This window comes from Schistocerca piceifrons, chromosome 4, assembly GCF_021461385.2.
Source record: "Schistocerca piceifrons isolate TAMUIC-IGC-003096 chromosome 4, iqSchPice1.1, whole genome shotgun sequence".
In the NCBI taxonomy this organism is placed as follows: domain Eukaryota; kingdom Metazoa; phylum Arthropoda; class Insecta; order Orthoptera; family Acrididae; genus Schistocerca; species Schistocerca piceifrons.
Window position 1 is genome coordinate 802,885,633 of NC_060141.1, and position 72,089 is coordinate 802,957,721.

The 72,089-nt window shown below is 43.0% G+C and overlaps 1 protein-coding gene and 1 pseudogene across 1 annotated transcript; one reads left to right on the top strand and one right to left on the bottom strand.

The window, feature by feature from the left end:
- Positions 1 to 11,779: 11,779 nt before the first annotated feature.
- LOC124796208 lies at positions 11,780 to 44,107 on the bottom strand. The gene is made up of 3 exons (XM_047260299.1): positions 43,934 to 44,107; positions 33,926 to 35,070; positions 11,780 to 11,954 (listed from the first exon to the last, which is right to left on the bottom strand). The coding sequence occupies exons 1-3, from the start codon at positions 44,105 to 44,107 to the stop codon at positions 11,780 to 11,782; spliced, it is 1,494 nt and encodes a 497-aa protein (XP_047116255.1).
- On the top strand, positions 37,921 to 38,017 carry LOC124796976 (annotated as a pseudogene).
- Positions 44,108 to 72,089: the final 27,982 nt, after the last annotated feature.

Below are 72,089 nucleotides of genomic sequence, written 5' to 3' on the forward strand. Positions count from 1 at the left end.
CGGCCTTTTTGTTCTTCTCACCTGCCTCCAAGATTTTCAGCGTTCGGAAGTATTACCCGGTTATCCTTCCGGCCCCTACAACAACAGCGGCCGGCCGTCACCCTATTGTGCTCCAGAGCTCAGGTGCTACGGCGTCCGTCTTGCTATTTCCTGTGTTTGAGCAGGACCAACACACCTGTGTGGGTCTTCCACCCAGAGCTTGAGTTCTGCCAGCCGTTTCATTTCCAATGGCGTTCCAACCTCTACTAGTATAGACAATCATTCATTACGCCGTTTTTGTAGTAAATACACTCCGTCATCTTTCATGTACTAAGCGTTAACAATTATTTACAAGTCGTACGTGATAATGTCAGTTCAAAATGGTTCAGATGGCTCTGAGCACTATGGGACTTAAGATCTCAGGTCAGTCCCCTAGAACTTAGAACCACTTAAACCAAACTAACATAAGGAGATCACACACATCCAAGCCCGAGGCAGGATTCGAACCTGCGACCGTAGCGATCGCGCGGTTCGAGACTGTAGCGCCTAGAACCGCTACGCCACTCCTGCCGGTATTGATGATGGTCTTTCCGCTGCTATCAGAAGGTTGTTTCTCCGATATACGTTCAAATTTGGATGCCTGTCGTTCGGTTGACTTCCTCTGGGTTGAGTCCGCTGTGGCTCATGTGACACCATCAACCCAATTCCACGTCCAGGGGTTGAACCGGTTGGCCAGTTGTAGATGTAACTGTAGGAGTTCTTTGTTGGTAGTGTCCAAGCGCCACCGCGTGGAGCGAACTCTCTCTCGTACCAAAGCTAGGCTGGCACGTTTCTTGATTCTTCTGGCAGCCGCTTAGTCGATGTGACGATTGCCCTTAGCAAAATTCGGTACCACACGTTCTTCTCCGCACTTCATAAGAATAACAAAAGAACTCAGTAGACGACTTCTCCGATGACGCAACTTGTCGATCCTTTTCATGCTGCGATACATCTCCCCGTAGAGGTATGTGATGTGCTTCATCCTATGCACACTCGTACCAGGCTGTTCACCCGAGATTTATTTCTTCATAAAATACGCCTGGAGAAATTGAAGAATCACCTCAGCCGATTGTTGATCTCATTAGGGTACCAGTCTCTCCCAGAACTGTTGATGTGGAAAGATCCTCGAATTATACAGCCAGGTAAGTGGGTGTATTATTTGAAAGAGCCAAGTTTTCGTCAACTCTGCACACAGTATGAGGTAGGTACAGTCAGGTAAGATCGTTATAGGTCACCTAAAATTCTTCTGCGTCGGCTAAGAGAAGTGTAAATGTGCCTAGTCTTCAGTTCTTCGTGTTTCTTCTTTTACTATGTTTGTGTTCCTACTCTTCTGTTCTTCATGTTGCTTCTTTCTCGTGATATAACTATTGTATTTTGGATAAGGATATCGGTATTTGTGGACAGGTAGGTTATGTGTTTGGTGACACTATACATGGATTTTGAGTCGTCGTGTGTGACTCAGATTCCTCAGAAGCCAATGCCAGGTGACTGCAGAAGACGGCGGAGGGCCGCAGAAGAAATCAAATATAGCTGACAGTTCCGTACAGCTGTTAGCAGTTGCTGTAGGCTTACGTGACTGTATTGTGTGTACAATTGGCTTATCTCGTCTCCATCGTGTTGTACAACGGTGGAAACAAGTCATCAGTGCCCGTTTAGAGACCCATGTTGCCCCGAACGAGCAGGGCTGTTGCGGCTGCCGCCCGAGATCTTCAGGTCGCCGATGAATAGCCCAGCTGTTTGCCCACGTCCGCGACGCGGCTTTGGTTTACAGACGGCGTCCCATTAGCCTCCCGTTCCGTCAGCACTCCATGTTGTTGTTTCCAGTGTGTCTCACAAAGTTTTTTTATTTGTTTTTTCTTGTGCATCCTGTACTCACTAATTCGCACAAGTAGTTTCCGATTTACAACAAATACTATACAATACATAACACAATTTATTGACATTTATGAGATAGAAAATTTTAAGATTTATTCAATAGTGAGGTCATTCACCTTTACATTTATTATTCTTCTATTTGTATAATTAGCCAAGATACTCACGTATTTATTATAACAAAAGCAAAACGAGGATAATGGAATGTAGTCGAATTAAATCGGGTGATACTGAGGGAATCAGGTTAGGAAATGAGATGCTTAAAGTGGTAAATGAGTTTTGCTATTTGGGGAGCAAAATAAGTGATGATGGTCGAAGTAGAGAAGATATAAAATGTAGACTGGCAATGGCAAGGAAAGCGTTTCTGAAGAAGAGAAATTTGTTAAGATCGAGTATAGATTTAAGTGTCAGGAAACCGTTTCTGAAAGTATTTGTATGGAGTGTAGCCATGTATGGAAGTGAAACGTAGATGATAAATAGTTTAGACAAGACGAGAATAGAAGCTTTTAAAATGTTGTGCTACAGAATAATGTTGAAGATTAGATGGGTAGATCACACAACTAATGAGGAGGTATTGAATAGAATTGGGGAGAAGAGAAATTTGTGGCACAACTTGACTAGAAGAATGGATCGCTTGGTAGGACATATTCTGAGGCATTGTAAGATGGCAAGAACTATGCCTCTTACATGAAGCCATTAAAGATCACCTAACTCACGTTGAGCGAACAGTAGGGCTGAACATAAATGACTACAAGATGCATCGTGCCTTGTCAGAGGGTATAGTATGGACGGCAATGGAAGCCAAATTAATTGCGAAAGGTTACAAGGAAAATAGTGAGAGAAACTCGGGACTCCACGCAAAAGCACGGCAAAAGTAGGAAAGGTCATGTTAGCAAGGCTACAAAGCCGGATAAAACGTGTCGAAGAAAAGCAACAAGAGCAACCGGACATAGGGCCTAACGAGATGTTGAAAGAGGAGGTGGAGACATTAAAAAGGAATTTAGAGGACGAGGTATAACGTCTCATTACAGAGACGCCAGGAAAGGAGAAGGGTGTAATTACTGCGTCGACTGAACCGTCACTTGCCGGAACACAGATAACCGCTTCACGGTGTGACAAAGTTGACACTATAAGCAACGGGAGCCACGCCTTCATTCACAGCTCTGAGGCAACGACCGAGGTAAACACGGACAGCGCGCAGCAGTCCAGTGAGTACAATTGCTGCCGGCTGATTAGATGTACCGAACAACTGTAGAACATACAGAGGGGGAGAGATGACGATAGCGTGTCGGAACGAATTCGTCCACGTCCCGAAGTTCATACGAATAGTAAGAACGGTCGAAATGATAAGTGGAATGATGACCGGTTTGACTACAAGTATTTTGTATCAGACCGAAAGTTCCATCGCTACAAGGACGAAGGTAATAGCTTGCATCCAAAACCTTTTATGGGACAATTCGAGTTATCTTTGCCCCCACACTGGCCACTGATGTACCAGCTGGATTTTGTGCGCTCCCATATGGAGGGCGCGACCGCTGAGTACATGAGAAATGTAGAGAAGACGAGCGTCTCGTTCGAAGAATTCAAAAATGCCTTCTGGCAAGTATTGGTCTAAAGAGACCCAAGAAAGAATCAAACAAGAAATTATGATGTCCAGAGATATGAAAGGGGCAGGGTACTGGAGTCCGGTCAAATGTTTTGAAAATATGACAAAAAGGAACCAGTACCTAGACAACCCATGTAGCGGTGCGGAAATCGTCAGATTATGATACATGGAACTGCCCATCTCGTATTAACAATCACTTGCCGGTCGTTGTGGTAGCGATACTGAGGCATTTAAGGGCATTTTGCGCTAACTGGAATTCGCATTTCAAGAGGAACAGGGGCGGGAGAAACGCTGACAGCGTGAACAAAATAACAACCGTCGCAATAATGGACCTCAGTGGGATAGTAGGCCAATGCCGAACTACAAGGGCCACAATCAAGATAAGAGTAATGGCAACTCGAAAAGAAGGTACACGGAAGAAGAGCGACACTCTCCGGTGCAACATAATAAATTACAAAGGACTTGGGGCGGTAATCAGCAATCGGGAAGGAACAGGAATAATGGTTACCAAAATAACCACCAGGAAGAGGTCGAAGTCCGCCCTCCGAAGCCTTGTCCATTCCACCTTAACGGGCAGGATTACGAATGACTAGACCAGAGCGCGCACGTAGTAAATATAGGCTTAGAGTAACGATTTTTGCTAAAGTCTCTTGTTTGTTTATGTATGTACTGATCTTAGTGGTAGAATGTCTCGTTTATATGTGCCGATATTTTGTGTTTTTATTGTTAATAATATCTCGCCTCTCGATGTTGTGAAAGTGAGGTGCACTAGATTATTTTGTATAAACACACGATTAAAGAATGGAAAACAATTATTTCTGGGTGTACCCCTAGAAAAAGATAGATTAGGAACTCTGTAAATTACGCAAAAGTTCCCCGTAATTGTATCTCTGTCATTGGAGAACATATTTAAGGTGGCCAGTCCTGTAGGTCGTTACGAGGACGCACCGATGCATCTCGTATGCCCCTGAATACGTAAGAGGTGGACAGCTATGCGCAGTTGCGTGAATTAGCACACCAAGTGCATGTTGAAAAAGAACCGGATGTAATTAACTACAGAGAAAACGGCAGTTTTTTTTTTTTTTTTTTTTTTTTTTTTTTTATGGGCTTGTAGTCCGGGGTGATATGTTACAATACAGCGTCACCGGTCTATTGCGGTCTAACTGTGTTGGTGAGGCAGTAAATTAATACGCCAGAAATACTTGTTGATACCAAGATACTGTAACAACTGCGAGTGTGAGCAGTGAGCTATATTTGTGCTGTGCCATTGAGACATTGCTAATACGAAATATGTTCACAGGTCTTATAAAAACATTCGTGACAATAGTACAAAACGGGAAGAAAATAGAGGAGAGAAGAAGTGTCGCAATAGAACACGATAAAGGAAGCTATCCAAACTTCCAACAAAAATCTTGGTAAGACTGACACATGTCTACGTTTGTTGTGTTTTATACATGTTCGCAGGCACAATAAGAGGGACGTCTGCCACATAGGGAATTCCGAAGAAAAAACAAGATTAGAGATAAAAGGTAGTTAATAGTAGGTATATAGTCGGGTTGGCCAACACCGTGTTAGTCGTAGGAATTGGTAGTTAGAAATGGTTATGGGATCCTGTCCAGATAATCTTGATTCCCTATCCCTTGATTGTGTGTGTGTGTGTGTGTGTGTGTGTGTGTGTGTGTGTGTGTGTGTGTGAACGATTGTGAAGCAAGTTGTCTTGTACATTTTTATGTTTATGTATAAAAGATTCTGTTACATTTCTATTTTAATTGATCCTGAAGTTGATTTACAAACAAGTAAAATTATTGCTTTTCCAATGAAACAAGTGCATTTTCTTCAAAAAAATGTATGGAACTGATGGTTAAACATAAGCGCTTTCCGTGTACTAAAATTAGTTGTCTTAGTGTGTTAAGGTGGCGTAACTGAACAAGAGGGAGTTGAAGCTACGACACCTGGCACACCACACACGAGCTGACAAGGAACGGGGACGACACCAATGAGGGGATGGTTGGTTGGTTGTTTGAGGTTAAAGGGACCAAACAGCAAGGTCATCAGTCCCTTGTTTCAAATAGACTCCATTCTGCTAACGGGACATTTCAGAGAAGTGAGAACAATAAAACGGAAAAAGGGCAAACGTAAAAGGGCAGTGACGGTGTCATTAGTAAAAACAAATGAGGGAAGTTGGCAAGAGAACGAACCCAACACTATGCTGAAGCAGCATAGGCAAGACCACCTGTGACTTAAAAGGTACAACTGCTATAATGCAGAAAGTACGTATGGGAATAGAAAAACTAACCAAGCCTTAAAAAGAAGGGGTAAAAACAGAGTAAAAGGGGAAGAAAAGAGTATTCCGGTCAGGGAGGTGAATCGGGAATCTCTGAACACTGCCTACAGTAGGAGACACCCAAACACTCACCGCCCTGCCCCAACACCAGAGGGAGATTAAAAACTTTAAAACTGAGAATAAAAACCACTCTCCCGGAGGAAACCTAGAACCAGAGAGACCATCCGGGAATCGTCAGCCAACATCAAAGGTAAAGTGTGGGGGAGTCTGTACTTAGCACGCAGAGCCAAAAGAAGGGGGCATTCAACCAAAATGTGGGCCACTGACTGGAAGGCTCCACAACCACATAGCGGGGGTGGCTCATCACGCAAAAGGAAACCATGGGTCAGCCTGGTATGGCCAATGCAGAGACGACACAGTGTGGTCGAGTCCTTGCGGGAGAGGCGAAAGGAAGAACGCCATGGGCCTTGATTCACCTTAATTGCACGAAGTTTATTAGACAGTGGAGTAGCCTCCCAAGAATTGGCCCATGACTGTGCGAAGTGGGATTTGATGTGAAGTCGTAAAGGAGGGGTTACAGAAAATGGGGGGTAAGTAACTGCTCCCCCAGCCAAACGATCAGCGAGCTCATTACCCGGGATACCCACATGGCCCGGGACCCATAGGAAGTCAATGGAACAAGCAGCACGGTGAAGATCAGCGAGATGGTCATGGATGGCAGAGACCAAGGGATGGCGCGAAAAACACCGGTCAATAGCAAGAAGGCCACTCATCGAGTCCATACATAACAAAACGCAGTTGTGTTGGGATTGTTTAATAAAGGTAAGGGCCTGGGAAATTGCCATCAATTCCGCAGTAAACACCCCACATGAGGGTGGCAGCAGATGATTTTCCGTTCCAACAAAGGACGTGAAGGCATACCCAACATGATCAGCAGATTTAGAGCCATCAGTGTAAAAAACAATAGCATCCTGAAACTCCCATAAAATTTGGCGGAAGAAGGAATGGAACACCACCGGGGGGATGGAATCTTTCGGACCGGGGCGGAGATCCATCCGAATTCGAGGCCGAGGAACTAACCAAGGAGGGGTGGAGGGGAGGGAGCGAGGAAGACAGGACAAAGAAGCAAGCTGAAAATCACGGTTAAGAGACGCAAGGCGCAGCCCAACCGGTAAACCCGCCCGAGGGCGGGAGTCGGGCGGGCGACGTCCATGGTCTGGGAATAGGATAGAATAGGAAGGATGAGCGGGAGAAGAACGGATAGTAAGGGCATAAGACACCAGAAGCTGGGACCGCCGAACAGAAAGGGGGGGGGATCCCAGCTTCAACCAGGAGACTATCAACAGGGCTAGTAGGGAAGGCACCGGTGGCCAAACGGATACCACGATGGTGGACTGGATCCAGCACGTGCAGTGTGGAAGGAGCAGCTGAACCATAAACTTGACAACCATAGTCCAAACGTGACAGAACTAGAGCACGATAAAGACAGAGGAGGAGGGAACGGTCCGCACCCCAAGAGGAGTGGGCAAGGAAGCGAAGGACATTGAGTTTACAGAAACATCCTACCTTCAGGAGTCTGATATGGGGCAGCCAAGTGAGCTTGTTGTCGAAAAGTAGACCCAGGAAACGAAACTGTGGAACCACAGGCAATCTTTGTGCAGCGAGATAGAGCTCTGGATCAGGGTGGACCATAGTACGGCGACAGAAGTGGACCACCCGCGATTTTAAAGGAGAGAATTGAAACCCATGTGAGAGGGTCCATGCAGAGGCACGCCGTATAGCCACCTGGAGCTGCCGTTCTGCAGATGGCATCGAAGAGGATCTAACCCAAATGCAGAAATCATCCACATACAGGGCAGGGGTGACCAAGGGACCGACAGAGGCCTCAAGTCCATCGATAGCAATGAGGAAAAGAAGGACACTCAACACAGAACCCTGTGGGATGCCCGTCTCCTGGGTCCGTGGAGAACTAAAAGCAGTACCAACTCGAACTCTGAATGACCGATGGATCAGGAACTGGCGGATAAAAATCGGGAGTGGGCCCCAAAGACCCCACTGATGAAGGGTTAGTAAGATGTGATGGCGCCAGGCCGTGTCATAGGCCTTGCGAAGGTCAAAAAACACTGCAACCAAATGGCGGCGCTGGGAAAAAGCCTGCCGAACTGCTGATTCCAAGCGAAGTAAATGATCGATTGGAGATCGTCCCCGTCGAAAGCCACACTGGTAAGGGGACAATAGATTCCGAGATTCGAGGACCCAAGTGAGCCGACGGGCTACCAGCCGTTCAAGTAACTTACAAACAACATTGGTCAAACTAATTGGCCGATAGCTGTCAACAGATAGGGGGTTCTGACCAGGCTTAAGGACTGGAACCACAATGCTATCCCTCCACTGAGAAGGGAAGTCACCCTGGAGCCAGATACGGTTAAACACCCGAAGAAGATGGTGCCGTTGTGGAGCACTGAGATGTTGAAGCAGCTGGTTATGAATGGAATCTGGGCCAGGGGCCGTATCATGAGAAGAAGATAGAGCAGAAAGAAATTCCCATTCAGTGAAAGGTTCGTTGTAAGATTCTGACTCACAAGTGGTGAAACATAAGGTGACAGCTTCAGCCTGCCGTTTTTGATGAAGGAAAGCAGCTGGATAGGAGGCCGACGCTGATGCCACTGCAAAATGGGTCGCAAGATGTTCTGCGAGAACTAATGGGTCCGTACAAATGCCATCTGGGAGGTGAAGGCCTGGGAGGGTGGACTGCCGATGGCAACCTTGGAGAGAGCGAAGTGTAGCCCATACCCGTGACAGAGGGACAGTGGAACCAAGGGAAGAAACGAATCGTTCCCAACATATCCGCTTGCTCTGTTTGATTAAATAACGGGCTTTAGCGCGAAGGCGCTTAAAGGTAGAAAGGCTGGCTACGGATGGGTGCCTCTTAAAGTGTTGCAAAGCTCGACGGCGATCACGGATGGCAATGGCAATGGCCGTACTCCACCACGGGACTTGCCGACGACGAAATTGTCCAGATGAGCGCGGGACAGCAAGGTTAGCAGCGCGAACAATCGCGTCAGACACGTCACGTAGGACGTCATCAATACAACCCGACAAAGAGGGAGAAAACTCGACCTGTGCAGTGTATAGAGGCCAATCGGCGCGGTGGAAAGACCAACGAGGTAACCTGTCCATCGGGGAGCGGGAAGGGAGCGTGATAATCAACGGGAAATGGTCACTATCACAAAGGTCGTCGTGTGGCGACCAGTGTAATGAAGGGAGGAGAGAGGGAGAAGAAAGAGAAAGATCAATGGCAGAAAAGGTACCATGACCGGCACTGAAATGAGTAGGGGAGCCATCATTAAGTAGGCACAAGTCGTGGTCTGCAATAAACTGGTCTATAAGAAGACCTCATCTAGATGGAAATGCACTGCCCCATAAGGGATGATGAGCATTAAAATCCCCGAGAAGGAGGAAGGGAGGAGGAAGTTGCTGAAGAAGGGTGGTTAAGGCAGCAGGTGTAAGCGTCCTGTCAGGAGGGAGATAAAGATTGCAAACTGTGACTGCAGAGTCTAAGTGGACCCTAACAGCAACCGCTTCCAATGTAGTTTGGAGAGGAATCCACGTGCTAGCAATGTCTGTACGGACCAACGTACAAACGCCACCATTAGCCCGCAAGGGTCCAACCCGATTTCGACAGAAAACACGGAACCCACGGAGGGTCGGTGAGTGAGCATCAGTAAAACGAGATTCCTGGAGAACCACACAAGCTGCTGAGTAGGACGAAAGAAGGGATTTCAATTCCGGAAGGTGACGATAGTAGCCATTACAATTCCATTGGAGAACCACAGAACGATGGTTTAAATGAGGGCTGAACACGCTAAATCCAGTCATACCGCCGGGTCCCCACCCGTCACCGACAAGGAGGGGGCGACATCCATAAACGACAGGTCAGAATCCGGTTGTGAAGCCGGGGAAGGGACCTCCGGTGACACCAGAGGCTCTTTGTCCCGGGACTTATGTTTCTTCTTCTTTTCAGGCTGAGATCGAGGAGGGCTGTGTGGCATAAAGGAGCCAGCTGCAGCAAGATCAGGAACAGTAAGAGACCGGGCGACCTGGGGGCCGATAGACCGCGGCTCTCGCGGTCGCCGCGCTGCAGCAGACCTTTGACCTGGAAGGTGCCGGGAAGGGGCATCCCAGGAGAGGCGCCCTTGACCGGCAGACGCCGAAGGAGTGGGACACTTCTCCGGCTGGGGAGGGGGAGCAGCGCCCAGAGGAGAAGGTGTGGGAGCCGCAGGGGAGGGGGGAAGGAGAGGGGTCCGGGATGGGGGTAAGGAAGGGGGAGGAAGGGATGAAGATGTAACCAAGGCGTAACTAGATGTCATGGACACAGGGTGCAATCGTGCATATTTCTTACGGGCCTCTGTGTAGCTTAAACGATCAAGGGACTTATACTCCTGTATCTTTTTTTCTTTCTTATAGACTGGGCAATCTGGTGAACGTGGAGAATGACTACCATGACAATTTACACATACAGGAGTGGGAACACAGGGACTCCCCTCATGGAGTGGACGTCCACAGTCACCACAGAGAGGGTCCTGGGAACAGCGAGAAGACATGTGGCCAAAACGCAAGCACTTAAAACACCGCATAGGAGGTGGGATGTACGGCTTCACATCACAGCGATAGACCATAATCTTAACTTTCTCAGGAAGGGTATCCCCTTCAAAGGCCAGGATAAAGGCACCAGTATCAATACGATTATCTTTAGGACCCTTCTGAACACGCCGAACAAAGTGAACACCCCGCCGTCCGAGATTTTCCCGAAGTTCCTCATCAGTTTGAAGGATGAGGTCTCTGTGAAAAATCACACCTTGTACCATATTTAGAGACTGGTGAGGAGTAATGGACACGGGAATTGTGCCAAGATGGGTACAGGCACGAAGGGCCGCAGATTGGGCAGCCGAAGCAGTTTTTATCAGCAACGAACCCGACCGCATCTTGCTCAGGGAGTCCACTTCGCCGAACTTGTCTTCAATGTGTTCCACAAAGAATAAAGGTTTGACACTGGTGAAAGTATCTCCATCAGTCCTGGTGCAAACTAGATAACGGGGGAAAGGTTTTTCCCCTAGACGACGGGCCTGACCCTCCTCCCAGGGGGTAGCCATGGAAGGGAAGGCCGAAGGGGCAAGAGAAGCAGCACTTGAGGAATCAGTTCCACGCAGAGAGACGGCCGCAGAAGAGCGGCCAGAGTTTTGGACCCGTATGCGTTTCATCTGCATAGCGTCCGCCCTGATACTACCCACTCCGATCAGGGGCTCTCCTCACGGGCGCCACCCAGCCACAGCAAGGGCCGTCTGGCACGGCGGCCATTGCTGGGAGTTCCGATGCTCCAGGATGACGAGCAACCACTCCAAGGCATGCATGAGGAGGTCACAGCTCAGGTATCAGAAGTGTGATCCCTGTGTGTTCATGGGGCTCAACCAAAAGGGTACATAGCGACCCCACCACACGGGCTGGCTACCGTGCTGGCTATGCACCCTACCATCAGACAACGACGTAAAAGAAAAGGTGGAATGTACGAGGAGGGCGCACGTCGGAGACACTAGGTAAGGTGCTCTTCCCCAAATGGCTCACACTACGGAAGAGAAATTTTGGAATGGAGGTCAAACCCCAGAGGGGGACCAAGGAATGCCAGAAGGAGGAGATGATTACGCAACAAAGCCCGAGTGTAAAACCAACAGAACCAGGAGGATAGCGGGGGCCAACATAAGCAAGGACACCAATAGAGGGAGAGGAGAGGGCGAGGGGAAGGGGTATGGAGGGGAAAGGAGGGGAAGGGAAAGGAAATGCAGCCTGGGAGAGAAAGAAGGCTGCAATGGCTTGGGGCCCCGTGCTCACCACGCACGTATCCACAAAAGAGTTGTGGACCCCCTGGGGGGGCAATGAGGGGAGCATACAGCGGACGATGGTGATGGCATGCACACCACGCCCTGAATCGACGGGGACGGTGGTCAACCCAGCAGCCAAGGAGAGTTGACATCCAGCACCTCTGTGTACGACAAAGGGGTCGGTCCTGGTCTCTGCACACGGTACGGATAGGGGGCAGCAATGAAGATGTCCAAGACGGTTTCTATATTTGTTGCTCGCCACGTCAGGTGGAGCGACAGCGCAGTTGACCCTTCGTGCCTAATGACACCAACTTTTAAGGCCTGAGCTAAAAATAGGCTCTTGCCTGATCACGGTCCCTACCTTGCCCTAAAACGTCTATTGAAGGAACAATGACCTGTGGCTGAGCCGCTAGAGGCCACCGATCATAGATGCACCGATGGGGTCTTGTGCCTGTCGGACAAGATGTCAACAACGAGCTCTTAGGTGAGAGCCATCCTGCCTCAAGAAGATGCGGGTGCCTGTGGCGCCATCTCCGTAATCGACGTTGCTCTCTTCTCAGCCGTTAGCTATTCCTCAACTTGCTAGTCAGAACTAATGTCACTTCCGTGCCTGCAAGAAACTTGTGCCGTGTGTGTGAGTGTGTCAGTGTGGATTCAAATGAATAACATGCGCCTCAACGAACGTAAAGTACTCATTTGTTCTGTTTATGTATTATGTTATAAGAAATTTATGATTTTATAAATGTGCCATTTGTTAAAACGTGATATATTTGTCATGCCACGTCTCTTTGTGTTAGAATGAGATTTCATACTTGTACCTTGTTACAAATACACAACAGTGGTTGCTCAGTACACAATGATTCTTCTCATTTTGGTTGTGTTATATATATATATATATATGGTACATGTGTATACACAATCCAGACACTGGACTGGGCCAGACCTTGTTGAATTGTGTAAAGGTAAAGATGACACTTTCACCATGCACAATATAAACGTCCAGAGACAGTGAGACACAAAAAACAACCTTCATTTATAAAATGTCAAAGGGGCGTTCACATATAATTGAATGAGAGCAACCACAATCAACTTCACAAAATGTTACATGAATATTCTCCATGTATGTTTTTAGTAATTTAAGTCGAGTGGGGATGGATAACAGAGTGAATGGACCTTAAGTTATAATTGCGGGTCTTGCCATTCAAATGACAAGCACAGAGGTGCTTAAACGTGTGTATTTGCCCTTTGCGACGTGTGTCCTTGTAATATAATTGTAGTTCTCTTTTGAGTACTCCTACCAATAATTGTCTCAGGAATCGGCAGAGATTAAAGTAAAATTACGACTAAATAATGACCACATCTTTACCAATAAATCCAGTCATTGAAGGCAGGTACCCTAGGAATGAGTGGGAGTTTGCATCAGAGAGGAGGCAATGGTAATCAATTGCCCATAACTAATCACGTGAACGGATTAAAATACCAGTTATGGAGATATTAATTTTGTACCACAGGTGGTAACATCACAGCAGTTATCACCTGTACTACAAAACTGATTTGAATAGAGGGGCTGTGTAAGATGGCAAGAACTATGCCCCTTACATGAAGTCATTAAAGATCACCTAACTCACGTTGAGCGAACAGTAGGGCTGAACAAAAATGACTGACAAGGCACGATGCATCTTGTAGAGGGTATAGCATGGACATATTGGAATCATTAATGTCAGGTGATGATTTTAAAGTAATTCACATGGCATGAAAACTTTGTGGAAACACGTCGATTTACTGGAGGCTAGTTTATCCCAGGGAAGTATTCGAGTTGACTGTGGCTGGCTGGGGAGCGGCAAAGGGAAGCGACAATAGGCAGCTTAGGGTGGCTCAAGCTCTGAGAAAGCAGTAAGGGGGCACGGCCTCCAGCTACCTTAAGATGAGTGACAGTGAGTGGGTGGTTGACCCCATGCTGCTATACTGGGAAGCAGACGGAGAACTCGTATGCCTGTTGATAAATGTCTGTTGTCCCGTTTTCAGTTAAACATGCGAGAAAGCCACGCAAAGCTATGGTGCAGCGGCCAATAGAGGCCAAAATATGCATGTTCATGACTATAGCAACTTCACGCTGAATTCACGGTCCACAGAGTCTGAAGTAAATCAGGTGAAGAGCGACAGAATGAAATACGCCGGCCTCCGATGGGAATGTAGTACCAAGGAATCTGAAGTACCCTCCTGGGAGTCGGAATTCCGGAAAAATTGGTGTTTTGTGCAGATGCTAACCTTGATGGATGGCCTGGGAGGAGCTAAATAGCAGAAGTTGAGAGGAAGGCAATGTTTGTGGGGATTTGTTCACTTCCCAGAGCAGGCATTGGTCGGCGCTGGGAAGCGACACATAATTTACTCGACTTGCGCTGCAATTGGCGTAAGTGATTTTGCTGGAGGGGAAACCGAGGCGAAGAGCGGACTGGGAGAAGTCTCTGTAGTGGTCTTCCATTCCCAGCTTGCCTAGAGTGCGGACGTGACGTTCTTTACTCAGCTTGCCTGAGAGAGAGTGAGCATCTCTGCGGTTTGGGACTTAGCAAACGGAACTATTGAGCTTGGAGATTTTCGTTCAGCTATGTACTGAGCAAGATAGCTAGAAGTGAATAGACGAGCTCAGCCTCGCAGTACCACGAGGTCGGCCGACGTCCGTATAACGACGCCACTCCGCCACTCTGCATTCGGTGATATTGCGCCCGCTACGACCACCGATTAATTTGTTGGATCCCGTCGGAAAAGTTTCCATGAGGGTTTCATGGGCCATGTATTGTAGAATTCTTCTCGCACTTCGCATTACGCCTGGGTCAGTCGATAGGAATTACTTTTGATTAATCGCGCTTTACTCCACGCAAAGGCAATTTATTACCACTGCCATGTAATGTGATGCGATGACTGAAGGTCGTGAGTTAAAATGAAAACAGTCGATTAGCACAGATTTAATCAAGTAGTTGAAATCCCAAGTCATTTTCTTAATTATTTTATGTTCAACATTTGGATCTGGTGTTCAATAGCTGAATATAACATCAATGTGCACCCCTTTTTAATTAAAAGGGATCAATTCTGAAACAATTAATGTCAAAACTGCCACCGCAGTTCAATCAGGAGTCACAGGGCCTTATTACTTTCTTTGCGTTATCCGACGTTACGGCAGTTTTGCACTCTCTGTTGATCTGTTAGCCAATTCCCTGGGGTGAACACATGCCAAAACCAGATAAGTGATGGGTGGGGTGTTACAGCATCAAGGGATCACCAATTTAATATTAAGGGGAAAATGGAGGGTAAAACTCACAGAGGGAGCCCAAGAGGTGAATACACTAAACAGATTCAGAAGGATGTAGGTTTCAGTAGGTACTGGGAGATGAAGAAGCTTGCACAGGATAGAGTAGCATGGGAGCTTTTATCAAACCAGTCTCTGGACTGAAGACCACAATAATAACAACAGTTTCACGTACCAAGTTAATGTTACTTGTAAAGTAATACACTTATACCTATGTCAATGAATTATTAAATATCTGTTGGCACCTGTATTCCTATAAAAATACATGTTCATTAGTTGTTCATACGATAATATAATTAATCCTCACCAAATTTCAATAGTTCAAATACCACTTGTTAAACCATTTGATAAATAATTTGTTGAATTACTTGTTGAATTACTTGTTAAACTACTGGCCAGTATGATGTTTGTACTAGTCAAATTGCTACACTGTCGTGGGTATCACAAGATCGTCCGATTTCATGGCTCTTGGTTCCATCGTGGCTGTCGTCGTGAATATCTGTGAACAATAAAGTGCACGTCTGCACACACAAACATACACAAATGAATGATTAGGTGGGCCACTTCTTCATTTCATGCTCCTGGAGTGCTTCCTGTGGACAATCATACTACACAGCAAGTTTAGTGCAATTACTGATATCTTTTAATTTAAGCACGCTTTCAAGTACCTTTTCTCATGGTTTTACTCAGTTATACCTTCTCTTCTCTGTACCGCTTTTTCGGATCTGCTGCTGTTACCTTTCTCTGGTGATATTTTTATTTTAATGAAGTTACATTTTATTTTATTTGTGGTACGTGGAAATATAAAGATTTTAGAACATTATATAAAATCACTGCTCATGAACACGACTGCCATGTCCTTATGTATTACCCTCTGTGTCATGTGCTTTGAACTTACAGCTTCGTACTTCTCCTTTATTACATTTTACGCGTCTATATCCCCGTATTACGCTTCCTTTTCATGTCCCTCTAACACTCAAATAATCTTTCGGTGCGCTCTACGGAATTCCTCAGAACTGACCACCATGTACACAATTACTCCGTCTCTTTGAACAGCATAAGAACAACATCCCCATACAAATAACGGTGCGCTCTCGCATAGACACGTGGAGCTGGGCACCTATTAAACTCCCGTTTCTCTGAATGGAGACAAATCATACTTGGACGACACATCTGCGTGTCACCGCAAACCCTATTAGCAAGTCACTCATTTATGGTCCTATTGCTAAACATGTAAAATAGACACTTATTTCTAAAAAAAAAAATTTACTGGCGTTCTCTCCTAATTAGTTCCACGTCCACTGGTTAACATTTTTTTTTATTCCCACATACTTACAACATTTTTACAGTACCGCACGTTTCTCAATTTCACTTTATTCCTTCATGGACAGATAGCACCTCTTAAACTATACACACCTTCTAAAATTGTACACTCAGCTTGCTGTGCACATAGTAATAGCGTACACAAAGAAACATACCATAATTTTCCTACCCACAACATCCTGACTTTTTATGTACTGTAGTACCTCTTTTAACATGATAATATAATAGAAAATTTGATAAATCTACAAATCCCTTCAGTGTAATACTTAACTAAATTTCTAACTATACACAATACCACACTTTTGCCATACAAGCTCTCTTCACTTCTCCCTACTTATTCTATAAATGGCTTGAGATGGCTCACATGATGGAGTCTCAATTTCAACCGCATTTGCGTGCGCTAGTCTTCCTATACGCACAGGGCTGCTGTATCTCTTGAAGAACTTTTGACACAGCTTCATTTGTTTGTTGGACAACCTATAAGACTTAACTAAGACCTTTTGTCCAACTACAGACTCCCTTACACCCGCTTTTTGGTCTACCCGCACCTTGCACTTCACACCAGCGACCCGAATATTGCGCAAAGCCTCCTTCACTATGGCTTTATCATGTCGGCGCGTCCTTTGTGGAAAATCGACCATTTCTCGAATTTTATCTGGGAGGTCCCTATTCTTCAGAACCGTCATAGGTGGCATCAGTGTAGTACTGTGGGGAAGCTCATTTATCACATCCTGAAAATATTTAAGAAACACATCCAAGCTAGCATGATTCTTTCAACAGTATAATCTACATAAATTGGCCAAATCTTTCATCGTTCTCTCTGCGATGTTCGAACTCGGGTCAAACCTACCAATAAATATGGGCTTTATCTTATACCTCCTTAGTATGGTTTTCCATACCTCAGATTTATATTGAGGGTCATTGTCTGAAATGATACAGTCTACAGTTCCCACTAGGTTTATGAAGTCTCTTCACAGGGCTCTACTTACAGTTGCACCAGTCTCCCTTTTTAGTGGTGCCAACGTTACAAATTTTGATGTCAGCTCCAATACTAAAGATAAATATTGGTGGCCCCTCGGTGTCTTGGGTAATAGACCCTTTAAATCCATCGCTGCCATATGGCTTAGCTTCTCAGGAATAATAGGGTAGGGTATAAAGGAGCCTGGGTCCCTATAGTTGTGGATCTCGCCTTTCGACACTTTTTACAGATGGGTAGTACTTTCCGTATGCGTTTCTCCATGTTTTTAAAGTACCAGACATTCCTCATTTTCATAAAACATTATCGTGGACCGAAATGTGCGTAAATTGCGTGTGTATACCATATAAGCTTCTTTATTAACTCATTTCGTATGCACACCACCCACAACAAATCATTGACGTTTGCCCTATAAGAATCCCTTTTCTCAAGAGGTAGTGCTGTCTTATGTAGGCCTGCCACCGATCCTTCCATTTTTCTTTTATTTTGACTAAACCTGGGTCCTTGTCCTGCTCATTCTGAATATTCCGCATCGTTCCAGTAACGAAGTTTTGAAATACCACGCCCTTGAGGTAGAACAACGAAAAGTGCTCTTGCTGTAATGCTTCAGCCGTCCTTTCTGTTATGCCAATAATTGAGCAGCGATGACGTTTGTCGGACCAGGTACATAGACCGTTGAAAACTGGTATTCCTGAAGCACCGCTACCCATCTAGCTAGTCTTTCATGCGCACGTTTGGCGGTTAGCAGAAACTCTAGGGCCCTATGGTCCGTATAGACTGGTTTTTCTACCAAACAGAAAGTATCTGAACTTTTTAAATCCCCATACAATTGAAAGGAGTTCAAGTTCGGCAACAGAGTAATTTCTTTCACTTTTGGGTAGCACCCCACTACCAAAGGCGATTGTTCTGTGTATTAATTTGCCATCTTGTTCAAATTCTTGAAACACCATGGCTCCCAGACCGGTCTTCGCGTTGTCAGTAACCATAAAAAAATCCTGTGCTAAGTCAGGACGCGATGGAATAGGAGCATTGACGAGTGCCGCCTTCAAATTATTGAATTCTCGGTCCGCACACTCATCCCACACCCAGGGTGTTCCTTTTCCTGTCAATTGGCAGAATCGGGCACTTGCTAATGTTTCCACATAGATGAACTTCTTACAGAAATTTATGATTCCTAGAAACCCTGTCCGTTGTTTTCTGTTGTAGGAGTGGTAAATTTTGTAATTGCTGCCATCCTCTCTGGGTCGGGACTAAACCCTTCTCCTGTTGTCACGTGTCCCAGAAAGCTGACCCTACTGCTCCCAAAACAAGACTTCCCGATGTTTGTGGTTACTCCATATCTTTTTAAACTGCTTAACACTTCCTCTAAGAGTTCTCCCAGGTCTTTTCTGCTATCAGTATATCGTCTACATAACACGTGAGCTTCTTTTTTAACTCTTCGCTCAATATTTTGATAAAACCACTGATAAATGCAATTGAAGATATATTCAATCCAAAAGGGAGCCTTTTGAATGAAAACACCTTCCGAAGATAATAACTGCCGTGTATTTTCGGCATTCAGTATCGAGCTCTATCTGGCAAAAGCTCGAGCGCAAATCAAGCGAGGAAAACACCGAAACCCCGTGAAATCTTTGAAACAGCTCCTCAATCCTTTCAGGGCGATCCATCTGTGGCACAATAATGGTATTTATTTGCCGTGAGTCTAACACCAGTCGAATTCCACCGTCCTTTTTGTCTACTATGTGTAGTGATCTATTCTACTCAGTTCTCGAGGCCTCAGTCACAGTTTCGTCCTCCATTCTTCGTAGTTCACTTAGAAATCTTTGCCGGTAGGACCATGGGATGGCATAAGGAATGCATCCAATTTTGGGTAGGAAGAACTCTGCGTTATTTTTGAGTGCAAGCTCCTAACATTGTCTGTCTTCATTATCTGTGTTATCCAGATTCTCAAGTTTCGAATCAATCCTGCTGTTAATTTCAATAATATGTTCACGTTCTGACTTGAACTCTGCTCTGTTGTCATTATCTTTTTTACCCTCTGCCCTCTAAACTGCATGTTGCCCGTGAATTGTAGTTCTAAACAGCACACCGGAATTTAACCTTTTATTGCCTTCTCATCAAATTTGATTCTTATTTTATTCTCTTTCCCTAACGTTAACTCCCCCCTTCCTAGATCGGTGATAGCTTTCTGCGCTGAAAGAAGATCTACACCGATTATTATGTCAGCTGTTAGTTTCGGTGTTATGAACAGATTTGCCGTCATACGGTGTCCTTGGTAATCAAAGTCTAGACGTGTTTGTTGCGATATTTCCATACCCTTTCCAACTAACGCACCTCGTAACTTAGTTTTTTGTACTGTGAGCACTGGTGGATCAACTGAATCTTTGCATTTAGCAAACAGTCTATCTGAAATAGCTGAAAGTTCACTTCCACTATCTATTACCGCAGTACCCCTAATTCCTCCAATTCGTATTTTTATCAGCGGATAGATGTCCTGTTAGGTAACGTTTCCTTTTCATCAAGTAATATTTTCCTCATATTCTATAATATTTTCATTATTACTTCTGAGACTGTTTACTGGCGCATTTTCTCTAGTGCCCGTCGTCTGGCCTAGTCATTGTTCGTTTTTCAAGTTATTTTGGCGTACTCTCCCAGGGTTAGGTGGTCTACTCTCAATCGATTGTTCCCGATTTCTGTTGTTCATTCCACCCCATCCTTGGTCAGACTGTTGACGAGTTTCTCTACTGTCGCCCCATGCTGCTCCATTATTTTGTGCCTCCCATCTCTGATCATTTTGTTGCCTATATTCTCTGCCATAGTTCCTCCGCTGTCCATTAATTCCACTACGATCCCTCTGGATGATGTTTTGGTGAGGCGGATGATTTACATGTTTTGCCAATTATTGCCTCTATTATTGCCTCTATTATTCCCTCCGTTGTTCTTCCTTCTTTCAACTTGCACGTCTCACTGCCTACGATTTTCTCACGCCTGCTGCTTTTTGAAAGCGAACCTCTTAAGATACCTTTCAACCCTTCTACAACACTTCCACATAGGTCGACGAGTGTTTACTGGTAGGAAATTGGCAACTTCATGTAACATAATCCTTTGATCTCAGCCGGTGTGCATGGGTCGACCAAATACTAATTTTTCTTGGTCAAGTTTTCAAAAAACTTCACCGGACTACGGAACCCTGAACTCTCCAAGTCTCTGCTCATCATTATTTCCTGCTTGACCCTATCTTGTCTCCTTGGACCAGTATCTGTTTAAAAAGGCGTCACGAAACTCGTCGTATGACGTGCATGTTTTTGCAATGTTCCGCATGCATTCGCCCGTTGTTTCCTCGATATGTGAACATACGAAGTCCAGTTTGATTTATCATTACCTCTTCACTGTCCTCTGATGAACAAACTGAGCAATAAAGGTTTTCAGGTGTAATGCATTAGCCTCGACTTTGTAATACTGAAATTTTCTTACAGAGATAAAATGCTTAAAATCGAAAATTTCATTAGAGTTATTTCCTGCTCGCCCTATCACATTCTCACTTGGCGCTAAGATCCCTGTCTACCGTTACCTTGGGCATCCCCTCTTCTATTCTCTGTCACGTTGTCCTCGATGGATAAATATTCCGTGGTGCGCGATATCGGATAACAATTATGCACATGAAATATTTCAATGCTGTTCTCCGTATTCGCAATTTGCGATCCAGTCGTGCCCTGTCTAGACGCGGGGACCTTGTCTCTAGCGATATTTCATTGCTCTGCAGATACACTTTCAGTCTGTAGTTGACGAGTAAACCTTACATTCGTGCACACTCTAATATCGTTTCGGCTTCGACATCATCGTGTAGAGTTTGAACTGGCTCTTTCGGTTTCTGTTGTTTCCAAATCGCCTAATACTTCTTTTCTGAGAGGTGATTTTTGCTTTGGTTGTAATCTGACTTCCTGAGATAATTGCTTAATTTCCCTCTCTATGTTCTGTTTAAATTGGGGGAGCTCCTCGGTCAATGTCTTATTAGGTGCAATTTCCGTCTTTTGCCGCTGCGGTATTTCTACCTGTTTCACGCGCCTCTGGAACTTCGTTAATGCACATCTACCTACCTTGGTCGTATTTTCTGTTTTCTCTAATGTTTCAGTAGCAACCTGCTTTGCACCCCTCGCTAGTGATCGCGCGTCGGTCGCGGTTCTTCTGACCTCCCCAATCTAGTTTTGTTCGGAGCTTCACTACCTCATTTTTCATTTCCCTCGTCTCATGTTTTATTGATTGAATTTCGACACTAACGTTGTGAATTTTACTTCTGAATTCGGCACAAATGTTTTGAATTTTATTTCCCATTTCTGAGCTTAGGTGATCTTTTCCCATTTCTCCTTTCCATTTCTTGATATTCAAAAAAATCACCACCACCGTCTGTGGTATCGTCACGAGGCAGCATATTATATGCCACATACTGCGATCTACCTCACTTCTTAGTTGTCCTGCGTTCACTCGGACTCCCTACATTATATTCCCGTATCTTTACGATTGCCTCAGTGTGTCGCTGTTCCTCATCTTCATTATCAGATTGCCCACCACGGGCTTGATTGTGTCTATCATCCTTGTTGTAACGGCGACCGGATCAGTCGCGGTTTGAACTGACAGACACGTGGTGGGACCCGCGGAGCGGCCTGCGAACAACAACACAACGAAAGAGGACGGACACGACCAACGAAGGACCTTACGACAACAACAAGAATGGACAACAGTCAAGAAAACGAAACAAGACAACCACGTCCACTCGTACAGAAAACATGAAAGTAAATACACTGTCTAATACGAGGTAATATGTCCTGAGACGTACGCAAGGTTAGACTGGCAGGCTGAGCGACAGGCAGGCGCTCAAGTACTCTATCGGGGGCGCCGCTACTGGCCGCTGCAACCACGTGTTCCACCGTGGCGCCCTCACTCTAAATGCGGGCCATGAGGCGCGCGCCGCCACAGATTAGTGGGCGATGGTGCAGAGACCTCTATGGGTCTTCGACGTCCATGACGTCTGGCGGGGATTCAAATACCGCAGCGCGTGGTACCAGAAATAACCCAGCCTGCGTGGTTTCAGAGGTGCTGCTTCATCGTTCCTCTCACCTGCGTCCATTATTTTCAGAGTTCGGAAGTTTTATCTGGTTATCCTTCCGGCCCCTACTACAATAGCGGCCGGCCGTCACCCTATTGTGCTCCAGAGATCAGGTGCCACGACATATATCTAGCTACTTCCCGTGTTTAAACAGGACCAACACATGTGTGGGCCTTCCAACCAGAGCTTGAGTTTTGCCTGCTGTTTCATCTCCACTGGCGTTCCACCTCTACTAGTATAGGCAATCATTTATTACGCCGTTTTTATAATAAAGTCACTCCGTCACCTTTCATGCAATAAGCGTTAACAATTATGTGACAGGTTGTACTTGTATATATGAATATATAAAGGAGACTGACATTGACACGTACATCTTATAAATGATACCTAATTGTGTTTGTAGATCACGGCAAAGTACGTTGATGAGTTCCTGTAAGGTGCGAAATTATAGCCACCTTACACTCTAACATTATTTTATTAATGCAAGGTTAGTATTAGTGAGTAAAAACGATAATAGGAATTTGGGGACAATCAAAGGCGAAGTTATAAGGTCAAGGTCATGGGTCACCGTTCTGATACAGATCTCCTTCAAGGCTGAGTGTCAAAGTTCTCAGACATTGTCCTCCTCCAAGGTCTCAGGTCAATGTGGTCATTGGTTAAAGTTCGCCTGGCACAAGTGGTCTAATGTTCTTTAAAAGTTAGCCACTTGACATTATCACTAATGTTAATAATCTGTCATAATTAGTGAAATAAATCACTTGTCACTTTGTCACCGTTATCAACAAATTGAACCTGAAGTCCTTCCAGGACGATTAAACACATTCCTGAGTTGCTAATACCCTCACCAATTTATTTCAATAACAAAATATAATTTTAATGTTAACTGTTGAGATCTGTATAATTTCAATAGCTGTTTTAATATTATATATTTTGTATGAATAGCGTAAAGTGCAATGTGTAGCTGCAATGGATGGGATGGCAGACATAGTTCTAGATGGGTCAGTTCATTTTCTATTATTGTAATAAATATTTAATGTTCAGTGTATATGTATATAGTATTAGGAATTTTATATGTTTGTTGTTGTAATCGCGACAGGAATGGTAGTGGAGTTCCTGCTAACGAAAATGTGGCAGGACCGAATGGGAGCAGCCAGCGAACAAACAAGACAGACGAATGGAAATGGAAGGACAAGCATAACAACAGACAACCAAGCAATACACCAAGATCAACAACAAAGTATTAAGGAATGGGGTCACAAGAGATAACCGCACGAAATGGGAAGTAAGCACATGCAATGTAAACACGATGTCTGTAAGTGAGATATCAACCGACTCAACACGAATACCAGACTACCTCGCTGAGAGAGAGGCAGGGTACGTCGCTATTGACCACTGGAACCACGTGCTCCACAGTGGTGCCCTCACGTTAGACTCGGGGCCAGGAGCGCGTACAGCCAAAGCTTACGGCGCGACTGCTGCAGAGACCTCAAATGATCATCGAGTTCCATGCCATCTGGCGAGGATTCGAAACCCATGGAACTTGGTACCAGATCACTCCCTCTTGAAACTTGCGCGTAGGGGCGAAATCGCCCTCGATACAGTGCTGCGGTGGCCGGCAGATGGGAGAAGATCCGGGCTCGTCAACTGCCATTGCCTAGGAGGAAGGGATGTACGACGTGTCCATGCGGCAGACCCAAAGGCCAGGGTCTCAAAGGGAGCCTCTGATTCACCTCGGGGTGGGGAGGGCCAGCAGCAAGCTCGCCGGGAGGCAGCAACTGGGGGCAGTGGCGGCGACTCAAGCACTACATCGGTGCCTGAAACAGATAGTGTAGGAGGAGGTGGTGGCGGGAGCCCTGCAGGGATACGCATTCGGCGCTCAAACCCTTTCGACGATTGCACTGACATTACGCACCAACCATCGGCCGCGACGACCGTGGCAGGCACAGAAACCTGCCTTCCACCCATACACGTGGGCCCACACAGCCACGCTGGAGGAGTAACTCTGAGAGGGCCAGGTGAGGGTGGGGGTGGCAGCATCAGCAAATGAAGCAGGGCTGCAGATGTCGCCCATGGAGGAGCTCCACCGTACTATGTCCATCAATTGGCAAGGTGCGATATGTGCTGAAGAACAGGGTGACCGTCTTTGTCAACTGTTGTTTAAATGTGTGGACGAGCCACTCTGCTGAGCCATTGTAGGAAGGGTGCAAAGGTGGGCTATGGATATGTTGGATACCGCTGCCTGACTGAAGTCATGGAAGGAGGATGCTGTGAATTGGGTGCCATTATCAGAAATCAATGAATGAGGCCATCCCTCAATAGCGAGACCCTGGGCCAGGGCCATGAGTGTGGCCACTGTGGTGGTGGATGCCATACGGATGACATATGTGTATTTGGAGTAGGCATCAATGATAAATAACCACCGTGAGAAAATGATCGAGAAAGGTGGTAGACAGAGGGAGCAATGTCCGGCAAATACAGTGAGTGGTATAGGACTTCCCATTTCAACGTTTCCAAGTCTGTTTTGACGGGTTTTGCGACAGTTGGCGAAAGCTTGGTACGTTTGAGCCGAACACTGGAAATCAAATAGCCACAGTACAGCGAAGGACATGAAAATGTGATTTTGCAGCATGGCTGTTCTCGACCAGGTATCTTCTGTGATTGTTCCTGTCGGTGTCAGTCACTTCGAAAAGCTTCCCACTTCCACCGCCATGCCGGTCTTCGACGTCAAAATCACCGTTCTTGAAGCGCTGAAACAATTCTCTACAAGTACTTCCAGTAATAGGTACGTCACCATAGATCTTACTTGCTTACTCCCTGGCGTTACAGCTCGTGTAGGGCCTTGGCCTCATGGACAATCTCCATCCACTCTTCTCTGCTGGCTGCCTCTGCTCTCCATCTTCTGACTACCACTCCTCTCAAGTTCTCCTCCACGTTGTATAGCGATCTGGTCCTTGGTCTGACCCTTACACGGCGTACACCTGGTTTTCCTTTGAAAATTTTGTTGACTATTCTGTTCTCCACCATTCTTTCTACACGTACCAACCAACATAATCTATTACTCTTTACTTCCGTCGCTATATCTGGTTTGTTACCCAACTCTCTGATCTCTTTATTATTTCTGTTTTGCCAAAGCCCCCTATCATTCTGTGGCCCGTAGATGTTCGTAAGTATCTTCCTTTCTCGTCACTGGAACAATTATTCCTCATTTTGCGTCATTGTCATCGCCAGAGGTCTCACTACTGCACGACACGCAGTCGGCTTAAGATTCATACTAAGGATTATTGCTTTAAATACTTTAATCAGTGCAAAGTATCTCGGCCCAACAGCTGCAATCTTTTTATGTATTTCTTCTCTCATATCCGTATTCTCAGTTATCAGTGATCCAGGATATTTAAAGCTCTCACAGTGATCATATTCATTTCCGTTCAAAGTCATGCTTCTTTCTCCTTCACCATACTTTTTCCTAGGTGTTGACATATGCTTGGTCTTTGACTGATTACTTGTCAGCCCCACCTCCATTCGATATTTTTCTAATTTTTCAAGCTTTTCTCCCAGGTCCTGTTTAATCCTGGATAAGAACTCAATATATCTGCATATGCAAGATCGTGCGTCACTATTAAACAGCGTTCCCACAGGGTTGCCGCTTTGTGTCTTTCGCATTATCCTCTCCAAGATGTCATTAAACAGAATACTGGACAGCGCATCACCATGCTGCAATCCTCGGTTAACTTCAAATGGCTTTAGCAATGTGCCCTCAACCTTCGCTTTGGATACTTTCTTCTCAAGTCATATGAACTAGCCTTATTAGTTTGTTGGGTACTTCTGCCTCTTTCATTGCCTTCTGGAGTTGATTCCTTTCGATATTATCGTAAGCTTGTTTGAAATCAATAAACAGCTGGTGGAAATCTCGTCGCTTTTACTCAAGTTATTAGTCGGCCAGCAATGATTTTTCCTAATACTTTATATACTGTGCAGAGCAGTGCAATTCCTCTACAATCCGCACAGTCAGCTTTGTCAAGTTTCTTATGAGTAGGGCGGAGTGTTGCTGTATTCCATTATTCCGCCATATTTTCCTTCCGCTATATTTCCACTATAATCTCATGTAAAACCCTTATCAGTTTTTCTCCGCCATATTTTATCATTTCTGCTGTAATATTGTCTTCTCCTGGAGCTTTGTTTTTAAGAGTCTTGATACTACCTTAAACAGAGGAGTATCAGAAATCAGTCGAGAACCTACAATGGAAGAAGTTAAACTCCTGCTCCACCTCTTCTACGATACCAGCATCAACATCACCTTCGTTTTCCGTTTCTGTATTCAGTAGTTCACTGAAATACTTTACCCATATGATTAAAATCTGATCTTTTCCTCTAATCAGGTTTCCCTCTTTATCATTACGGGAAACTGCTCTGAGTTAGAATCCTTTCTTTATATCGTTCACCCTCATATAGATTTTCCTTGTTTCGTGAGCAGTTTTTTCCTCTTCTAACTCATCAATCCACTGTTTTTGAAATTCTCTCTGTTTCCTCTTGCATTACTTACGTGCTTACCTTCTCTTGCCCTGTGGTTCTTTTACAGTAATTCTTGTTCCCCTCTCCAGCATTCTTCTTATTGTCTCATTCCTCTCTTCTGTCTTCCACTCCAGCTGTCTCATGTGGTATACATTTGGATATTGCAGAAAGATGGGAAATGGTCACTCTTGTCTGATCTTTCGTTTCATTAGGTCTATTTGTCAAAATAGTTTTATACTATTGTTTTGTATTTTCATCATTTCTGAACTTGGTATCATAAAAACTTGGCACAGTGAAGCTGCAAAATACGTTTCGCTGACTGTCGCTGCATTGTGGCCATTTGTCTGCCAGGGTTGGGTTCAAACGCATCAATTGCTTTCGATAACTGTCTCCTGTGAGTGTTCCGTCGGTTCCACTAGCTACGAAAAGCTTCTCTCTTCCATCGCCGTCCTGGTAATCGACGTCAAAATCACCGTTTCTGAAGCGCTGAAACTATTCTCTGCAAGTTGTTTCACTAACAGGTAACTCGACATAGATCAGGACAAGGATTTGTTCGCTATGTTTGTAAGAAGGCGTGTTTTTCAAAGAGGAGTTTTCTAGGAAAAAAGTAAACGTTTATAACTCAAAATGTGATGACAGTCCGCAGCTCGTGGTCGCGCGGTAGCGTTCTCGCTTCCCGCGCCCGGGTTCCCGGGTTCGATTCCCGGCGGGTCAGGGATTTTCTCTGCCTCGTGATGACTGGGTGTTGTGTGATGTCCTTAGGTTAGTTAGGTTTAAGTAGTTCTAAGTTCTAGGGGACTGATGACCATAGATGTTAAGTCCCGTAGTGCTCAGAGCCATTTTAACCAGTTGTGATGACAGTTTGCCTTGCTATAACAAATAATAAAAATTTAATTGTTAAATTTTTTGGTACGTTTCTCTTTTATTAAGATTGTAGCGACTTTCCTCAAATGTCTAATTAATATACTTTCACTGTATGATTATTTTCTTTCCATTTTCGTACCTAAACTGTTAATATGGCTCTGTAATGTACCTTAAAATATTTCTTCAGTGTACAGTTATTTTTGTATTGCTGTAGTTAATATTAATGACTTAGATGTATGATCAATATTCAATAAATATAGCATTGCACAATTCAAAAATGCTGTTTTTTAATTTCTGTCAACTCGTTTTTGCTCTTAATTTTAATATTTGCCCCTAAATAAATTTACTGAAAACTGGTTCTGCGTAGTTTAGTTAGAACGCGTTCTTACTAGTTGAAACTAGTTGATACTTATAGCCTTAGTTACAACTAGAATTTACTACTGGTCAAAAGCGAAAGTCATTTAAAACTAGTTTTAACTAGGCAAAACGCGTTTTGACGAAGTGGCTCAGTATAAACTAGTAAGATGCGTTGTAATTAAAAACCACTTTTGACTGTAACATTTTATATATATATATATAACGGCTGTCTGGCCACAAATGACATAAGTTTTGCTGAATATGAGTGTTATTAAAGAGGAAGTTTAAGGCGGAAGATAACGAAATATATAGAATGTCTGCTTGGAATTATGCCTATCACGCAGCACGAAACGGGTTATGGGAGCAGGAGGCACGTAAACGTGTCCGATTCCAAAGGCATACAGCAGACATGTCTAAAATTATATCTCTGCTGCTTGAAGAAACTCGCAGACGTAGTATCTGGTTAAAAATGTACAATGTCAAAGCGGAAACAGAGGCTGTAAAGTAAAGAATCAATTTTGTTCTTTTTTCAACACTATTTCTCATCCAACTTAAAAGTAATTTTTACATTTTCATAAGCAAACACATCGTCTTGTACTCCTTGAGTCGTTGGAGATCAGGACACCCGTAGAATTCCATGTCCTGAATAGCAACAAACTTGAGGATCGTATCCTACCCCTTCAAGATGATGATGGTATCTGTGTGGCTGAATAACCGAAGCGACGTCACCATATCTTTATAGGTTATGCCAGGATCATCCCAATGAATTCCAACGGTAGAAACGTGTTAAATACTTGGCACTGTTCTGTGTCTTGGCGCACTTCACATCCTTGAAAGACCTCGATGACGCTTTATTTGCTGAGAATGCCTCTATTTTCCGGCATCTTCTCTATACGCTACGAATGCAACATCTTTAAATATGAACTGTCTACGCTCACCGTCATAGAAACCCTGAGCGTCTCCAATGATGTTCACGCCTTCAGATGCCATTTTGGAATGCTCTAGCTATGGCGCAGCACCTGTTCATTTATACAGCTCGTTGCACAACGCCTGTGAGCGGGCAGTAGTTGATCACACGGTCATGTAGAACTAGAGCATACATTGCAGTGTGTTCTGGGAAATCTGCTGAAGATTTAAATTCAATACATACATCTGGTCGAAATGTAATTGTCTTGTTCTGTTTCGAGCGGTCTATTACGATGATCGGTGATAGCACTTTGAACTTCTGTGGACTGAGTAGACATCCCCTTCTTTTCATACTAAGAAACCTAACATACATGTGATATGCTAGACTGTATAAATTTCATCCCACTGCAGGTGTAAATTGTCATATGGTTAGAATTCTGAATTCAGGTAGACTCTGGCGTTATTTAAACCGCAGTTGTCGAATGCAGTGAAATCATTTGATATATTCCCTCTTCTGTCAGTCTGAAAATCAAGGTGTCTGTAGATGTGAACAGGTTTTAATACCCCATGTTTGTCTGCTTGCAGTCGGTAACACTGGCTACTCGAAAACCTCCCAAGAGAGAAATGTTGGTGATAGAAATGTACCGGAATTCAGATCTTTTAAAAGCTTCAAACGCTCCTCGTCTGATACACTGATGTGGGGTATTTTCCATATTATCTTGCTAATTGTGATCATATTCTCCTCTTGACCTCCTTTAATGTATGAGTTATTATCCGATGCACTCCGTACCAGAATGTGTTCCTGTTTAGCATTTATAATAATCTACCTCATGTCCTAAAAGTAGCCCATAAGCGGTTTTAGAGGAATGCATGCAGAAAATCGCTTGTACTGTGCAGCTGGTCTAACCTCCAGATCGTCTATGAATCATCCCACATTTTCTAAAGCATTGACGCAGTCCTTCCCTGTAGTTAATCCATTTATTATTCAGAAAAGTTTTGATGGCATTGCTGGCCCTGTGAAATCCTGGTTTCGTCTGCATAATGGTACTTTGCTTTTGGAAACCAATAGTGATTTTCAAGCTCAACAACTGTTCATAGATTCTCTCCTCCATGTCTATCCTGTTTATGTTGAGGCCCATCGAACACTGAATTCTTCGTATGGTGCTATATACACCTCGCTGCTTGATGATCTGACCGAGGGAGAAATCTAACTTACGTCTCTGATCAGGACTTCACTGCAGTGCATCGAGTAAAGAAAAAGATTGATGCCACCTTAGTTCCAATGTGCATCCCCTTTTCTCACTTTTGGTCGAGTATTGCTTCCATTTCAAAGTAGACTATAAGGTCATTACAATCAGACAGTACATTCCAAACCCGATGCTTTGCTACCAATGTCAACGTTACAAACACGCTCGAATTTCCTGTAAAAACACAGCCAAATGTGTTACTTGTGGTAGGGATACACACGAAAGCAGTTGCTCGCCTCCTCCTCCCTACTGCATCAATGGTAACAGAGACCGTGTCGCCCCATCCCGAGAATTTTACGTATATCTCGATGAGCGGGCAACTCAGGGTAAACTCCACCCTTATCTCCTATGACATGCAAGATGTTGGCTACTCGAAAGCCCTGTGTTTTAGCATCTAGCACTTACAGTACTGTTCTTGCTACACCTCGTTGCATGAAGGATATCCCATGCGGCTTTGCGACCTCAAATTCAGCAGTGCGGTTACCAAGTCGCCCAGTGTCGCGGTAGCGTCCCAGTCTCCTCCTCTTCCAGCTGTGCACCAAGTCACCAAAACTTCGCCCACGGCAGTGAAAACGCACGCCTCATAACCAGCACGCCAGAAAGAACAAAAGGAATATTCCCGCAAAGACTTCTTACCTCCTTCCAGCCACAAAACCGATTCATCTACGCATCGAAAAGGCTCTAAAAAAAAATCAAACAACGGTCTTCCCTTCGCCGACTCTAAGATCGTCTTCAAAGGTGTCCGCGCGAGATAGCGTCGCCAGGCCGACCTCTGTTTCGCCGGTGCGCACCACCAAAAGTTTTTCTGTCCTGGAATCCGCAGGCCGACCCAGAGAGAATGCCGATGACTCTGCACCCTGCAGGAGTGAGTGCTCTGAGACGTGGTGAGCCTTTTATCACACACCAGCTCTTTGGCGCCACATTATCGATTACCTGGCTGTACTAGGATCTTCGGTTCTGTTGTGATCTCGCGGGTGTTTCTCACGCTCGTGGCAGGTGGTACTGGACTCGCGGCGAGGTGCAAGGACGTGCTTGCGCGGACGAAAGAGGGAAACATGCGTGCTCGGCCAGCAGCGGGACGGCGGGTCTACCTCGTAACGCGTCCCGAGTTTGTGGCGGACCTGCCTGATGTCAACTCCGGGCGCTGTTCGTCGCATTGCTTTGATGCCTGTTTTCTCGGAGAGACCCATCCCTGGAGACCATCTCGAACAACGCTCGCCATCGAAGGTGTAAGTGATTTTGGTGCCTTCGTTTTGTTGAACGATTTGCGTTGCAGCTAGTGTACTTGTTGCTTGGTTGTCCTCGCGTACGTCTTGTTGAAGTACGACCAGCCGGCACGGTGTGTAACTGCATGGGGACCAGCAGCTACTATTTCCTTTTAAAAATCCGTTGGCTGGATTACTATTAAGAAGGTGTGTGTATTTTTTGGGGGGACGGCATCCAGAAGTTTATGTATAGTCTGAGATTTTCACTGTATTTTGGTTGCCATCAAATCGACGTACCTTGTGTATTGCTGGAAAATTTGAGTCACTTCTATTGAAAGCGCTTACTCAGTTATCAGTAAAGACTCGTATCTTGTAAAGCTAGTCATTTGTACGTAGTTCCTTTATATACGTGCATTTATTTGAAAGCACTCCGTTATTATTACACCTATAACTACATCTACTTGGTTACTCTGCTATTCAGAATAAAGTGCCTGCCAGAGGATTCAATGAACCAGCCTCAAGCTGTCTCTCTACCGTTCTACTTTCGAACGGCACGCGGGAAAAACGAGCACTTAAAATTTCCTGTGCGAGCCCTGATTTTTCTTTTTTTATCGTGATGATCATTTCTCCGTATGAAGGTGGGTGCCAACAGAATGTTTTCGCAATCGGAGGAAAAAACTGGTGATTGCAATTTCATGAGAAGACCCAGTCACAACGAAAGACGCCTTTGTTTTAATGATTGCCACTCCAATTCACTTATCATATCTGCGGCACTATCTCACCTATTTCGAGAAAATACAAAAAGAACTGCCCTTCTTTGTACTTTCTCGATGTCATCCGTCAGTCCCACCTGATGCGGATCCCACACCGCACAGTAATACTCCAGAATAGGGCGGACAAGCGTAGTGTAAGCAGTCTCTTTAGTAGACCTGTTGCACCTTCTAAGTGTTCTGCCAATGAATCGCAGTCTTTGATTTGGCCTACCCATAATATTATTTACGTGATTGTTCCAATTTAGGTTATTTGTAACTGTAAATTCAACTAAATACTGAGGGATTACAGCCTTCAGATTTGTGTGACTTATCGCGTATTCGAAATTTAGCTGATTTCTTTTAGTACTCATGTGGATAACTTCACACTTTTGCTTATTCAGGGTCATTTGCCACTTATCGCACCATATAGGTATCGTATCTTAAACATTTAGCAAGTCGTTTTGATCATCTGATGACTTTACAAGACGGTAAATGACAGCATCATCTGCAAACAATCTGTGACGGCTACTCAGATTGTCTCCTATATCGTTAATATAGAACAGGAACAATAGAGGGCCTATAACACTTCCTTGGAGAACGCCAGATATTACTCCAGTAAGGAGAAACACCCCGCTTCTAGATACCACCCAACTTTTCTCACCAGCTGTGTTTCCAAGGTGATGGAACGTATACCGGTTGGTGTGGTGGCTGGAGCCTCGCAATTTACTAACAACTGCAAAATGTGGATTTCGAGCGCGCCGTTCTGCAGTTGAGGATCTCATCAAGTTGTCAACCTATGTTATGACTGATTTTCTGTGGAAATACCAGACTGGCAGAGTTTTTTTTGTTTAATTTTTTATTTGGAGAAAGCCCACGACAGTTTACGGAAGACTGGTACCTCCTTACTTTATACTCATGGGGCCTCCTAGGTCGCCTGCTCCATTTTCTTTGGGAATTTTTAAAAGATAGAGTTCTCAAGGTCCGTGTGGGTTCTGCCCTGTCGGGTACGTTTATCCAGGAAAAAGCAGTACCTCAGGGCTCCTCCTGAACGTCGTCCTCTTTACTACAGCCATTGACCTTAGCATGGCCTGTCTCCTGCCCAGCATTTCTGGCTCCATTTTCGTGAACGACTTTGCGATCTGTTGCAGTTCTCCACCCACCTGCCTCCTTGAGCGGCGTCTTCAGCGGTGTTTCGATCGTGGAGCGTCGACAATGGCTTTCGCTTTTCCACTGACAAACCCGTTTGTACGAATTTCTGGCGGCGCAACGCGTTTCTTCCACCGTCTTCACATCTTGAGCCAGTTTCTCTTCCATTCGCTGAAACTACCAAATTCCTTGGACTCATACGTGATAGAAAATTTTCCTGGTCCTCCGACACGTCTTACCTGGATGCTTGCTGCCCCTCAGTGTCCTGGGTGTCCTCAGCACTACTTCCTGGGGAGCGGATCGGACGACCCTACTCGATTTGTGCCGATCCCTTTGTCCGTTCGAAACGGGTGGTTATGCATCTGCACATCAATTCAACTTACGCCGCCTAAATACAATCGACCATCATGGAATCCGTTTGATCAATGGCATCTTTTACACTAGTTCCGTTGAGTGTCTCTGTGCAGAAGCTGGCGAACTACTGCTGTCATCCGGCGTGATCTGCTAATCAGCAGATACAGTTGCTCTTTGTCTACCATGTCCGTCCACCCCTTCGATGACTCCTCCTTCGATGACTCCTCCTTCGATGACTCCTCCTTCGATGACTCCTCCTTCGATGACTCCTCCTTCGATGACTCCTCCTTCGATGACTCCTCCTTCGATGACTCCTCCTTCGATGACTCCTCCTTCGATGACTCCTCCTTCGATGACTCCTCCTTCGATGACTCCTCCTTCGATGACTCCTCCTTCGATGACTCCTCCTTCGATGACTCCTCCTTCGATGACTCCTCCTTCGATGACTCCTCCTTCGATGACTCCTCCTTCGATGACTCCTCCTTCGATGACTCCTCCTTCGATGACTCCTCCTTCGATGACTCCTCCTTCGATGACTCCTCCTTCGATGACTCCTCCTTCGATGACTCCTCCTTCGATGACTCCTCCTTCGATGACTCCTCCTTCGATGACTCCTCCTTCGATGACTCCTCCTTCGATGACTCCTCCTTCGATGACTCCTCCTTCGATGACTCCTCCTTCGATGACTCCTCCTTCGATGACTCCTCCTTCGATGACTCCTCCTTCGATGACTCCTCCTTCGATGACTCCTCCTTCGATGACTCCTCCTTCGATGACTCCTCCTTCGATGACTCCTCCTTCGATGACTCCTCCTTCGATGACTCCTCCTTCGATGACTCCTCCTTCGATGACTCCTCCTTCGATGACTCCTCCTTCGATGACTCCTCCTTCGATGACTCCTCCTTCGATGACTCCTCCTTCGATGACTCCTCCTTCGATGACTCCTCCTTCGATGACTCCTCCTTCGATGACTCCTCCTTCGATGACTCCTCCTTCGATGACTCCTCCTTCGATGACTCCTCCTTCGATGACTCCTCCTTCGATGACTCCTCCTTCGATGACTCCTCCTTCGATGACTCCTCCTTCGATGACTCCTCCTTCGATGACTCCTCCTTCGATGACTCCTCCTTCGATGACTCCTCCTTCGATGACTCCTCCTTCGATGACTCCTCCTTCGATGACTCCTCCTTCGATGACTCCTCCTTCGATGACTCCTCCTTCGATGACTCCTCCTTCGATGACTCCTCCTTCGATGACTCCTCCTTCGATGACTCCTCCTTCGATGACTCCTCCTTCGATGACTCCTCCTTCGATGACTCCTCCTTCGATGACTCCTCCTTCGATGACTCCTCCTTCGATGACTCCTCCTTCGATGACTCCTTCGACTGCTGGTATGGGGAGCATCCCACTTCTCCTACCTCCTGAAGTTAATCTGCCGGAGCACTAGCCGAAAGTTAACTTCACACTCTCTGCCACGTTCTCGATGGGTGTGATCCCGTAACCACCTTTGTGTCGTATGGCGACTCGTGTTCAACTTCATTCGCTTTCTAAGGAAACCACTCTGGATTCGCTGCAAGTTCCTCGACTTTCGCACAGAACATTGTGTACACTGATGTCTCTGACAGACCATGGTGTCGGGTGTGCCTTCGTAATGGCCACCGACGATTTTCGGTATCAGCTTCTGGAACACTCCTTAGCATTCACAGCAGCGCGCCGAATCGGGCCATGCAGTACATCCGGTGACACAGGCTTTTAATTGTGTCATCTCCTCAGACTCTCTGTGCCCTTCAGAGCCTCTGTGTGCTGTACACAGTCCATCCTTTAGCGCAGTAGGTCCAAGAAAGCCACTAGTTGCTCACTCTAGATGGGGCCACTGCGATGTTTATGTGGGTTCCTGGTCACGTCGGTCTGACGAAAACGAGCCTGCTGACACTGCTGCCAAGGATGCAGTCCTCCTACCTGGGCCCGCTGACTCTTCCATTCCTCCTGATGGTCTCCGTGTTGCCCTCTGCGAGCAGGTGGTGTCCCTGCGGCGTCACCGTTGGTCTTCACTTCACGGGAACAAGCTTCGGGGCATTAAGCCTCTCCCAGCGGCTTGGGCGACCTCTTCTCGGTACCCTCTTCGTGAGATCATTTTAGCTGGGTTGCGTATCAGGCTCTGTCTTTTGAGGTACCGCTATTTGTTAAGTGGTGCTCCGCCACCACTTCGGTCAGGAAATGAGCACGAATGTCCTTTTTTAAGCACTTACGTTCTACCGTATGTTTGCCATCTGAGTTATCGGCCGTTTTAGCGAAGGACGCACTGGCTGTCGACTACGTTTTATTTTTTATCCGTCGTAGCGTTACGCTGAAGGACATTTAATCTTTAATTCAGCACCTCCCTTGTCTCTATGGCGTATTATGTGGACCTTTCACCAAAAGGAAGTTCTTGTTCTTAGCTCTCTTTCCTTCCATCGATTGGGCTTGACGGGGAATCGTTTTTAACTTTTTTTCTTATTAGTATTCTAAGGTTTTGAGATGGGTGGATATGACCTTCGTTTGTGATACTGATAGCTGATTGCGTTTTGTTTCATGCCGCAAAAACAAATGTCACATCGCCTACCCCTACAATCAAGTTGATTTGCTTCAGCTCTATCTCGTTACAAAACACACATCTGCACCGACACACATCGTATGAAAATATTACATTTACTTTACACAAGATAACTGCAGCTTCTAAAACTTGCCATTTATTACAGCCAGTGTGTGATTCTGGAATATGTCATGTCAAAATTTCACTGGTTATTCTCCATGAGTGTGATTTACATTGTAGTTCCCCACAGATACTGGTAATCCACCGTTATATATAGTTACCAAAATCAATTTGTCACAACACCCTCCTGTGAATGCAACAACACTGTCTAGAAAGCAGTCCAGTATGCTAATATTGACATCATAGTACTTAATTCTCGGACTGTAATCCTTTGGCAGCACTTTGCATTCCGTAATTTTCACACAAGACGACTTTGGTCAAGCCTTTCCCTTCGACACGTTATGGGATCAGCTGAAATTGTGACTAGACGCAACATGAAATATTTATGTTACATACGCATAAGCTCTGCCACAAAAGGACATAGGGAGCCATTCAACTCACAAGACGCTACCCAGCTTCAAAGTGTCAGCAAAGGGAACAAACATCACGAACTACCATTTCTTCCACATGGCAGCAGTGAGCATTCAGGTTTAGAATTTGAAAGCGGTTAATAAATATCTGTTCTAGTTTTGCACTACAGTATCTCCCTATCTGTGTGACAACTGATCAGCATATCACTGGCAAACAACTACAGTTACCAACACACAAGCTAACCTGCTTCCTCTATTCATATAGTCTCTGAATACGGGTTTTCTCATGATCATTCATTCATACATCTACATCACAGTATAACACTAACGTCAAGTAAAGCTGTCCTGTGTACCCATGGATCAGTCACAGCTCTAACACTGGCTACTGTACTGAAAGTGGCGCAATGTCCACTCTGCAAAACCATCCATGCCTGATATGGAACTACACTGGTGTGTTTCAAAGTGTACAATACGAATGCTCTACTTGATCGTTTATGAGGCGATTATGTATATTCTCGCAATTAAGATTTTCTTCTATTCTGGTGGAGTTACATCAAGTACACCACATGTAAATTCAGATAAAAATCAGATAAAATCAAATAACAAGTGTCCTACATAGAACACCACACATTTTCCGCTCAAAGACTGAATCGTGCAGTATCGTTTACAAAGTACCATTGCAATAGTAATGAAATTTGTGTTAGCGTTACTGATGGCTCTGCAAAATTATTCAACAGTTTAGAAAGTGTTCAAAATCTGACACCAGCCACAAACAGGTTCATTCATTTCACATACTGGAGAAGTGTGTTTCGTAGGCATGCCTATGACACTAAGGTGCAGATGTGAGCACTATGCCAACGCTGGTGCTGCCACCCATTGGCAGCTCTGTAAAACTGCAGCTGCTCTGGGGGGATGCTGAGAGTATGCTGCACTACAATCTAAGTTTGGCGTCACCACTTATTAACAATCATATTTCACAGTAGTTGATTGACAGATTAGCGCTTGGTAAGTCTTGTGCCCCTTGTCACGGCACAGCAAAGCTAAGCCAGAGTCGAGACATGTTTGAATTTTAGTATACGTACCGCCGAAGCAAGTACATTCCAAGTACACTGAGAAGCTGCATCTGTGGTTATCATATCGCTTCAAAGGATACAGAGAAGATTAGCATGGCCCCTATACGAGGCGCAAAATCGTGAACCGTTACACAATGTTTTCGCAACGTCACTCTGACGTTAAGATGTCTGAGGATATAAGTAGGTGATGAGAGACAAGTTTCGCTTCATATTTGCACTCATTTGTGACTACTTACGCCTTAAATTTACGCAGGTCTCGTCTACTTACCTTTATTCACAATATATCATGACAATACTGCCAGCCAACCTTTCACTCACCACGGTGTGCATTACAAACTTGTACTCTAATGGCAAGACAGGAAGCGCTACAAAACCGCAGTTACACTGTGCACACCGACACAGCTATTCGTCACTGGCTGCACCGAGCTGTGTGGGGGCAGTCGTCCCGGGGTTCTCTCTCAACAGGTTCGATTTTTCGGGTGGTGGAGAGGCGTACACAGTGCGTTTGTGGTAAAGAGGTGTACAAAACAGGTTTTGGTAGTGTTGATAGAGCAACATATTGAAAAGGTTCTCCTGTCATTTGTCTTTATGTAGGGGGCTGCGGTCTAGGGGCTGGTGTCAGTTGACAGGTAACCATGGTACTGAGTTTAAGAATTATTCGACAGAGACATGAACATACGACTGAGGAATACTGGGTGAGCCAATAGAGCTGTTATGGGGCGGGGGAAAAGGCCCACTTCGAATCAGCAGTTTCGTCTTGAGTACTGTTGGAGTGGAAGCGTACCTGATGGCTATTTTTATGTGGTGTTTCTTCATGTGGATATAGGGGTGTGGTTTGTTGGGGAAGGGGGGTGGTTGTGGTGTTGCGTGAGGTAGTTGGTGTGTATTTTTGTTTGTTTGTTTCTTTGTTTGTGGTTTTATGGGTCAGTATGCACTGCTTTCTGGGCGGGAAGGCGTGCCGGTCCCTTGCACGAATCCTCCCGGCAGATTAGTATCGAGGTCCGGTGTGCCGGCTAGCCTGTGGATGGTTTTTAAGGCGGTTTTCCATCTGCCTCGGCGAATGCGGGCTGGTTCCGCTTATTCCGATTCAGTTACACTGTGTCGGCGATCGCTGCGCAAACACTGTCTCCAAGTACGCGTACACCATAATTACTCTCCCACGAACACATTGGGGTTACACTCATCTGGTGTGAGACGTTCCTGGGGGGGTCCACTAGGGGACAAACCGCACAATGACCCTGGGTTCATTGTGGGGCGGCGGTGGGGTGAGTGGACTGCTGTAGCCTGTTGTGGGGTTGTGTACCACTGAGGGCTCGGCGGGGACGAAGCCTCTCCGTCGTTTCTAGGTCCCTAGTTCCATACAACACAATGCGTCTGTATATGTGTGTATTTGTGGGAGTGTGAGAGTGTGAGTGAGGGGGGGGGCAGGGGGGAGAGAGAGAGAGAGAGAGAGAGAGAGAGAGAGAGAGAGAGAGAGAGAGAGAGAGAGAGAGAGAGAGATATGGGGAATCAGTCTAGGTGTAGGCACGAGTTCATTCTTTTATTCTAAGTGTAATAAGTTTTGGGTTTTTTATGTATATTTTATTGATTTTAAGTGTGGGATTTTTGTTTACTGTTCCTTTCAGTATTTTAAGTTTGTTGGTGTTTGGGATACCAGCTGTTATTTTGGGGGAAGGGTTATTCGGATCCTGGTACCGAACAGAGTTGCTCACGTCAACTGGATATGGGAATATCGGCTCCTGTAGATGAGAGGGAGGGGGGGGGGGGGCTTTATTGATATCCTGGTCCAAGGATCAAAGGTGCTGTTCTAGTTTTAATAAACATTGATCCACGTTCCTCCTCCCATGATCTAATTAAGAAACATAAATCACAGCAAGAGATAGATCTATTTAATTTACTTTGATCCACTTACGCAATGTTCTTGTGCAGATCGATTAGTTTTTATGGTGTTGTGAGGTTTTAGTTTTTGGCAGTTTTGAGCGGTCTTTCCAGATGTTGCCTACTAATCGGTGTTGTTTTTATTAGTGAATTTTTAATTTCTCCCCGCCCAAAGCCTCCTGTTTCCCGCATTTGTTTTACTTGTTTTATTAGGTTTTGTGAATGTTGTGGACCGGGTTTTATTTGTAATTTCGCATGTGTTGTGGTACATAATGGGTCGCCATCTTGGATACGCTCGAAATGGATGTTTCCAGCATGATGATGACGTCAATGGTCATAGCACATGGATGCTATCGCTGTCTGTAGTAATATCACTTAAGCATACCTGCCTGTGTCTTCAGTCACTACCCTTCACCTAAAACCGGCTGTTACACTAAATCCGTTGTGCAGGAGCATATTAAAGTGTCCCAGCTTGGGTCACTTCCACAGTAAGTCAGTTGATTATACTCAAACTGATTGTGGCAATAAATTGATTTTTATGTTCACAAATATAAGTTCTGCGATCGGTTAGCAGTTCAAAATAAATACAAAAAAAATGCTTATTGAAAATGAAGGAATGACTTCTTTCACAATTTAAAGTTCATGGAAAACAACAAAAGTAAACCTCTGTGTGGGACTATCTTCGGGAAAGTTTACAGCTCACGGTTCAGTGATTAGCATTGCTGCCTCTGGATCACAGTGTCCCTGGCTCGATTCCCGGGCGAGTCAGGGATTTTCTCCGCTCGGGGACTGGGTGTTTCTGTTGCCCTTATCATTTCATCATCATTCTGGAAGTGCCGAGACTGGAATTGAAAAGATCTGGAACTTGTACTGGCGCTGATGACCACTACGTTAAGCGCCCCACAAACCAACGTCATCATCGTCGTCTTCTGGAAAGTTCTCTGCAGACGAGACAGACTACCTTCTTAGACGTCAGTGGTAGGCATCTCACGAGTGGTTCCAGGAGTTCCAACCGGAGCTGCAGGTTATGATGCGCAGTCGTCGCTGGTGGCAAGGGCTGCGTCGAGTCCAGTTGGTGGCGTGGTGCTGGCGACCTCGTTACTCTGCTGGCGGTGATGGAACTGCGAGGACAGCTGTACCCATGTGGCGGGTAGCTACCAGATAGCTACTGGTCTAGCAATGTGGGCTCGAATTGGCGGAGGAAAGGCGTGGCGGATGCAGCGAAAGGTCCGTAGATGGGGCGGCCTCTACTGCTCTTACACGCGACCTCTGAAGTAGCCTGCTTCTTGCAGGTCGGGCGAAATTCGGCTGACTTTGGCTGGTGCACCAACGGAACTGGAGCGATGACCCGCATAGCGGTGGCATTTTGCGGGTTGGCGGTGTTGCAGGAGACCGTAGAAACACGCCACATATGTTTAAATTTCACTGGTTACTCTCCACGAGTGTCATTCACATAGTAGTTCCCACAGGTACTGGCAATCTACCATAGTATTCGGTTGCCAAAATCTGTTTTTTACAACACTCACCCAATGAATGTCACAATATTCTCTGGAAAGTAGTCCAGTAAGCTACTATTGACGTAGCAGTTCTTAGTCCTCAGACAGTAATCCTTTGGCAGCAGTCTGCATTTCATCAGTGTCATCCAAGTCGAGTCTAGTCACAACTGCAGCTGATGAACCTCTCATACCGCGTCGAAGATAAAGATCAGACAGAACTCCACTTCCAATATCCGTGTGTTACAAATGCATAAGCTCTGTGACAAAAGCAGATACGGAGCCATTCGAGTCACAAAACGCAACACAGCTTCAAGGTTTCAGGAGAGGAAACAAACACCATGAACTACCATTTCTGGCACATGCCACACGTAGCCTCTCAGCTATGAACCGGTTTCAAATACTAAACCTACCATTCTCCAGTTTTCACATAATGTGACAGTACTCAAAACAAGTGCTAATAGCATACGAACATAGGGAACAAATACGACACAGAACTGTAAGTCCACAGTATTGGTGAGAAGTTGAGAAAATGGTCTCGAAACACATGTGCTACAAAACGCCACTGTTTCCTGCGCATGTACCCCGCACACAACGGGTTGTCCTACTCTGAATCAGGTGGTCGAGCAGCTGCTGGGGTATAGCCGTCCATTCTTGCACCAGTGCCTGTCGGAGCTCCTGAGTTTCAAGACGTGCAGCGATACGTCGACCGAGAGCATCCCAGACATGCTCGATGGGGTTTAGGTCTGGATAACAGGCAGGCCACTCCATTCGCCTGATATATTCTGTTTCAACGTACTCCTCCACGATGGCAGCTCGGTGGAGCCGTGCGTTATCATTCATCAGGAGGAAGGTGGCACCCACTGCACCCCTGAAAAAGCAGAGATACTGGTGCAAAGCGATGTCCCAATACACCTGACCTGTTACAGTTCTTGCCTGGCCAGCAGGTCTTAATGAATCGGAGAAGTTTTGATAGGACTTTGTCTTCAGCCGTACGTTTGACGATGAGTTTTGCACCCAGTGGAAGCTGTGCCAGTGGGCCCCTCTAGTTGGCAGCAGATGGCCGGCGTCCGCGTCAAATGCTGGATCGTCCTCTGCCGGGAACCGAGGCATGAAGTCCGCGTTCGCGTGTTGTGCTGCTGAGCGGTACTGTATGTCGTAGTTATACTCTGCCAGGAATAGCGCCCACCGCTGAATTCGGCGAGCCGTCCTGGGGGGTATGTCGGCCGACGTTCGGAACAGTGGTACCAGAGGCTTGTGGTCCGTCTGCAACACAAAATGTCGTCCATACAGGTATTCGTGGAACTTTTTCACTCCGAATACTATAGCCAAACTTCTTTCTCTGTTTGGCTGTAATTGCGTTGAACTGTTCTGAGAGACTTTGATCAGTGGTCTGGAAAGACCCAAAGCGTTTGTCTCACATGGGAAAGGACTCCTCCGACCCCATAATCGGAGGCGTCTGCTGCTCGTACCAGCTGGTCTGTCGGATCGTATGGACAAAGACATAGTTTTCAATAGTGCCTTCTTCAAAGCCTGGAAAGCATTGTCACACTTGGATGACCAGTGCCATTTTACCCGTTTGCCGAGAAGGTGGTGTAGTGGTTTCGCTATTGCAGCAGTGTGGAGAATATACCGCCCGTAATAATTAATTTTCCCCAAAACTGATTTAAGCTGAGCGGTATCCGTGGGTGGCGCCAGTTTCTGGCGATCCTCTATGTACGCCGGATTGGGTTGTATGGCTGAAGCACTAAATATGTGGCCCAAGTATTCCACTTGTGGCACCCCAAAAACGATCTTCTCCACGTTATATTTGAGATTTGCCTCTTGAAATACCGCAAATACTTCCGGAAGGGTTCGTATGAGGTCCGTTGTGATCCGGCCTGTGACAATGATGTCGTCCAAATAATTTGCCGTGCCCGGGATGGGGTGGATCAGTTGTTCGATGAACCGCTGGAAAATCGCCGAAGCACTAGAGATTCCGAATGGGAGGCGATTATTTCGAAACAACCCAAAGGGTGTGTTGATTACTAGTTTTTCTTGTGTCTCTTCGCCGATCGGCAGCTGCAGGTATGTGTCTTAATTCTATTTTCGCCAAGATTTTTCCTCCAACGAGTCGAGTGACAATTCTTCGCGCGTTGGAATAGGGTAGGATTCGGTGACTGTTTGCGGTGACTTCAAACGCACCATCTACGCACAGATTCTGATCGCCCCATTCGGTTTCTCTATTGTGACGATTGGCGATGCCCATCTACTGCTTGCTATGGGTGATATGATTCCTTCATCCTGTAGTCTCTGTAGTCCCAGTTTTAGTTTTTCACGGAGTGCGTATGGTCTGGGCGGCTTTTGCAGAATTTCGGGACCGCCTGGGGTATAAGTGCAATGCTTGCTTGAAAATTTCGTACCCGGGCTGTTGGGAGTCGAAAAACAGAAGGAAACTTTTCCTGAAAGTGCGCCGTCAGTTCTTCGTGTGGGACGACATTAATTGCCGGCTCCGCGTCGTGAATTTGCATTCAGAGGGCGTGAAAGATGTCCAGACCAAGAATGTTCGTGGCAGTTGAGCTGGTAACCACCAGAATGTGGCCTGTGACTGTCTGACGGCCGTAGCTGATCTGCGTTGTGAAAGCGCCATTGACCAGAATGGTATCGTTAGTGCAGCCCTTGAGCGTAGTCGTAAATGGGCTGACAGCAGGGGAGCTTAATTTTTCGTACGTCGGTTCATTGATGATTGTTACTGCCGGCCCTGTGTCGGTTTGCAGCTTGATGTCCTGACCGTGGACTTTGACCGTTACGAACATCTTGTGAGGCGAGGGTGGCATCAGTGCGTCGACTGTCGCGACGTCCTGTGGTTCCGAACCCATGCCAGAAGCAGTATCATGCGTGACGTCCACATCCACCTTATCGGGTGAACGACAGACTTCTGCCTTGTGACCCGTACGTCCGAATGCTGTACATCGAACTCTGCGGAACCTGCAGTCTTGTCTATTGTGCTTGATAAAGCAATACTTGCAGAACGGGAGAGGCTGTCTGCGCCGTTCTAATTGTGGTCTGCGCCTAACGTTAGTCGTTGTGACCCTGTTACTTCGTTGCGGAGGAACCGATGTGCTGAAAAAAAACTAATGCCGGTTCCTGTGTGGCCCCAACCGAGCGCTGCTATTGCTTAAAGGCGTGGATGATAGGCACCCAAGCTTAGAAACGTGCCTACCAAAGTTTAAGTAAATCATGCCTTAAATATTCATCTGGTGCGTGAACCAGAATCATGTCCCGTACGAGAGAGGCCGAGCAGGACTTTTGACAGATTGAATTGGTGCATGCAAACTTGCAGTCCCGTGATAATCCTTGCAAACGGGCTATCCATTCTCTGTAAGTTTCGTACTGACCGCTTATGGCAGTTAAACTTGTGACGAGCTGCTGCTACATGGATTTGCGCGTCGAAGTACTCTGATAAACTGTTTTTTATACGCCCGTATCTCAAATTGGGTGGATCCTCATCCGGGTGGAGTTGCGATATAAGTTGATAGACAGCAGGGCCTATGTGTAAGCCAATAGAAAAGCGCGTTTCACCTGATACTCCATATGCTGCAAAGTGTTGCTCCAACCGGGCTATATAGCAGCTCCAAGGTTCTACCTGACGGTCGAAAGCTGGAAAAGGAGGCAGTATTGGGAAAGCCGATGAGGAAGTTGTTGTCCGTCCGCTGCCGTGTAGCAGCCTCGGCATTTCGTGTACAAGCCTCTCATTGGTGGCTCAGAGATTCTGCATCAGGGTCAGCACGGCCTGGGTCATGACGACTGGCTCCGTATTCGTCATACTGAAAATGCACAAAGTGTTTACCTCGTCGCCAAAAATCTGTTATATCCACAGATTAACACCCATGTGCGAACAAAAAAGTTTTATTAGGTGGAGCAAGGCCACCGCCTAATTTTACAAAAGATAAACGTTCTTCGAAAACGAAAAACTTCTTCTCCAACCATAATTTTATAACAAGCCAAAGAATGAGCCACCTTATTGAATTGAAATATTAGCAACTGAACTGAATTTGCGCCCTTCTACTTCCGCGGCATCCGACGGAAAGCGTCGAGAGAAAACCCGACAAAGGAACGTAGGGTCCGGGGTCGATGGCCGGCGTAGCGAAGACGTGGCATCTGGACGTTCCGGCTGCGCGAAGTATCTTCCGGGCGGCAGTCCGCGGCTGGTCGAAAGATGCCTATTTCCCTTTCTTCCGGCTATTTAACACGGCGGCTCCAGTCTTTCTACGCTGATGCCGGAGTGACGATTGGCGGCCATTGGCGATCCCTGACTGACGGATGGTGGTATCATAGTGTGACCATCCGCGCCGGAAAAAGGCTCGTGCGCGTACGTAGTTCGCGGCTGATTGAATGTTTGGCGGGAACGCCTCTAGCGCCGGCTGGCGGAACGCGCTGGCACTAAGTTGCAGGCGCAGCGGTAGCCGACCATTGCGTTTGTGTGGCTGTGCGCGCCACGGCAATCTGTACCTGCAGTTCATGCCGGTCACCTTGGTTTGTTGTCTGAGTTTCTTCTCTAAATTTTCCTGTATTTTATTTTGTAATATTGGTTGTAGTGCACTTTATCTGATTACTTTCTTGGTTGTACTATTGTTTTTAAAGGGGAGAAATCTTATTTTAATTATAGTGAGCTAATGGCATCAATCAAATTCCCCACATCTGATTGCTTTAACGTCCATGATTACCATGAAACGCCTTTTAGATGTGGCTATGTGATCCAGTTGATATTCTCCTAGTTTTGGATTTGAAGATATCTAAGTTTTGGCTTTTCTTGGTAGTTTGATAATGTGCGTACAATGTTGCACTTAAAACTGACGCCTGCACATTTTCGCAGTCTTTCACCATTTCTGTTTAAGAATATCCAGCACACTTATGAACAAACATCTTTTCCTTCGCAGCTTGGACGCTGAAGTAGCCGAGAAGTATTTCAACGTTGGTTTTAGGTATGTTGGTGATTTCAGAATCTAAAAGAACCCAAAACTGATTTACTGCCTGCAAATTTCTTCTATTGTCACCATTTATAGGTGCATGGAAATTTGTAAGACTATAGCTTTTATTCTTGCGCTTTGCAGTTAGCATGCATATTTTTCTGATATAGACGTACATTCTGTTACACTACATAATTTTTTGCTTACGTAAAATGCTGTTTCAGTTTCAAAACGCCGTAGAAAGAGAACCAATGCTCAGATTGACGCTAGATTTGAACAACATATTATTGACACAGGGGGAAACATCATGGAGACGAATATTCCCACTAGATGGCGCTGTCAGGGTCTTAACATAACTGGAATCGGCTATCGTTGACAGATGAATTGCAACTGTGGGAGGGCCGTGTGCTGTGCGTCTATTGGTGTGCAGATTCCAACGCTTACAGCGCCATCTATTGGTCAAATTTTCGTTAAATGTTTATCCCATCACATTTCCCCACTGCTTCAATAGTATGTTACTCCAATTTGATGTTATTCTGAGAAGTGATTCTCTCCTCCAGTTTCCTGATAATTTTTGATCATATAACGCTGTATAATCTGTATATGAAAAACGGGAGAAACGACGTGTCTCCACAAGAAACTTGGAATTTAGAACCAGCAGATAATTATTTGAAAGCTTATGACACTCTTTATTTTAATCGAGTTACTCTACAAAGGAGATACTGATATAAATCCTCCTGATTTCGTAACACATTATCCTTCTTATGTGATCAACATGACACTTGGACAAAATACTTACAAGTCAAAAGACACCAATGATTTTGACGGGTACGTTTAATGATAAGGTATCAAAAGACACACTTCTCTATATACTCATGTATAGAAATAAACTTAGATGGGAATCTCAAAACAGAATACATACTGAAAATATTTAAACAGAGGAACTGCATATCTATGATACCCAATTTTATTCATTATTATTTTCTGAATATCCACTTTCATGTAGATTACACTCGAATTCTGAATTTTTAAAACTGGTTAATATTTGGCTGAAAAATCAAAGAAAGTCGATCAGTTCAGCAGGTTGGCTGGCGTGAAATATAGCTTAGCACCTGCCTCCTGAGTGACCTGTGTCTCTCTCAAATTCTGATCGCCATCCGGAGCGGCGGGGAGGCCGCGCCGCGCCGTGCTGTCCAGCCACAGCTTCCTGGACGGCCTTAGCAGCTGGAGCTGGAGCTGGTCCAGGAAACCGGTAGCAGGTGTCTCACTTTTGTTCTTCAATCAGCTTTGTTCTCAAATACTAACTGTATATACAACTTGTAAACGTTATTTCCTTGCCCTGTGAGGACAGCTCAATAGCTGTAGGTTTTGTTTGCCTATCCAATACTATTGTTATTTGCTTGAGCACATCTAGAAGAAAATGAGGACATCTGTTATCAGCAACTGAACCATCTGCAGATATTGTTGCCAAGAGGCTGCCAGAAGAAGAGGAAGAAGAAGAAGCTGGGTGAGTCGCAGTCCAAAAGCGATATTGACTAAAAAAAACAGTGGGCTGAAATGAAATAAAGAGAATACCACGAGAAAAAAAAACCTGATACGTTTCCTATCAAAAGCTTTTGCTGAAAATTTGTTGACTGAATATAAAAGAATATTTAATGATTTTGAACATCAAATTATTATTTTTTACTTCTAGTTCGCTCAGGATGGCCAACATTTACAAATAACTTATTTTTGCATTTCTCTATGGATTTTAGTTAGTGTGCTCAAAATTGGCATTGATTTTTATATTTAGTAGGAAGTGGGTATGGAGCACATTAGGTGTGATTTTAATGCACAACCACTTCTTACAAATTAATTTAATTTGCATAATGTAATACAATTAATTTAGTTCATTATATTATATTACATTTATAAATTTTAATATAATCTAATATAATGAATTGGTTTAATTAACATAGTACAGTATAATTAATTTAATTAATTCATAAAAGAACTCTGGCTGGTGCACTGAATGCACCCACTTGCTACACCTGTTCTTTTATGAATTATGGAATCCCTATAGAAAATCCTTACAACAGCTTGGCCAGTGGCAGCTTTGACAAAATGTAATTTAAGGAACTTAGATCATAAGTCTACTGTAACTATAATTTAACATATACCATATATTCCTCTCGGTAACAGCCAAAACGTGTTAGTTGAAGAAATGTCAGCTAACGTCCTAGGTATAAATGGAAAATGAGTACCAGCCTAGTGCCTACTTGGTTTGTTGGCATAGCTTACATGTACTTAATTTCTTTCTGATCATTCGATTAATGCTTTTACAATAATAATATCTCCTTACGTGAGCTATACATTTCTTACTACCAAAATGACCATAAGTTCAGTAAATATACCAAATGAGTTCACATCTTTAATCCAAAGAAATACACACTCTGCATCGTTCTAAACCGTATCTGCATGTATTAAACAAGATACCTCTGTGTAGAACCCACTGGTCTTTCCATCTATTTACATTATCACCGTTAGGCAGTTTCTTTCTTTACCATTTAATTACCTATCGTCCAGTTGTATACGCACCAGATTCCTCTGCAGATGAACTAATTCTCGTTCTCTTTCTAAATTCGTCTGCAGCTACGCTCCACAGAAGCCATTAACGATAGGAATAGAACAGCAGAGAGAAAAGTTTTTGGGCAAGGCCCTACACCCAAGTCGTGGGAGGAGAGACAATGACACTAACTCTGTGTTATTTTTGTCGTCATGAGGGAGTTTCCAGGAAGGACTGAGAGACGGCAATGACGAACTGAAATTTTTGCTCATTGTGAAAGTCTGATGCGGATGAGGAAAGATAAAAGGGACAAGAACATGAGGCGCAGGTAGATAAATGAGGTTTCTGAAGCTGCTAGAATAGACACATGGCATTAAAATCTACCGTAGACAAAAAAAAAAAAAAAAAAAAAAAAAAAAAAATGGTTCGAATGACTGAGCACTATGGGACTTAACATCTGAGGTCATCAGTCCCCTATACTTAGAACTACTTAAACCTAACTAACCTAAGGACATCACACACATCCATGCCCGAGGCAGGATTCGAACCTGCGCCCGTAGTGGTCGCGCGGTTCCAGACTGAAGCGCCTAGAACCGCTCGGCCACCAACGGCCGGCAATCAACCGTAGTCATTGATGCTGAACCGACTAGCTGGAAATAACACAAAGCTTAAATTCAGTCGATCAAGAAAGCTAGGACCGTTCTTTAAACTACAAAGAGTGGATCAACAGTTGTTAGCATTCCACACAGACTATAAATCAACTGCACTTAGTTCCAATACGATAAGCGTAGATGCATCACGGGCCAAGACTGATCTGGCTGCAAATCGCGCTCTGGAGGACCATGTGGCGGCTAAGCGCGTAAGACCCGCCATGGTTTAATAACAACATTCAGAAAATGCTCAGGAAGCAGAGATTGTGAGCCTCTAGATTAGGAAAAGAGCGCGAAAATATCGACAGGCAACATTAGCAATTCGTGCATGTAGAAAAAGGTCGAGCCACGAAGCATACAACAAATGAAACGAGCACGTAACCACAAAGCGAGTCGACGGTTTCTTTCCAGACTGATTTTTTAAACGAAAATTAAAATTTCATTCATTCAGGAGAATTGTATAGACATACCATCGTTTGAGCGTCGCACAGACTCCTGTGTGGGGGATAGTGAAACATACGTCCTGAAAGAGTTGAAAACAAGCCGCCCGGACCGGGTAGAAACAATTTATTTTTATAGCAAGGACTGTTCGGCATTTGACATTTGCTTAGCTTGAATTTATTGCGAAACCCTCCCTTATCTGGGATCAAAGCTCGAATGGCTCATGTGTATAATGTGAGTAAATGAAATGAGCCGCAAAATTACTGGTCAATACACTTAATATCAGTTTCCTGTAGAATTCTTGAGGATATTCGCAGTTTGAATATAATAAATTTCTTTGAGTCAGAAAAGCTACTTCTCGCGAACCAGCACCGATTTAGGAAGCAACGATCGTGCAGAACACGGCTTACTGGTTTCTCACACGATTTCCTGCAAAGCATGGGTGAAGGGAAACACAAATAATCCATATTCCTAGATTTTCGGAAGCCATTTAGTACTGTGTCCACTGCAGAATTATATAGTCCGAGCATACGGATTATAATCTCACATACGTGAGAGGCTCAAGGACATCTTTAGTAATAGAATACAGTGAGTTGTCCTCAACGGCAGGTATTCATCAGAGGGAGTGTGTCGTCAGGAGTGTGTCCTAGAAGTCTGACAGGAGCGTTATCGTTCTTTATGTATGTAAATGGTCTGGTGGACAGGGTGGGCAGAAATCTGCGGCTGTTTGCTTGTGATGCTGTGGTGTACATGAAGGTGCCATCGTTAGGCGACTATAGGAGGATACAAAGTGAATTGGACACAACGAAGCAGCATGTTCTAAATGTTGAAAAATGTTAGTTAATGCGGATGAGAAGGAAAAACAATCTTGTAACGTTCGAATACAGCATGAGTGGTGTGCACGTCGATAAACTATGTAGTGGTGACGTCACCAATCTATTCGAAATGAAACGAGCACGTAAGGGCCGTGGTAGCGAAGGCGAATGGATGACTCCGAGTTACTGGGAGAATTTTAGGAAAATTTAACTAATTTTTCAAGGAATACGTCAATACTGCTCAACTGCGTGCGATCCCCAACAGCTTCGATTAATGGAAGAAAAGAAGCAGCTCTGACGTGTGGCGCTTGTTTTCGATAGCTGTGATCATCATGCAGGTGTTACGGAGTTGCTTTGGGAAGTCAAAGAAAGTAGTCTTCCCTCAAAGGATTCCCATTTGTCACGAAGCACCACTGAGAAGTTTTAAAGAACGGGAATTTGCAGCTGACTGCAGAACGATTCTACTGCCGCCACATACATTACGATTACGGTCACAATGGCAACATAAGAGAAACTAGTGGCCCCACGGATGCATATAGACAGTCGTTTCTTCCTCGTACCATTTAAGAGTGGAAAAAGGAAGGAAATTACGACTAGTAGTACAAGGTACCCTCCACCGTGCGCCATACAGTGACTTGTGGCTGTAGCTGGAGATGTAGACGAACTGTTACTTTTATTTTTATACTTCACTACTGAACATGCAATGAACACCTTGCAGGGCGTTGACTGAAATGTCGTGAGACGTTGACATTGAGCTGCCAGATACTGAAAATTTACAGTTCATGAGACGAAAAATACAAATATATACATTTCAATACAATTAGTACACCCACACACGTCAGCTTCACCCAGAGGGAAGTATTTTATAAACAACAATTTATGTACAACACCGTACGTTTTATGGTGAAAAGTAGTCCTCCTAGTCTCTTCAAAATTAAAAGTTATTACTACAACATTGCGTTATTTACATATTTTCAAAAAACCCTGCTGCTCATGAAACTGTCAGTGAAAGGCGTTTTAAACACATCTGAAATGCATAATCCTCAAATTAAATATACGGAATTCAGTTCAGAGATTTCACATAAAAAGTGTAGACTCATTACTTTTCGGCAAATCCTCTAAATTCAGGAATGAAAAGTGCAAATGTGACAGGCAACTTCCAGGTTTCGGTACATTGTTCTAGGGAACAACACAGTTTTCTCCTCAGCATTACATTGCTCCACTCACATTACCGAAACTGGTTCCGCGTAAACAAGGAAAAAAACTGGTGAGGCAATGAATTTATCTTGCTTGTTAACTTTTGAGATTTCACCAGCACCTTTGTTACAGTGTGAATTATCTTAGTGGTCTCTTCAACTCATCGCACCTCTTGCATTTCTTTGCCACCTTCTCAGTATAGCCCAGCGCATAGTCCAGTATGTTAGAGTTCATTAATTTTCAAACAACAGGCATTGGAACCATCTCCTGAAACGTAAGTGCTACGATAGTGATTTTTCATCGCAGGTACAGGCAGCATTGAGGTAGAGTCATTACCTTTACCTCTCAAGCAAGATTTCCGTGAAGCTCTGGCTTACAGAATCTATTCTCTATGTTAACGAAGTAGCAGGTATTAGAAACATGGTATAAAAGTCACCTTACACTAATTGCTGATATACTTTCTCATAAAGAAAATGTCATTTTCAATTATCTAGTACTGTCAAATTGCAATAGTGAAGTGAACCATCCGCTTCAAATTCACACCCTTCCAAGAAGGATTCTTGTACCATTTCTTACTACTATTGGCAAGTGGACGTGTAATAAAACTTTCATAATGAGAGTAGGTTAATTTTATTTTTAAGGATATCTTTCCGATACTCCTTGCTCTCATTATAAAGCGCTATAGAGTATCAGCAGTAATACATTTTTTTTCCCTAGGATTTTAGTTATACTGAAATCAAATCAGTTATAGCACTCATCTGATTAAACATCCATGATTTAACTCATTAGAAACTGTAACGCTCTGTGGTGCATGGGTACTTTGCTCGCCTAACCGAACAGATAAAAACGAAATTGACAAATTCCCATCTAACCATCAATTTTCCGGTTCAATAACTGTATAGTCCCTGGAGATACTGACAGGCTTCAGATAGTTTATATAATGGTGCGACACAGTTTTGGGAACCAGGTTTTAAATTGTAGGACTTTTCCAGGGGCAGATGTGGACTCTGACCACAATCTATTGGTTATGAACTGTAGATTAAAACTGAAGTAACTACGAAAAGGTGAGAATTTAAGGAGATGGGACCTGGATAAACTGACTAAACCAGAGGTAGTACAGGGTTTCAGGGGGAGCATAAGGGAACAATTGACAGGAATGGGGAAGGAAATACAGTAGAAGAAGAATGGGCAGCTTTGAGGGATGAAATAGTGAAGGCAGCAGAGGATCAAATAGGTAAATAGACGAGGGCTAGTAGAAACCCTTGGGTAACAGAAGAAATGTTGAATTTAATTGATGAAAGGAGAAAATATAAAAATGCAGTAAGTGAAACAGGCCAAAAGGAATACAAACGTCTCAAAAATGAGATCGACAGGAAGTGCAAAATGGCTAAGGAGGCTTGGCTACAGGACAAATGTAAGGATATAAAGGCTTATCTCACTAGGGGTTAGATAGGTACTGCATAAAGGAAAATTAAAGAGTCCTTTGGAGAAAAGAGAACCCCTTGTATCAGTATCAAGAGCTCAGATGGAAACCCAGTTCTAAGCAAAGAAGGGAAAGCAGAAAGGTGGAAGGAGTATATAAAGGGACTATACAAGAGCGATGTACTTGAGGTCAATGTTATAGAAAGGGAAGAGAATGTAGATGAAGATGAAATGGGAGACACGATACTGCGTGAAGAGTTTGACAGAGCACTGAAAGATCTGAGTCGAAACAAGGCCCCAGGAGTAGACAACATTCCATTAGACCTACTGACGGCCTTGGGAGAGCCAGTCCTAACAAAACTCTACCATCTGGTGTGCAAAATGTATGAGACAGGCTAAATACCCTCAGACTTCAAGAAGAATACAATAATTCCAATTCCAAAGAAAGCACGCGTTGACAGATGTGGAAATTACCGAACTATCAGTTTACTAACTCACGGCTGCAAAATACTAACGCGAATTCTTTACAGACGAATGGAAAAACTGGTAGAAGCCGACCTCGGGGAAGATCAGTTTGTATTGCCTCACGTGTTCCCATATTTCCACGGAATCCAGACCCTACGACTTATCATAGAAGCTAGACTAAGAAAAGGCAAACCTACGTTTCTAGCATTTGTCGACTTGGAGAAAGCTTTCGACAATGTTGACTGGAATACTCTCTTTGAAATTCTGAAGGTGGCAGGGGTAAAATACAGGGAGCGAATGGCTATTTGCAATTCGTACAGAAACCAGATGGCAGTTATAAGAGTCGAGGGGCACGAAAGGGAAGCAGTGGTTGGGAAGGGAGTGAGACATGGTTGTAGCCTCTCCCCGATGTTATTGATCTGTATATTGAGCAAGCAGTGAAGGAAACGAAAGAAAAGTTCGGAAAAGGAATTAAAATCCATGGAAAAGAACTAAAAACTTTGTCCATTCCGTTCAACTGCTCTTCCAAGTCCTTTGAGGTTCGCCGATGACATTGTAATTGTCAGAGACAGCAGTGTCTTTAAGGGAGGATATAAGATGAACATCAACAAAAGCAAAACGAGGATAATGGAATGTAGTCAAATTAAGTCGGGTGATGCTGAGGGAATTAGATTCGGAAATGAGACACTTAAAGTAGTAAAGAGTTTTGCTATTTGGCGAGCAAAAATACTGAAGATGGTCGAAGTAGAGGGGACATAAAATGTAGACTGGCAATGGCAAGGAAAGCGTTTCTGAACAAGAGAAATTTGTTAACATCGAGTATAGATTTAAGTGTCAGGAAGTCGTTTCTGAAAGTATTCGTATGGAGTGTAGCCATGTATGGAAGTGAAACATGGACGAGAACCAGTTTGGACAAGAAGAGAATAGAAGCTTTCGAAATGTGGTGCTACAGAAGAATGCTGAAGATTAGATGGGTAGATCCCATAACTAATGAGGAGGTATTGAATAGAATTGGGGGGAAGAGGAGTTTGTGGCACAACTTGACAAGAAGAAGGGACCGGTTGGTAGGACATGTTCTGAGGCATCAAGGGATCACAAATTTAGCATTGGAGGGCAGCGTGGAGGGTAAAAATCGTAGAGGGAGACCAAGAGAAGAATACACTAAGCAGATTCAGAAGGATGTAGGTTGCAGTAAAAACTGGGAGATGATGAAGCTTGCACAGGGTAAAGTAGCATGGAGAGCTGCATCAAACCAGTCTCAGGACTGAAGACGACAACAACAACAACGGAGGGTACAGTAACAGAATTATAGATGTGTTTGTTTTCTCAACCCCATAGTCTAGCTAGTTGTACATTACAAAATTCCCTTGTCAGTATAATTCACCTTTCCTGCACAATCTCAGTTCTCACGCTAACGTGTACTTATCATTTAATATCTTACTTCCGACTCACGCAATCATTCAGATTATAAAACAAATTAGTTATTATGCTTATTACGACTGTCAATAATTATTATTAAAGTTTTGTTTCCAAAATATGTTTAAACTACTTGCTAATTTCGTAGTCCATAAGAAGCTGACTCCTTTCGGCGACATTCGTAACCACTTGCATCTAGCTACTGCATCAGAGTGTATCTGTCATACGGTAACCATGACTCATGGTCTGAAGCTTTCTTCTTGCTACCGTCACGTCCTTAACAAGGGTGCCGTACAAAGCACTAAGTCTCATGGCCATTCTTGTTTTCTTTTTATTTTAATTTTTTAGATATAACTGCTCTTGTAGAGCATGGTGATTCAGTTAATTGCGTAACTGGCGAAAATAACAACAGAATACAGGTGGCGATACCTTCAATGTAAATAATGCCGTTCCTAGAGAATTCACATACAAAGTTTACGCTGAAGCAGTCAGGGTTAGTAAAAAATCATCATCATCATCATCATCATCATCATCTAAGACTGATTATGCCTGTCAGCGTTCAGTCTGGAGCATAGTCCCACTTATAAAATACCTCCATGATCCCCTATTCGGTGCTAACATTGATGCCTCTTCTGATGTTAAGCCTATTAGTTCAAAATCATTCTTAACCCAATCCAGCTATCTTCTACTTGGTCCACCCCGACTACTCCTACCCTCTACTGCTGAACCCGTGAGTCTCTTGGGTAACCTTGCTTCTCCCATGCGTGTAACATGACCCCACCATCTAAGCCTGTTCGCCCTGACTGCTACATCTAATGAGTTCATTCCCAGTTTTTCTTTGATTTCCTCATTGTGGACACCCTCCTGCCATGTTCCCATCTACTAGTACCTGCAATCATCCTAGCTACTTTCATATCCGTAACCTCAACCTTATTGATAAGGTAACCTGAATCCACCCAGCTTTCGCTCCTATAGAATAAAGTTGGTCGAAAGACTGAACGGTGCACAGATAAATTAGTCTTGGTACTGACTTCCTTCTTGCAGAATAGAGTAGATCGTAGCTGAGCGCTCACTGCATTAGCTTTGCTACACCTCGCTTCTAGTTCTTTCACTATGTTGCCATCCTGTGAGAATATGCATCCTAAGTACTTTAAACTGTCCACCTGTTCTAACTCTGTTCCTCCTATTTGGCACTCAATCCGTTTAAACCTCTTTCCCACTGTCATTACTTTCGTTTTTGAGATGTTAATCTTCATACCATAGTCCTTACATTTCTGATCTAGCTCTGAAATATTAGTTATGATGGCAGATTCGATTGAAAGTTTGCAAACTAAGTCATCCGCATACGCGAGACTAAGATATGCGAACACAAAATAAGCAGTCTCACCCAGCCAGTCTATTGTTTTCAACTTATGATCCATAAATAATACGAACAACAGTGGAGACAGGTTGCAGCCTTGTCTTACCCCTGAAACTACTCTGAACCCTGAACTCAATTTACCGTCAACTCTAATTGCTTGCAAAAGTTTGCCTACTACTCCATAAAGGTCTTCACATAGATAGTCAGGCAGCAGTTAATCTCGTAGAACAGACAATAACTTCCTTCTAGGAACCCGGTCATATGCCTTTTCTAGATCTATAAAGCATAAATACAATTCCCTGTTCCACTCTTAACACTTCTCCATTATTTGCCGTAAGCGAAAGATCTGGTCCTGACAACCTCTAAGAGGCCTAAACCCACACTGATCTTCATCCAATTTGTCCTCAACTAATACTCGCACTTTCAACAATACCTGAGAAGATTTTACCCACAAAGCTGATTAAAGAGATACCTCTGTAGTTGTTACAATCTTTTCTGTCTCCATGTTTAAAGATTGGTGTGATTACTGCTTTCGTCCAGTCTGATGGAACCTGTCCCGACTCCCAGGCCATTTCAGTTATCTTGTGTAGCCATTTAAGACCTGACATTCCACTGTATTTGATGAGTTCCGACTTAATTTCATCCACCCCAGCCGCTTAGTTGTCCTGCAATCTATTGACCATTTTCTCCACTTCCTCAAATGTGATCCTATTTCCATCATCATTCCTAACTCATCGTCATCGAAATCTGAAACATTATTCATCATATTTTCACCTACATTGAGCAACTCTTCAAAATATTCCCTCCATCCGCCCAAGGCATCAACAGGATTCACCAGCAGTTTTCCTGATCTGTCCATAATACTTGTCATTTCCTTCTTACCTCCCTTTCAAAGACTGCTAATTACACTCTAGAATGGTTTTCCAGCAGCTTGACCCAAAGTCTCCAACCTGTTTCCAAAGTCTTCCCAAGATATCTTCTTGGATGCTGCAATTATCTGTTTGGCTTTGTTTCTTTCTTCAATATAACTTTCTCTGTCTACTTGAGTTCTAGTATGTAGCCATTTTTGATACGCCTTCCTTTTCCTTTTACAGGCTGCCTTGACTGTGTCATTCCACCAAGCTGTTTGCTTCATCCTACCTTTACACACTACTGTTCCAAGACATTCTTTAGCCACTTCTAGTACTGTATCCCTGTACCTTGTCCATTACTTTTCCAATGACTGTAATTGCCTACATTCAACTAACTGGTACCTTTCTGAGATCACTTATATACTTGTGCCTGATTTCCTTATCCTGAAGTTTCTTCACTTTTATCCTCCCACATAAGGACCTGACCTGCTGTACTTTCGGCCTCACAATACCAATTCCACTGCAGATTGAATAGTGATCAGTGTCATCAAAGAATCCCCTGAATACACGTGTCCCCCTCACAGCCTTCCTGAATTACTGATCTGTTATTGTATAGTCAATGACAGATCTGGTTCCCCTGCCTTCCCAAGTATACCGGTGAATGTTCTTATGTTTAAAAAATGAGTTTGTGATTACTAAGCCCATACTGGCACAGAAATCCAAGAGTTGTTTCCCGTTCCTGTTGGCCTCCATATCCTCTCCAAATTTACTCATAACCTTTTCATACCCTTCTGTTCGATTTCCAATCGTGGCATTAAATTCACCCATGAGCAGAACACTGTCCTTTTCCTTTACTGCCGGCCGCGGCGGTCTAGAGGTTCTAGGCGCTGAGTCAGGAACCGCGCGACTGCTAAGGTCGCAGGTTCGAATCCTGCCTCGGGCATGGATGTTTGTGATGTCCTTAGGTTAGTTAGGTTTAAGTAGTTCCAAGTTCTAGGGGACTGATGACCACAGATATTAAGTCCCATAGTGCTCAGAGCCATCCATCTGTCCTTTACTCTAACAACTATGTCACTAAGTGCGTCATAACTATCCATCTTATCTTGATCTGTCCCTTCACAATGCGAATGTAGTGACACAATCTTAATTTTCTTGTTAGACACTGTCAAATCTATCCACATCAGTCGTTCGTTTACGTGTCTTACTGCAACTACGCTGGATTCCATTTCTTTCCTGATGTAAAGCCCTACACCCCATTGTGCTATTCCTGCTTTGACTCCTGACAGGTAAACCTTGTATTCTCCCACTTCCTCTTCTTTCTCACCCCCTTACCCGAATGTCACTAACAGCTAAAACGTCCAACCCCATCTTACTTGCAGCGTCTTCCAACTCTACCTTCTTCCCAGAGTAGCCCCCATTGATATTAATAGCTCCCCATCTCGTTACCATTCGTTTGCCGAGTCATATCAGGAGTCCCTGGTTTATCAATTGGAGGTGGGGCTCCGTCACCTCCAAAGGTCCGAGGCATTTTGCTCTGATTGTTTCCAGCATCATATTTAAAGTACCAGGGAAGCAGGTTGCTAGCCTTACTTGCCCCGGGTCCCATTGGGCTTTACCACTAACGGTTGAGGGACTAACCGGTGGATTTGGTAGTCTTTGTCGTCTGAGCACAAAGGGACCACGACGCAGGATATGTCCGAGATGCCCAGCCTTATTCCAAAGTAACTGGTATTCTGACTGTCAGGACCACTTACTTGGCCACTCATACGTTGCCCGTGGTTCATGAACTAGGACATAACAGGAACCCACACCATGAACCACAATCACGATACATCCACGATACAACCACGATACATGTAATCATAAATTACTCAAAGACATTAATTGGTAGAATGTAAGCGACATCTTGGTAGTGTATCAAAGCTATTAATCACGTGGACGAATACACAGGATGCACATTCAGTAACAAAAAGTGTCTGGCCAATAATACTATCACCGTTATAGTTAAATTCCAATTTAAGTGGATCATATCAACAAGAAGTGGCTCTGTACAATTACCAACACTTTTCTGCATTCTAATCTGCTACGAAACTTCTGGGAAGATTGCTACATAAATTTTCGTACATAATTTTTCATAACTCGGCACAACAGTGCTATTTAGAATCTTCTACTTGCCTGGGGTGACATGAAACAACAATCATTAAAGATTACGGTTTCTTTATATAGCATCCACTTGTTGTCCTGCAGGACGACAGCAGACATTTTTATGAAAATTTTGCACTTGATGTGTTGCCTATCAACTGCAGTAAAGCATTTTGCCTTTATGTAGTCAAAAGACAATACCGTCACTTGTACCGACTCTCTTATGCGTTTGTTACAAGCATTCAGCTTAATATTTGCGAAATGCAATTTCTAATGGGAATAGCTGTAATTAAGGCTATCTTCACTTCTAGTCGTCGTTTGTGGAATGATAACAAATTTTGAAGTACGGTACGTTTTCACATGAAAGGAAAATTGTAGTTATTGTTGCTTTTAATCAGAAATTGCTATATATTTAAAATGTATGTATGACTGACTGCTTTCTGATCACAAAGTTATGTGCAAAAATATTAAGTTTGATGACTTTACCTCACCATTCCTAAGCCGTGACGTCAGCTCCTATATGATGATGTAGGCGTATAGCATTCTCAAAGGAAGCACATCAGGTAAGTGATGAATGAAAAGTTTCTGAATGAAAAGTTTCTGAATGAAAAGTTTCTGAATGAAAAGTTTCTGAATGAAAAGTTTCTGAATGAAAAGTTTCTGAATGAAAAGTTTCTGAATGAAAAGTTTCTGAATGAAAAGTTTCTGAATGAAAAGTTTCTGAATGAAAAGTTTCTGAATGAAAAGTTTCTGAATGAAAAGTTTCTGAATGAAAAGTTTCTGAATGAAAAGTTTCTGAATGAAAAGTTTCTGAATGAAAAGTTTCTGAATGAAAAGTTTCTGAATGAAAAGTTTCTGAATGAAAAGTTTCTGAATGAAAAGTTTCTGAATGAAAAGTTTCTGAATGAAAAGTTTCTGAATGAAAAGTTTCTGAATGAAAAGTTTCTGAATGAAAAGTTTCTGAATGAAAAGTTTCTGAATGAAAAGTTTCTGAATGAAAAGTTTCTGAATGAAAAGTTTCTGAATGAAAAGTTTCTGAATGAAAAGTTTCTGAATGAAAAGTTTCTGAATGAAAAGTTTCTGAATGAAAAGTTTCTGAATGAAAAGTTTCTGAATGAAAAGTTTCTGAATGAAAAGTTTCTGAATGAAAAGTTTCTGAATGAAAAGTTTCTGAATGAAAAGTTTCTGAATGAAAAGTTTCTGAATGAAAAGTTTCTGAATGAAAAGTTTCTGAATGAAAAGTTTCTGAATGAAAAGTTTCTGAATGAAAAGTTTCTGAATGAAAAGTTTCTGAATGAAAAGTTTCTGAATGAAAAGTTTCTGAATGAAAAGTTTCTGAATGAAAAGTTTCTGAATGAAAAGTTTCTGAATGAAAAGTTTCTGAATGAAAAGTTTCTGAATGAAAAGTTTCTGAATGAAAAGTTTCTGAATGAAAAGTTTCTGAATGAAAAGTTTCTGAATGAAAAGTTTCTGAATGAAAAGTTTCTGAATGAAAAGTTTCTGAATGAAAAGTTTCTGAATGAAAAGTTTCTGAATGAAAAGTTTCTGAATGAAAAGTTTCTGAATGAAAAGTTTCTGAATGAAAAGTTTCTGAATGAAAAGTTTCTGAATGAAAAGTTTCTGAATGAAAAGTTTCTGAATGAAAAGTTTCTGAATGAAAAGTTTCTGAATGAAAAGTTTCTGAATGAAAAGTTTCTGAATGAAAAGTTTCTGAATGAAAAGTTTCTGAATGAAAAGTTTCTGAATGAAAAGTTTCTGAATGAAAAGTTTCTGAATGAAAAGTTTCTGAATGAAAAGTTTCTGAATGAAAAGTTTCTGAATGAAAAGTTTCTGAATGAAAAGTTTCTGAATGAAAAGTTTCTGAATGAAAAGTTTCTGAATGAAAAGTTTCTGAATGAAAAGTTTCTGAATGAAAAGTTTCTGAATGAAAAGTTTCTGAATGAAAAGTTTCTGAATGAAAAGTTTCTGAATGAAAAGTTTCTGAATGAAAAGTTTCTGAATGAAAAGTTTCTGAATGAAAAGTTTCTGAATGAAAAGTTTCTGAATGAAAAGTTTCTGAATGAAAAGTTTCTGAATGAAAAGTTTCTGAATGAAAAGTTTCTGAATGAAAAGTTTCTGAATGAAAAGTTTCTGAATGAAAAGTTTCTGAATGAAAAGTTTCTGAATGAAAAGTTTCTGAATGAAAAGTTTCTGAATGAAAAGTTTCTGAATGAAAAGTTTCTGAATGAAAAGTTTCTGAATGAAAAGTTTCTGAATGAAAAGTTTCTGAATGAAAAGTTTCTGAATGAAAAGTTTCTGAATGAAAAGTTTCTGAATGAAAAGTTTCTGAATGAAAAGTTTCTGAATGAAAAGTTTCTGAATGAAAAGTTTCTGAATGAAAAGTTTCTGAATGAAAAGTTTCTGAATGAAAAGTTTCTGAATGAAAAGTTTCTGAATGAAAAGTTTCTGAATGAAAAGTTTCTGAATGAAAAGTTTCTGAATGAAAAGTTTCTGAATGAAAAGTTTCTGAATGAAAAGTTTCTGAATGAAAAGTTTCTGAATGAAAAGTTTCTGAATGAAAAGTTTCTGAATGAAAAGTTTCTGAATGAAAAGTTTCTGAATGAAAAGTTTCTGAATGAAAAGTTTCTGAATGAAAAGTTTCTGAATGAAAAGTTTCTGAATGAAAAGTTTCTGAATGAAAAGTTTCTGAATGAAAAGTTTCTGAATGAAAAGTTTCTGAATGAAAAGTTTCTGAATGAAAAGTTTCTGAATGAAAAGTTTCTGAATGAAAAGTTTCTGAATGAAAAGTTTCTGAATGAAAAGTTTCTGAATGAAAAGTTTCTGAATGAAAAGTTTCTGAATGAAAAGTTTCTGAATGAAAAGTTTCTGAATGAAAAGTTTCTGAATGAAAAGTTTCTGAATGAAAAGTTTCTGAATGAAAAGTTTCTGAATGAAAAGTTTCTGAATGAAAAGTTTCTGAATGAAAAGTTTCTGAATGAAAAGTTTCTGAATGAAAAGTTTCTGAATGAAAAGTTTCTGAATGAAAAGTTTCTGAATGAAAAGTTTCTGAATGAAAAGTTTCTGAATGAAAAGTTTCTGAATGAAAAGTTTCTGAATGAAAAGTTTCTGAATGAAAAGTTTCTGAATGAAAAGTTTCTGAATGAAAAGTTTCTGAATGAAAAGTTTCTGAATGAAAAGTTTCTGAATGAAAAGTTTCTGAATGAAAAGTTTCTGAATGAAAAGTTTCTGAATGAAAAGTTTCTGAATGAAAAGTTTCTGAATGAAAAGTTTCTGAATGAAAAGTTTCTGAATGAAAAGTTTCTGAATGAAAAGTTTCTGAATGAAAAGTTTCTGAATGAAAAGTTTCTGAATGAAAAGTTTCTGAATGAAAAGTTTCTGAATGAAAAGTTTCTGAATGAAAAGTTTCTGAATGAAAAGTTTCTGAATGAAAAGTTTCTGAATGAAAAGTTTCTGAATGAAAAGTTTCTGAATGAAAAGTTTCTGAATGAAAAGTTTCTGAATGAAAAGTTTCTGAATGAAAAGTTTCTGAATGAAAAGTTTCTGAATGAAAAGTTTCTGAATGAAAAGTTTCTGAATGAAAAGTTTCTGAATGAAAAGTTTCTGAATGAAAAGTTTCTGAATGAAAAGTTTCTGAATGAAAAGTTTCTGAATGAAAAGTTTCTGAATGAAAAGTTTCTGAATGAAAAGTTTCTGAATGAAAAGTTTCTGAATGAAAAGTTTCTGAATGAAAAGTTTCTGAATGAAAAGTTTCTGAATGAAAAGTTTCTGAATGAAAAGTTTCTGAATGAAAAGTTTCTGAATGAAAAGTTTCTGAATGAAAAGTTTCTGAATGAAAAGTTTCTGAATGAAAAGTTTCTGAATGAAAAGTTTCTGAATGAAAAGTTTCTGAATGAAAAGTTTCTGAATGAAAAGTTTCTGAATGAAAAGTTTCTGAATGAAAAGTTTCTGAATGAAAAGTTTCTGAATGAAAAGTTTCTGAATGAAAAGTTTCTGAATGAAAAGTTTCTGAATGAAAAGTTTCTGAATGAAAAGTTTCTGAATGAAAAGTTTCTGAATGAAAAGTTTCTGAATGAAAAGTTTCTGAATGAAAAGTTTCTGAATGAAAAGTTTCTGAATGAAAAGTTTCTGAATGAAAAGTTTCTGAATGAAAAGTTTCTGAATGAAAAGTTTCTGAATGAAAAGTTTCTGAATGAAAAGTTTCTGAATGAAAAGTTTCTGAATGAAAAGTTTCTGAATGAAAAGTTTCTGAATGAAAAGTTTCTGAATGAAAAGTTTCTGAATGAAAAGTTTCTGAATGAAAAGTTTCTGAATGAAAAGTTTCTGAATGAAAAGTTTCTGAATGAAAAGTTTCTGAATGAAAAGTTTCTGAATGAAAAGTTTCTGAATGAAAAGTTTCTGAATGAAAAGTTTCTGAATGAAAAGTTTCTGAATGAAAAGTTTCTGAATGAAAAGTTTCTGAATGAAAAGTTTCTGAATGAAAAGTTTCTGAATGAAAAGTTTCTGAATGAAAAGTTTCTGAATGAAAAGTTTCTGAATGAAAAGTTTCTGAATGAAAAGTTTCTGAATGAAAAGTTTCTGAATGAAAAGTTTCTGAATGAAAAGTTTCTGAATGAAAAGTTTCTGAATGAAAAGTTTCTGAATGAAAAGTTTCTGAATGAAAAGTTTCTGAATGAAAAGTTTCTGAATGAAAAGTTTCTGAATGAAAAGTTTCTGAATGAAAAGTTTCTGAATGAAAAGTTTCTGAATGAAAAGTTTCTGAATGAAAAGTTTCTGAATGAAAAGTTTCTGAATGAAAAGTTTCTGAATGAAAAGTTTCTGAATGAAAAGTTTCTGAATGAAAAGTTTCTGAATGAAAAGTTTCTGAATGAAAAGTTTCTGAATGAAAAGTTTCTGAATGAAAAGTTTCTGAATGAAAAGTTTCTGAATGAAAAGTTTCTGAATGAAAAGTTTCTGAATGAAAAGTTTCTGAATGAAAAGTTTCTGAATGAAAAGTTTCTGAATGAAAAGTTTCTGAATGAAAAGTTTCTGAATGAAAAGTTTCTGAATGAAAAGTTTCTGAATGAAAAGTTTCTGAATGAAAAGTTTCTGAATGAAAAGTTTCTGAATGAAAAGTTTCTGAATGAAAAGTTTCTGAATGAAAAGTTTCTGAATGAAAAGTTTCTGAATGAAAAGTTTCTGAATGAAAAGTTTCTGAATGAAAAGTTTCTGAATGAAAAGTTTCTGAATGAAAAGTTTCTGAATGAAAAGTTTCTGAATGAAAAGTTTCTGAATGAAAAGTTTCTGAATGAAAAGTTTCTGAATGAAAAGTTTCTGAATGAAAAGTTTCTGAATGAAAAGTTTCTGAATGAAAAGTTTCTGAATGAAAAGTTTCTGAATGAAAAGTTTCTGAATGAAAAGTTTCTGAATGAAAAGTTTCTGAATGAAAAGTTTCTGAATGAAAAGTTTCTGAATGAAAAGTTTCTGAATGAAAAGTTTCTGAATGAAAAGTTTCTGAATGAAAAGTTTCTGAATGAAAAGTTTCTGAATGAAAAGTTTCTGAATGAAAAGTTTCTGAATGAAAAGTTTCTGAATGAAAAGTTTCTGAATGAAAAGTTTCTGAATGAAAAGTTTCTGAATGAAAAGTTTCTGAATGAAAAGTTTCTGAATGAAAAGTTTCTGAATGAAAAGTTTCTGAATGAAAAGTTTCTGAATGAAAAGTTTCTGAATGAAAAGTTTCTGAATGAAAAGTTTCTGAATGAAAAGTTTCTGAATGAAAAGTTTCTGAATGAAAAGTTTCTGAATGAAAAGTTTCTGAATGAAAAGTTTCTGAATGAAAAGTTTCTGAATGAAAAGTTTCTGAATGAAAAGTTTCTGAATGAAAAGTTTCTGAATGAAAAGTTTCTGAATGAAAAGTTTCTGAATGAAAAGTTTCTGAATGAAAAGTTTCTGAATGAAAAGTTTCTGAATGAAAAGTTTCTGAATGAAAAGTTTCTGAATGAAAAGTTTCTGAATGAAAAGTTTCTGAATGAAAAGTTTCTGAATGAAAAGTTTCTGAATGAAAAGTTTCTGAATGAAAAGTTTCTGAATGAAAAGTTTCTGAATGAAAAGTTTCTGAATGAAAAGTTTCTGAATGAAAAGTTTCTGAATGAAAAGTTTCTGAATGAAAAGTTTCTGAATGAAAAGTTTCTGAATGAAAAGTTTCTGAATGAAAAGTTTCTGAATGAAAAGTTTCTGAATGAAAAGTTTCTGAATGAAAAGTTTCTGAATGAAAAGTTTCTGAATGAAAAGTTTCTGAATGAAAAGTTTCTGAATGAAAAGTTTCTGAATGAAAAGTTTCTGAATGAAAAGTTTCTGAATGAAAAGTTTCTGAATGAAAAGTTTCTGAATGAAAAGTTTCTGAATGAAAAGTTTCTGAATGAAAAGTTTCTGAATGAAAAGTTTCTGAATGAAAAGTTTCTGAATGAAAAGTTTCTGAATGAAAAGTTTCTGAATGAAAAGTTTCTGAATGAAAAGTTTCTGAATGAAAAGTTTCTGAATGAAAAGTTTCTGAATGAAAAGTTTCTGATATCCAGTGCCTACTTGATTACATGTAAAGATGGAATAGAAAGTCATTTACATTGCAGAAGCCACGGCACACGCAACAATGAAAGACATTTGACGATCGCTAAGCTCATATCCGCGGAAACGCATCCCTTCACTCGCTTTAAGATGACGGAGCATGTCCGAAGTGATCATGTCGCTGAGGCCGAGGTAAAGAGGAGGCCGCACTACGTGCCGTGGCTCCACTACGGAGAGGTAAGTGATGTGTTGCACACGGTTTCAGTAAGATACGTTGGAGAGGAAAGCGCACAGTTTAGAAGCTACAGAATTCGGATGCTGTCCACCGCTCCGCTTTCATAAAACGCCTTTAATATGGGCTCCGGGACTTTCGAACTTACATACAGCGATATTACTTATAATGAGAGACAAGCAAAGATGATTTGCTGGATTCTTTACTGGAAATGAGGGTCGATATTGTGTGCTTTTGTGTGCTACGCAGTTCGTAAATACACTACTGGCTATTAAAATTGCTACACCACGAAGATGACGTGCTATACAGACGCTAAATTTAACCGACAGGAAGAAGATGCTATGATATGTAAATTATTAGCTTTTCACAGCATTCATACAACGTTGCCGCCGGAGGCGACACCTACAACGCGCTGACATGAGGAAAGTTTCCAACCGATTTCTCATACACAAACAGCAGCTGACTGGCGTTGCCTGGTGATACATTGTTGTGATGCCTTCTGTAAGGAGGAGAAATGCGTACCATCACGTTTCCGACTTTGATAAATGTCAGACTGTAGCCTATAGCGATTGCGGTTTATCGTATTGCGACATTGCTGCTCGCGTTGGTCGAGAGCCAATGGCTGTTAGCAGAATATGGAATCGGTGGGTTCAAGAGTGTAATACGGAACGCCGTGCTGGATCCCAACGGCCTCTTATCACTAGCAGTCGACATGACAGGCATCTTACCCGCATGACTGTAACTGATGCTGCAGCCACATCTCGATCCCTGAGTCAACAGATGGGGACGTTTGCAAGACAACAACCTTCTGCACGAACAGTTCGACGACGTATGAAGTAGCATAGACTATCAGCTCTGAGACCATGGCTGCGGTTACCCTTGATGCTGCATCACAGACAGGAGCGCCTGCGATGGTGTACTCAACGACGAACCTGGGTGAATCCAGGTTCTGTTTACAGCACCATGATGGCCGCATCCGTGTTTGGCGACATCGCGGTGAACGCACATTGGAAGCGTGTATTCGTCAACGCCATACTGGCGTATCACCCGGCGTGATGGTATGGGGTGCCATTGGTTACACGTCTCGGTCACCTCTTGTTCGCATTGACGGCACTTTGGACAGTGGACGTTACATTTCAGATGTGTTACGACCCGTGGCTCTACCCTTCATTCGATCCCTGCGAAACGCTACATTTCAGCAGGATAGTGCACGATCGCATGTTGCAGGTCCTGTACGGGCGTTTCTGGGTACAGATAATGTTCGACTGCTGCCCGGCCAGCACATTCTCCAGATCTCTCACCAATTGAAAACGTCTGGTCAATGGTGGCCGAGCAACTGGCTCGCCACAATACGCCAATCACAGCTCTTGATGAACTGTGGTATCGTGTTGAAGCTGCATGGGCAGCTGTACCTGTACACGCCATCCAAGCTCTGTTTGACTCAATGCCCAGGCGTATCAAGGCCGTTGTTACGGCCAGATGTGGTTGTTCTGGGTACTGATTTCTCAGGATCTATGCACCCAAATTGCGTGAAAATGTAATCACATGTCAGTTCTAGTATAATATATTTGTCCAATGAATACCCGTTTATCATCTGCATTTCTTCTTGGTGTAGCAACTTTAATGGCCAGCAGTGTAGATGAAATGAAAAGAGGTGACTGAATACGCCTTGGTTACATTTACAGGCAATTTTAGAATACAGAACGATAGGTTATGTCGCGGTCGAATGGATGGATCTGACAAAATCGAAAGAAATGCGCAGACTGATTAGCGCATAGGTATAAACTAACTTAATATACACCGAAATGCGGTGAAAATGAGAACGTACTTTATCTTCTGGTCCGCAGGGAGGAATTTGTAGATGGGGTCAAGTATGCGGCAACAAGAGGAATGTAGGGAAACGATGACATCGAAGCGAGCGGATTAAGGAAGGTAGTTAATTTTTTCACGTTGAGTTCGTATTATAGAGTATGTCTACTGAGGTAGCAGTGATACACGCGAGTTCAATACTGTATTTGATGCTTTTCAGGAGGACAGAGAATCATTCACGTCTAAACTTACATCTGTGTTGAAGGATAACAGAGTGTACGGGATGATCGATTGAGATAGAGCTGCAACTAGGTACGATTCAAACGTTGACTCATTTATTCTAGAGAAGGACTAGTTGCTGAAGGTCGATTTTTTCCAGTATTCTATTTGGATGCTTTAGTCACGTGATATAGCCTGCGTTCTAGTCGTATGCAGGTACGTGTTCCGTATGTGGTTTAAAGCACTGTCTACTTGCGATCGTTGACGGTGAACCCGTCTGGCATTGGAGGACTTCCATCTCATGTGTGATGAAAGTTGACACATTCCTCTAAACGCAATTTGATTTACGCGTTGCCCACCCTGTCGCATGCTTGGTGTAAAATCGAGACTTCAGCGTCATTACTAAGATGTGGGTATTTGTGAGGGGCTGTATTCATTGTGTACACACTTACTCGAGAGATGGGTGTTTACAGAGTTGGTGACAGTATAATTATTAGTAGCCGGTACATCCTACAGGCAAACATACGCTTAACAGCAGCGTCCAACATGTGAAAATTAAGTCATCCCATTACTCCATCAGGTCTACATAAAAATTATAATTTCTGACTCGTCATTGTATGTGATCATTGGACACTAGACGTGTCCGCAGGGCCATATTGGGCTCGTATTAGAGAGGAAAAGTTTTACGATTGGGGGAGAGAGATCCTTCTCCCCGCTTCCCTTACGCTGAGCTATATGTCTGACAGGACGGAAAAGTAAGCGATCTAAGGTTATCACCCGTTTTTAAGTGCTAAACGTTCTCGTCTTAGGAGTGTGTGTGTTTATGTTCTCTCCCCCTCTCCCCCTCTCCCACCGGAACCTTCGATGCACCAATCATGGACTCTAGAACAATACTTTACACATGATAGATTGGATGACTTACGTAAAAATGCGTCGAACTACGTTGTGTATAAATAGCACTCCGTTCTTGTTCTTAACTGTATGCTATTAAATGAAGGCACTTTGAGATCTGTTACTATAGATCGATGTGGTGTACTAAGCTCCAAGACTTTGTTACATTTCGAGAAATGTGGTGCACTTGGAGGGTTTAGGACTAGGAAAGCTCTATTCAGTCAAGAGAGGTGGAGTGTAGCTGTATTCTTCTGCTCGGTTGAGGAATAATTGGGTAGCGATGTTGCGGGGTAGGTTGGTCAATGCCTAGGTGAGAATTGTCTTTTAACGTAAGAGGGCGAGATAGCTCTGTGACCGCCATACGCAGAGAAATTGATCGAGTACTATGTGCGAGGTCTTAGAAATATCTATAGCGTTGTCTGGTATACTTTGATCGTTTTTTGTGTGTTCGAGAAGTAAGTGTGAATGGACGTGCTGAGCAGTCGTCTATGAATGTTCGCAATGATACTTGCAAAGCAGAGGATGTATGGTTTAGCTATGATACTGAAATTAGGAAAACTGGCTATGACATGATAGGCCAGTGTTGGACTTATCGCAAAAAAATTTTACAGTATCAGCTGTGATGGATAATATTACAGAAGATCGGTGGTGTCTTATCCACCGCATCAGTGCATTGGGTACGACATAATGATTGTCCCCCAACTCAAACAAGCATTTTCAGTCAAATTTTGGTTGATGGACCGCAACTTCCGGGGTTGCTAGCACCGAAAACGGGTCATTTTTGCACACAAGTTCGGGATCACCATCAGTAGAAATGGAACACAGAGTTATAAGCTATTCGGTCACTGCGACATTCGAGTTTAAATGTAGAGGTGGTCAATCATTTTCGAGGGAAGTCGCCACAACGCCACCAGGCTCTTCTAGTTTCCTTGTGTTGTGGCTGTCCTTTATTTGAAATCATATTCATACAATCGACAGAATAAGATTGAATGATTTACAAGCTGCAAGGTATAGTTTCCTGTGAGAGGCCGTGCATCAGTCCGTGTTAATATCTGTTTAGAATCAGACACTGACTTCGAAGTCGCGGCAGAAAGACGAAATGCTCGGCAGTGTGCAAAAGCGTGTTAGAAAACACTGTTTGAACAAGGGTCAGAGGTAGCTTCTCATTCGCTTAGAGTATGGGTGGTCAAACTTTAAAGTGGTCTGTGCAGCGTCTGTATATTTAATATGATCTTGTTCATATAGGCAGCTGCAGTTTGACTTGGTGAGCTGTTTGAGGTGTCAGGAATTCTTGGATGGTCGCACTCTGAGTTATTCGGGGAGAGTATTGTGAATTCCGTTTGTCCCCGCTGGAGGTGGATCGCATTGGTGCCTTCGTGACTTTTTCACTGTTTGATGGTAGAGGATAAAGATGATAGGGCGTTGAGGATCTGTTGTATCTAGTTTGTGACGTACAACATTGCGCTCATTTCTGGCGAATGGTCAAAAGAAGGTCCTGTTGTAGTAACTGAGGTCGTCCTGTTTCTATACAGGCTGCAGAAGGTAATAGACATGTCTTTCTCCGACTAAAATTGCAGAGATCAGATGGGTGAAGATAAATGCATACTCATCTACGCTTAGAAAGGGAGAATGATTTTTTTAATATTATTAAGTGAGTCTTGGCAGGAGTGAATATGGTTTTATATATGCGAGTGTTTAAGGTTTGCGAGTGGAAATTGTCAGCGAAGGGTGAATGACGTCAGGTTCGCTGGCTGGGGGAGACACTTTTCACATGTCCTGTTGGAGATGCGATGGGGGGGGGGGGGGAGGGAGGGATAGAGATCTGCGCTATTCAGGAATCCATTTGTGCACTGTATGTCGTTAGACAATAGCTGGAGAGCAGTTATAGAAAGAGAGAGCCCACTTCTGCATTCTGGTCCCAGGGCTGAGTGGACGGCTGTTTAGATTGACAGTTATGTTGCTTTGACATGCCGCCAGCGGCGCTCGGACGCTCGCTTTGTAAGGCGCTATGCGATTAGTTTGATCATTTAGTACTTGTCTTGGTCGTTATTGGATTAAGAACTGTAATATTGAAGTTCATGTCCTCAGCGGGACCACTGTGTAATTGAGTGAGAGTGTTTGTGTATTTGAAGATATGTTTCGCGATTAGTGATGTTAAGTTGATGGCGAAATTTAGCTACCACTGTAAAAAATAGCTGTCTGCTGCTGAAAGAAGGAAAGAAAGGGGTGACCTTGCCCCCAGACCTGATGGATGAGTTATTCAACAACTATCACTTGCTCTTGCCTAATGATGTTCGGATATAGGAGTCTCTAAACGGCGCGCGAGATTTTTTTATGTGGAAATTTATGCAATCTATAGATAGTGATATTCGACCGCTAGTAACAACAGTTAAGAGCGGAAAAATAGGTCGAAATCGAGTGCTGGCAGAATGTTGGGGCAATGGTAATAATACTTAATTCAAGGTGGAGGTGGTAAATGTGGATCAGGCTTTGAATATTGGTGTGAGTGTCGTATGTGCTTGATGCTCTGTATAAAAGTTTGACTCATTAATTGCGTTTGGTATTTCTGGGGGTGTGTAAAATTAATTTTACTGTTGAAAGTGCGAGAAAGACGAGTTGATTGGTGTTTAGATAGAGGCTACGTTTGTACGTAATTCGAAAAGAGGGGATGACAATGGTAAATTGATTGATGAACATGGTTTGTGTGGGGAGTGTCAAGATAGTGTTGAGGACGTCTGCGTATGTTGATGGTGGGACGGGTGTGAGGTGAGGTGCTGTGGGAGGTGTAAATTAGATCTCATTAAAAAAATGTTGTAAAGTAAGAATAATATTGAGAAGGTTTTAGATGGCTGGTCACGCGACGAGGCGAGAGCAGGGATGTGTAGTTACGTTTAGTTAA

Bases quoted from the DNA above. Each gene is read 5' to 3' on its own strand.
- LOC124796208 (XM_047260299.1), bottom strand. From the start codon at position 44,107: ATGGGTTCGGAACCACAGGACGTCGCGACAGTCGACGCACTGATGCCA. The intron at 35,071-43,933 runs GTCAGCCCATTT...GAGTCATCGAAG, and splicing joins AAAAATTAAGCTCCCCTGCT to GAGGAGTCATCGAAGGAGGA. The intron at 11,955-33,925 runs GTCATCGAAGGA...TGGTGTCATTAG, and splicing joins GAGGAGTCATCGAAGGAGGA to GCACGAAGGGTCAACTGCGC.